At 40.9% G+C, this 71,477-nt stretch overlaps 8 protein-coding genes across 8 annotated transcripts; 4 read left to right on the forward strand and 4 right to left on the reverse strand.

The window, feature by feature from the left end:
* Window positions 1-4,668: 4,668 nt before the first annotated feature.
* On the reverse strand, window positions 4,669-5,046 carry LOC128739866 (histone H2B-like). The gene has a single exon (XM_053835370.1). The coding sequence runs from the start codon at window positions 5,041-5,043 to the stop codon at window positions 4,669-4,671; it is 375 nt and encodes a 124-aa protein (XP_053691345.1). The 5' UTR covers window positions 5,044-5,046.
* Window positions 5,047-5,306: 260 nt separating this feature from the next.
* On the forward strand, window positions 5,307-5,681 carry LOC128739856 (histone H2A-like). Its single transcript, XM_053835360.1, has one exon. The coding sequence runs from the start codon at window positions 5,307-5,309 to the stop codon at window positions 5,679-5,681; it is 375 nt and encodes a 124-aa protein (XP_053691335.1).
* Window positions 5,682-7,394: 1,713 nt separating this feature from the next.
* On the reverse strand, window positions 7,395-7,805 carry LOC128739845 (histone H3). Its single transcript, XM_053835349.1, has one exon. It carries the CDS (start codon window positions 7,803-7,805, stop codon window positions 7,395-7,397), a length of 411 nt encoding a protein of 136 aa, XP_053691324.1.
* A 360-nt stretch (window positions 7,806-8,165) lies between these two features.
* Window positions 8,166-8,480, forward strand: LOC128739886 (histone H4). Its single transcript, XM_053835390.1, has one exon. The coding sequence runs from the start codon at window positions 8,169-8,171 to the stop codon at window positions 8,478-8,480; it is 312 nt and encodes a 103-aa protein (XP_053691365.1). The 5' UTR covers window positions 8,166-8,168.
* An 18,448-nt stretch (window positions 8,481-26,928) lies between these two features.
* Window positions 26,929-30,675, reverse strand: LOC128732380 (uncharacterized). Its single transcript, XM_053825628.1, has 6 exons — window positions 30,624-30,675; window positions 30,292-30,562; window positions 29,552-30,229; window positions 28,950-29,257; window positions 28,278-28,890; window positions 26,929-27,046 (listed from the first exon to the last, which is right to left on the reverse strand). The coding sequence occupies exons 1-6, from the start codon at window positions 30,673-30,675 to the stop codon at window positions 26,929-26,931; spliced, it is 2,040 nt and encodes a 679-aa protein (XP_053681603.1).
* A 2,448-nt stretch (window positions 30,676-33,123) lies between these two features.
* On the forward strand, window positions 33,124-34,143 carry LOC128732524 (steroid receptor RNA activator 1-like). The gene is made up of 3 exons (XM_053825790.1): window positions 33,124-33,284; window positions 33,349-33,861; window positions 33,923-34,143. Exons 1-3 carry the CDS (start codon window positions 33,251-33,253, stop codon window positions 34,102-34,104), a joined length of 729 nt encoding a protein of 242 aa, XP_053681765.1. The 5' UTR covers window positions 33,124-33,250; the 3' UTR covers window positions 34,105-34,143.
* Window positions 34,144-34,993: 850 nt separating this feature from the next.
* LOC128732381 (G2/mitotic-specific cyclin-B3) lies at window positions 34,994-47,972 on the reverse strand. The gene is made up of 4 exons (XM_053825629.1): window positions 47,902-47,972; window positions 35,806-36,955; window positions 35,405-35,735; window positions 34,994-35,331 (listed from the first exon to the last, which is right to left on the reverse strand). Exons 1-4 carry the CDS (start codon window positions 47,970-47,972, stop codon window positions 34,994-34,996), a joined length of 1,890 nt encoding a protein of 629 aa, XP_053681604.1.
* A 16,767-nt stretch (window positions 47,973-64,739) lies between these two features.
* LOC128745407 (uncharacterized) lies at window positions 64,740-65,894 on the forward strand. Its single transcript, XM_053842481.1, has one exon. The coding sequence runs from the start codon at window positions 64,812-64,814 to the stop codon at window positions 65,502-65,504; it is 693 nt and encodes a 230-aa protein (XP_053698456.1). The 5' UTR covers window positions 64,740-64,811; the 3' UTR covers window positions 65,505-65,894.
* The last annotated feature ends 5,583 nt before the right edge of the window (window positions 65,895-71,477 follow it).

Consider the following 71,477-nt stretch of genomic DNA (forward strand, 5'->3'; position numbering starts at 1 on the left):
ATATTTTTTTTTTTTTTTTTTTTTTTTTGCAAGTACCTTGCAAGTCGTAAGGGCCGGCACAGTGTCGTCGTCCTGAAAGTAAATAGTAGTTAGATTAAAACTTCTCGCTCGGTGGTAATCTGCAATTGATGCAGGAAGCGGCACAATATGTGTCGATAACACAACCAACACGCGTAGCTATCCTTGAGAAGTGGATTTTGCGGTCTCCTTTTGTCCAGCGCCTCTATGGTTCAAAGGTACAAGTACCAGCGAACCACATGCCCTGGAGGGTGTTGTGGGTTCGAATCCGGTTATAATCTCAGATTACAGCTTGGTTCGACTCATGCACCTTCCAGCATTGGACAAAAGGTAGGAGTCAAAATGACTACTTGTCAAGCATAGCTACCAATACCCCCCCCCTTCCTTTCCGCTCCTCCCCCTCCTTCACCAAAAAAAAAAAAAAAAAATTTTCATTTCTTTCCCCTACCGTCCCTTCATCAATTGTAGAACCATCGTTTCAAAAAAATATTAATATATGTATGACCTCATTCCAAGGTCAAGACTAAAATCTTGAGATTAGTCTACCACCTTATTATTGTTTCTTAGTTTATCAAAACTGATATTGAAAACACATGACATTTTTTGTGTATTCCGGCGCATGTTTTGGGATTGTATCTCATTTTTTATTAAAACTTCTAGACACCATCATCCAACGTTTGGTTAGTATTAAACTTAAATTTGCTATAAGTCTTCCGCCAAGGCAGTACAGACACATCTCATCTTAATTTTAAAAGTTCATTCTTAAACCTAGTTTTACAAATGTTAAAATCAAACACGTGGTTTATTCATTGAACAGCCGACAACACCAATCCAATGGATTATTCTGGCCATACTGAGTTCGATGAGCCGGAGTCCAGAGGAGAACTCGATTTCGGAGAATACGACGAGGTACATTAAAGTTGATTTCTTCCAATAGATTGCTACAGTCGGTTATTCCCATCAACAGGTCAAAGATGATTAGTCTCTGAGAAGTTCGTCTTCTTTCAGCAAGCGTGCTTAGATTTGTCAGTCGACAACGATTTTCGTAGGCAGGAAGACGCAAAGGATCCTGCCATGGTAAATGACGCAAAGCAAATCGAATGAAAGAGCGTTGAATACTTTCCATTTTGTTGATATGTCCTATTTGGTACGGTGCCCACACTGGTGCTACGTATTCCAATATACTACGAACTAGTGAACAGTATAACGTTTTTGCCTTTCTACTATATAAATATATAGTATAAAGGTATAGAAATCACTTGGAAAACCGGAAATGGAAAGAAGGTCCTGCGGGCCGAATGTCATACACCATTCGACTCAGTTTCGAAAACTGAGCATTTTCTGTGTGTGTGTATGTATGTGTGTGTGTGTGTGTGTGTGTGTATGTGTGTGTGTGTGTATGTGACGCTTTTAATCTCACTCATTTTTCTCGGAGATGGCTGGACCGATTTTAATGTTCTTAGTGTCAAATGAAAGGTCTAGGTGTCCCATTGGTCGCTATTGAATTTCATACTGATCGGAATTTTAGTTCAAAAGTTATGTATAAAAATACGAAAAATATGGGACTTCATTATCTCATAGGTCCCTTAACCGATTTGAACAAAATTGATTGCATATGAAAGAGGAGCATTGCAAACCCTTAACTTCCAAATTTCATGACGATTGGACTTGTAGTTTGAAAGTTACATAAAGAAATGTGAAAAAATAGTATTTAAAACATATTTTTGTAACATATAAGCATTAATTCAATGAAAAACATCACACATTTTATTATTATTTGAAAATTACTGCTGAGATCTATCAAACGAAACCGAGTTATTTAAAATCGGACGGTTCATTCAAAAGTTATTTAAACTTTAACACTTAAGCACCGTATATTAAACCGTTAAAACGTGTGAAATCAAAACAAATGTTGATTGTATGCAATGTGTGTGATGTATGTATGTATGTATGTATGTATGTATGTAAGTATGTATGTATGTATGTATGTATGTATGTATGTATGTATGTATGTGTGTATGTGATGACAATTTGCAATTTTTAAATTTGCATTGAAATTCAAGAAAAGTGAGAAACATGTCAATTGCCTGAAGTTTTTGAAGCCTCTTAGTGGAATACGAAATTTGAAATTAAAGAAAAGAAAAAACTTTTACCAACTAAATTTCACTATTTAATATTTATTCGCGACAGATACGTATACGCTTTGAAATAAGACACTGATGAAGCCTGCACGTCGTAGGCGAACTACGTATCTGTCGCAAATAAATATTAAATAGTGGGATTCAACCGAAAAGCTTTTTCTTTTCTTTGATTTCAGATTTCAATTGTCATTTTGTTCACTTGCTGTTACTCACAATTGTACAAGAAAAGCAAAAAGCGAAGAAAATCAGTTAATTTAAGCATGTAGGTATAGTAGCGTATAGGATTAAAAATACTAGTGAGTCGATTTTTCCAAATAAATTTATACAAAATTCAAACAAATTCTGCGCATCAATAGATGCTCTTTTCAATCAATAGATACTAGAGCTTAGAAATATTATATGAAAAATTGGAAGTATACGTTGCATGGTAGTAATTTTGTAAGATTTATTTTTGTTAGTGACATTTTGAAGGACAGATGTCTTATGTCATGTATCATGTTTTAATAAATAAATCAAAAAAAGACAAGCACTGGGAATCATATCGATCATATTTCCCATTCTCAAGCATGTTTATGGCGCAGCTTTGGCACTATTTTTCGACCTCATTTTGTTTTCCTAACCCTCTAACATTGTAAAACCGATGCGATCAAGCTAATGACTATCTTTTCATGAAGGTACATTCAAAAGAAGCTTAAGTTTTGATTTTCATGCAAAAATAATTATCTGAAGGAGCGCCAGCTAAGAAAAAGTTCAATTTCTCTTTTTCATATCTAATGCTCTATTCAGTTATTTTTTCTAATTCAGATATATTGCAAAATTGAAGCCAAGTAAACTAATAGTAAAATTTTGAGATTAATCATTTTGTTGTCGATATCCTTTTTCTTCAAAAGCGAAGTATAATAATAATTTTTCTGAACTCTTGTTTTTCAAAGATGCTAACTTTTGAACGCATGGTATTAATATCAAAATATCAAATAATCTGCTATGAACACATGATTCACATTGTCAATTCAAAACAAGTTTCGTATATGGCTCTGAAGCCCGAAAGTTAAGGCCGTCTGTAGACCCGTTAGAGGGTTAATTTTTAATTTTCTATATATATTCATTCAAGTCTGTAAAAATTATCTTTTGTGTTTACATTATTTCTCGATAAATCACGTAAATATTATGAAACTAAATAAGGTGTTCATCAAGTAGCATAAATGACACTTACAAGTATTTACGCACCCAAGGAAAGAAAATATAATTATTCTACGCAATACGTTGTGAATTTTACTGGCAAATAAGGATTTTGAGGAATACGGAACGCATATTTAAAAATATAGTCAAGTTAATTATGGATGTTCCTGAGAAATTGAATAGTGATTATTGTGGCAGTAGAAAGGCTAGGTCACGCCGCTAGGTGGATTAATTCGGGTTTTAGAGCATAGACGTCTCTGAAATCTGAAGCATTCCGTCGTACGAAGCCAAGTACAGCATAAGCTTTTGATGTCACTATACTGATATGCTCGTCAAATTTCAACTTGATGTCAAGTGTAACACCCAGATCTTTGATAGAACTGCAACGTTTCATTTCAGTTCCGTTCATTTGATATGTGAAAAGTTGAGGGTTACGGAGGCGGGAAAAAGTGATTACGCTGCATTTAGTTATATTTACCTCCATGCCGTTTGTAACACACCAGCGCAGAAGTTTATTCACATCTCGCTGTAGAGCATCGTGATCGAGAGAACTTGTGATGGTACGAAAAATTTTGAGATCGTCGGCGTATAGTAATTTTTCGGAATCAAGGCTATCACAGATATCATTAACGAAAAGTACGAAAATTAATGGCCCTAGAATGCTGGCTTGAGGTACTCCAGAAGGTATATCGAAAGAGTACGATTCAGCTCCGTTGAGGTTCACAAAGGCAGTACGACCTGTTAAATACGATAGTAGCCAATTTGTTATGCATTCAGGTAGGCCAATGCGCTTCATCTTCTCGATTGCTAACAGATGCGGAACCTTGTCAAATGTCTTGGAAAAGTCTATATATATTGCATTGCATGTATTCTTGGGAAGTTAAATAATGCTTAAAGAAAAAATGCATAAGAGATCTCAATAGAGTCCTATGCTATGTTGCATGAAAGTAATGAAATTGACAGGAACCTTTTTGATTTGGATTTACCTCCGTTTTTATAGGAGGTAATATTAACTTTCCTCAGTTATTGGCAGCATTTCGACTTAAGTGAAAATGTGCGCATTTGTTCTTAGGAGTATTATGTTCAAAAATTCTAGCTCAAACACTATGGACAGATCCAAAATGATATCTATGGATGAGTTGAAAAAACTTGCAGCCTTTTAAAACTTATTCTTACATGGAGCAAGATATACCAGAAGTTTTAAACCATATTAGTTACACATTATTAATAATAATAGCAGCAGAAAGAAAAATCTTTTGACTCCTCGATTATAATTTGTTGGCCCTTAGAAGGGCCGTTTGTGCATAAATTATAGCATAGTTCGAACCATTTACTTAGAACTCGTGTACTTGGTGACAGCCTTAGTGCCCTCAGAGACGGCGTGCTTGGCCAATTCTCCTGGCAACAATAGACGAACGGAGGTCTGAACCTCGCGAGAGGTGATCGTAGAGCGCTTGTTGTAGTGAGCCAGACGCGATGCTTCAGCAGCGATACGCTCGAAGATGTCATTGACGAAGCTGTTCATGATGCTCATGGCCTTCGAGGAGATACCGGTATCGGGGTGGACCTGCTTCAGGACCTTGTAGATGTAGATGGCGTAGCTCTCCTTGCGGCGTGGCTTCTTCTTTTTCTTGTCTCCCTTCGTAATGTTCTTCTGGGCCTTGCCAGACTTTTTAGCGGCCTTTCCACTGGTTTTCGGTGCCATTTCGACAGATGTTTAGTTTAGCTTTCCTAACAAAAACTGATAGCGGTTGCTAGCGGTAGTACCCCTTATATACAGAAAAAGGACCGGTTCCGAAGTACGTCCCTTTTTTCAGCTTCTGCCATTCCGTTACCTACGAGGTCCGACCCCTTGGTCGGTAATCGCCATCTGCCAGAGTATATAATGAGGAGTGTTTCCAGCATCAGGCATCAGTTTAACGCTATTTCGTTTAAACGTAACAACGTAAACTACAACTCTCTTACAACATGTCTGGACGCGGCAAAGGAGGAAAAGTTAAGGGAAAGGCAAAGTCCCGTTCAACCCGTGCTGGTCTCCAATTCCCGGTAGGCCGTATTCACCGTCTGCTCAGGAAGGGAAACTATGCCGAGCGCGTTGGTGCCGGAGCACCCGTCTATCTGGCCGCCGTGATGGAATACTTGGCAGCTGAAGTGCTGGAATTGGCAGGAAATGCCGCTCGGGACAATAAGAAGACCAGAATCATCCCACGTCATCTGCAATTGGCCATCCGCAATGACGAAGAGTTGAACAAACTCTTGTCTGGTGTCACCATTGCTCAGGGTGGTGTCCTGCCAAATATTCAAGCCGTCCTTCTGCCCAAGAAGACCGAAAAGAAGGCTTAAATATTTGTCGCCCGACTTTTGCTACGAACATTGAAAAATCCGTCCTTTTAAGGACGAACAAATTCGTATACGATGAGTTGAAAATGAATTTTTTTCTATACGTAAGGTTCTTTCTTTCAGCTATTTTTTTAATAACAATCAACGGTAAAGGTAAAAGCGTGAAATGTTTTAATTTAACGAACAAATATTCTGAAAATCTTCAATACGACAATAATATTGTTGGTTTTTACTTGACTATTTAAAAGCAATTTCATTCGGATAAACAAATTGTGATAATTAGTTTCGTACCGGATTAATTCCTGTAACAACACTCAAATTTATTCGTGAAAGTAAACATATAATACAAATTTCCATAGCCCATTTATCTACATAAAGATACACAGATGCTTTGGATATTTCGTAACAACTGTAATTTAATCTCATCAAGCAGCTAAGCAACTTAAATTTTTCTATTTTTGCGGGAAGTGTTGAAAATAATCGTAAAATCATGTTTTATAACCCAAAATACTGAAAAGTTATAGTTTGGTTTTGATTCAACCTTTGGATGCTGGATTGGATTAAGGTTTTCATTCAAACTTTGAACATTTGTTCTATGTTGATGGAAATAAAAGTTTATCGTTTAACTTACTGAGCTTTGGTATAGTTTCGCCTGCGCCTAGCAGTGATTTGGCATTTCAAACTCAAAAACTTTCTAATTGAGCGTCTTAGTAGAATATTTGAAAACATAAAGACATTTCATATTAATCGATGCATACATAGTTATTTAGTAACATTTTCGAACTTCAGAAATCGCATTTAACGGGAAACTAGCAGTCATTAACTTTTCGTTGGAGAGCCCAATTTCGGAAGCAACTTTTGCGTTCTGTTTATAGAAATGTATTCACTGCATTCTTTTTGCCAATACAGTTATTATATTTTCATGAACAGAATTTTTGTTTCAAACAAAAAAACTTCTTTCGAAATGTATAAACTCAATGACGACTCATTTCACTTTAAAGTAAGTTCTATTTAGACAGCCTTACATTCAAGACAATTTATTTTCACAAGAGAAGATCCAGCAAAAGCTGATATCATTCGTGGCTGTTTAGCGCCTGCTGATTTCCTACAAGGATGTAAGATGGAAGACTGTTTGATGTTATACTTCACTGGATAAAATGCATTCTAACAAACACGATGATGTAATAGTTATATTTTTATCCTATTAGCAATGTTAAAGTACATTTTTATGCTGAGTATCTGAAGGCTGAATCAAAACGGTATGCGGAAAAGAAATTCATCCTGCTCTTGGCTTAACTAAAATCACGCCTTTCTCCTGTTGGAAGATGTTACAATCGAGTTTTTTTTAGAAGCATATTTACGGGGGAAAACATCGTTGAATATGCTCAAATTAATTCTGAATAATTTCCAAAATGTTATATTTTATGTAGATACATCACTAAAGCTATTCAAATAAATCTTTTCTCAAAATTTAACAAAGCCAAATCATGCTTTATGGCATACTAAAATGATTATGGCGTCCAGGTGATCAAAAATATAAATTGGTCTTTTACCAAGTCACTTTACATTACATTGAAAATAATTTCATTTTGCGATTGAAAGCGTCTTTTTACCCTTGATGAACTAAGAATGTTGGTCCTTATAAGGACCGTTTTTTATTATTTTTCATTTTCAGATGTGCAAAGACCAATTAAAATGGCATTTACTCGACGAAATTTAAGCACGTTCTCCTCGGATGCGACGAGCCAACTGGATGTCCTTTGGCATGATGGTCACACGCTTGGCGTGGATGGCGCACAGATTGGTGTCTTCGAACAAACCAACCAAGTAGGCTTCACTGGCCTCCTGCAGAGCCATAACGGCCGAGCTCTGGAATCGCAGATCGGTCTTGAAATCCTGAGCAATTTCACGAACCAAACGTTGGAACGGAAGCTTGCGGATCAGCAGTTCAGTGGACTTCTGATAGCGACGGATTTCACGCAGAGCGACCGTTCCTGGACGATAACGATGAGGCTTCTTAACGCCTCCGGTGGCCGGGGCACTCTTGCGAGCTGCCTTTGTGGCCAGTTGTTTGCGCGGTGCCTTTCCACCGGTGGATTTACGAGCGGTCTGCTTGGTACGAGCCATAGCGGTAGTGTAATACGATGTTTGATACTTTCCGAAAGAAGGTAAAATTTGAAAATGTTGATGCCAAGCCAAGCGAGCTGTCCTTTTTATAGTCGGAAAGAGGACCAACACTAACGGATTTTTCGCGCCATTTTTTCAAACACAAACATCCGCTGTACAGATACATTTGTGATGGAGGGGAATTCCAATGTTCTACCCTATAGCATTATATATACACCAATACACAGAAAGAGGAATGGAATAGATGCGAGCACAGGCAGCTAAAAATGGTTTACACGGAAAAATATAAAAGCCCAAGCAAATGCTGTATCGGCATCTCAGTTTGAAATAATCTGTTAAACGAAAGACTCATAATCTATCACAATGACTGGTCGCGGTAAAGGAGGAAAAGGACTCGGAAAAGGAGGCGCCAAACGGCATCGCAAGGTTCTGCGTGATAACATCCAGGGAATTACCAAACCCGCCATCCGCCGTTTGGCTCGTCGTGGAGGTGTCAAGCGTATCTCCGGTCTGATCTACGAGGAAACTCGAGGCGTGCTGAAGGTTTTCCTGGAAAACGTCATCCGCGACGCTGTGACCTATACCGAACACGCCAAGCGAAAGACCGTCACCGCTATGGATGTCGTCTATGCGCTGAAACGCCAAGGACGTACCCTGTACGGTTTCGGCGGTTAAATAACTTATCGAAACTCAAAATTACAAAAGGCCCTTATTAGGGCCACCGACTTTGTTCGTTGAGGAGTTAAAATATTTCTCTCAAACACCGATAATCGGTAACTATCGGTAGAATTTTCCGTATTAAAACAATGGTAATCAACAGAAAGCGCAGGATTTTAATAAGTTAGCGGTTAGTGCGTTAATTTTTCTAGAATAAATACAGCTGTCAAATTTCAAGCTGAGACACATTAAAATGTGTACACTCAAAATATTCTGCACATAACTAATAGTAAATTTCCATATGAAATTCTATATAATTATCATGTAACGCATATAAACACAATCCTCTCAGCAATACACATAAAAATTATACGCATATGAACAAATGTGCATATGAGTATCAACTGATAATTGTAGGCACTGTTCAGAGGTAGGCACACTGCTCTTTCCGTAAATTTCCAAGGTACTTTTTCTGGATTGTTAAAATTGTTTTTTTTTTCGTCTAAACTCGCCTGCTAACAGCTTTTTTCCATCCTTTGCCAGAGTTATCCACGAATTAAAGCTCTGAGGCGGTGAACCATTTGGTAATGATTTTTTTTATAACTTTCAGCTCAAATTTGATTGGTCGGTAGATACTTCCCCTCCGGTTGAAAGGTACCCTGCTGCTTTGGTATAATCATATTTGGCAGTTTGATGACCAAAAATATGGGAGATTTCTAAAGTATGCAGTTTGGCAGTCGCTCATTACTTGCATTTCAAAGAAATTTTGGCAATCTAAATATGTACATCGTTGTAAAGGTCTGAGAATAAAATAAGGAAAACTGCAGCAGGATGAGAAAATTTGATAATTTTTAAATGAATGTAAATAGCGCCTCAAATCTCACTCTAAACATCAAACCTCAACATTCGCTTAAAATTAAGTTGATTGAGAGGAAACTAGACGCATATTTTCTTTGTGTGCCGAGTGGATCATAAAAAATAGTTAAAAAAAATATTGAAAAGCATTTCGAGACAACATTTTTTTGTTTTCTTTCAACAACTGGATAAGGTTTGTTTATAGATTAGATAAATTTTATTGTGCTGTTCAACATCGAAGACTATTTACACACACTCAAGTCGTTTTTTACACGGGGGATACGTGGAGCGTAAAAAAGAAAACCGTTAAAAAATCGTCAAAAAAACCGCGTAACTGAAAAATTGTAAAAAAAATGTGAAAAAAGAGACTTGAGTGTATTTATATATTGTTAAGATATATTTTTGCCTTTCTACTATATAAATATATAGTATAAAGGTATAGAAATCACTTGGAAAACCGGAAATGGAAAGAAGGTCCTGCGGGCCGAATGCTATATACCATTCGACTCAGTTTCGAAAACTGAGCATTTTCTGTGTGTGTGTATGTATGTGTGTGTGTGTGTGTGTGTGTGTGTGTGTGTGTGTGTGTGTGTGTGTGTGTGTGTGTGTGTGTGTGTGTGTGTGTGTATGTAACGCTTTTAATCACACTCACTTTTCTCGGAGATGGCTGGACCGATTTTAATGTTCTTAGTATCAAATGAAAGGTCTAGGTGTCCTATTGGTCGCAATTGAATTTCATACTGATCGGACTTTTAGTTCAAAAGTTATGTATAAAAATACGAAAAATATGGGACTTCATTATCTCATAGGTCCCTTAACCGATTTTACTAAAATTGATTGCATATGAACGAGGAGCCTTGCAAACCCTTAATTTCCAAATTTCATGACGATTGGACTTGTAGTTTGAAAGTTACATGAAGAAATGTGAAAAAATAGTATTTAAAACATATTTTTGTAACATTTAAGAATTAATTCAATGAAAAACATCACACATTTTATTATTATTTGAAAATTACTGCTGAGATCTATCAAACGAAACCGAGTTATTTAAAATCGGACGGTTCATTCAAAAGTTATTCAAACTTTAACACTTAAGCACCGTATATTAAACCGTTAAAACGTGTGAAATCAAAACGTATCAATCAAATGTTGATTGTATTCAATGTGTGCGATGTATGTATGTATGTATGTATGTATGTATGTATGTATGTATGTATGTATGTATGTATGTATGTATGTATGACAATTTGCAATGAAATTCAAGAAAAGTGAGAAACATGTCAAAAGTCAGAAGTTTTTGAAGCCTCTTAGTGGAATACGAACTCTGAAATAAAAGAAAAGAAAAAAACTTTTACCGACTAAATTCCACTATTTAATATTTATTCGCGACAGATACGTATACGCTTTGAAATAAGACACTGATGAAGCCTGCACGTCGTAGGCGAACTACGTATCTGTCGCAAATAAATATTAAATAGCGGGATTCAATTGCAAAGTTTTTTCTTTTCTTTGATTTTAGATTTCAATTGTCATTTTCTTCACTTGCTGTTACTCACAATTGTACAAGAAAATTAAAAAGCGGAGAAAAGCAGTTAATTTAAGTATATAAGTACATATAGTGGTGTATAGGATCAAAATACTAGTGAGTTGATTTTTCCAAATAAATTTATACAAATTTCAAACAAATTTTGCGCATCAATATATGCTCTTTTCAATCCATAGATACTAGAGCTTAGAAATGTTATATGAAAAATAGGAAGTAAACGTTGCACGGTAGTAACTTTGTAAGATTTGTTTTCTTTAGTGACATTTTAAAGGACAGATGTCTTATGTCATGTATCATGTTTTAATAAATAAATCAAAAATGACAAGCACTGGAAATCATATCGATCATATTTCTCATTCTCAAGCATGTTTATGGTGCAGTTTTTGCACTATTTTTCGACCTCATCTTGTTTTCCTAATCCTCTAACATTGTAAAAACGATGCGATCAAGCTAATGACTATCTTTTCATGAAAGTACATTCAAAAGAAGCTCAAGTTTTGATTTTCATGCAAAAATAATTATCTGAAGGAGCGCCTGCTAAGAAAAAGTTCAATTTCTCTTTTTCATATCTAATGCTCTATTCTGTTATTTTTTTCTAATTCAGATATATTGCAAAATTGAAGCCAAGCAAACTAATAGTAAAATTTTGAGATTAATCATTTTGTTGTAGATATCCTTTTTCTTCAAAAGCGAAGTATAATAATAATTTTTCTGAACTCTTGTTTTTCAAAGATGCTAACTTTTGAACGCATGGTATTAATATCAAAATATCAAAAAAAATTTACCCTTTGGGCTAAAACACTCAAAAAAAAAAATATCAAAAAATATGCTATGAACACATATTTCATATTGTCAGTTCAAAACAAGTTTCGTATGTGGCTCTGAAACCCAAAAGTTAAGGCCGACCGATTATAAAACTAAATAAGGAGTTCATCAAATAACATAAATGACACTTACAAGTATTTACGCACCCAAGGAAAGAAAATATAATTATTCTACGCAATACGTTGTGAATTTTACTGGCAAATAAGGATTTTGAGGAATACGGAACGGATATTTAAAAATATAGTCAAGTTAATTATAGATGTTCCTGAGAAATTAAATAATGATTATTGTGGCAGTAGAAAGGCTAGGTCACGCCGCTAGGTGGATTAATTCGGGTTTTTTATGTTAATACGGATTTGGCTTATCCATTGCTATGATTGAATACTCTCACTATATAAGTAATTTAAAGTTGCTTACAACATCGCTCTTTCTTTACCTAACTGAGACCCGTAGTGGCTCTTGCAGTATCAAGAATTCCTCTCCATTGTACTCGGTCCTGGACTACTCGTCGCCAATTCGCTGCACGTCTCGGTACAAGCAAGTCGGCTTCAACCTAATTGAGCCATCTAGCACATTGGGCCCCTCTATTTCTGGTGCCGGTGGGATTTTTTAAGAGAACGGAGTTCACTGCCCAGTCGTTCGGCATTCTTGCTTCATAGCCGGCCCATCGTAGTATCCCAACTATCTGAAAGTGCACGTATGTTTTCCGTAAGCAAAGTTACTATCTCAAGTCCGTAGAGGACTACCCTGCCGCTACTCGCATAAAAGTCCCTTTAATATAGAAAACTCGATAGAAAATGAGACTGTTATGCGAGTACCGGCAGTACCGGTCTGATTAGCGTTTTGTACATCGTCAGCTTTGTGCGCCGCCGTATGCTCCTTGATCGATGTGTCTTGTGGAGGAAAAAGCAGACTCGATTTCCAGCTTGAATGCGTCGTTGAATCTCCTTACTTGTATTATTGTCAGCGGTGACTAGAGATGCCAAATAAACGAATCCATCAACCACTTCCGGTTCATCACCGTCAATATAGCCATCGATTTTAACAGTGGTATTTTCCAATATCGTTCGTGCTCTACGATCTGCTTCTGATTTCGGCAGGACCGTTACGGTAACCCCTACTCCTTCATGGGCAAAGTCCTTCAGTAGCGGGATATCCGATTTTGCTTGGTCCATATATATGGTCCAACCAAGAACTGATTTGACCGCGATTGGTTGATGTTGACCACCAACTCGCGGTTCAAATGGCGCCAATCGGTGGTCGTTAATCAAACTGATCATAATTTTTGGTTCCTCTCCCTTTTGTTCCGGTACGTACAATCCACGTAGATGATTTCTTATTGTACGAGCATTTGATAAGACGAAGCATTTTCCTGTTGGATGGCTAGCTATCTCGAGAGACAAACACTGAGAGGCACGTTCTCTGCGAACAATGTTGGCAGTCCATTTCAAGGTTAGTGATTGAGGAACGGCAGTGATATCCAATTCACGAGCTAAGCTATTCTCCGTAAGCGTGTCGGAGGAACATTCGTCCAAATATGCAAATGTGGAGATCATTCTTCTGCCATTAAACAAGGTAACAGGTGCGATCCGAAAAATCACGGATGTTTTAGGTACTACGTGTGCATAGTGCTGTACTGCGTCGATTTGACGTTTAGCCGTACCCACTGCACTTCGGTGCACCAAAGGATGATGCCGCTGACGGCAGTCGCCAATATTACAGGTAATTTTAAACTTACACCATCCCGTGTGTTCATTTAGACAACGTTCGCAGAGTTTCAGACGTTCCATTAATTTTGCCCGTTCCGATAAATCCAGATGACGAAACTTTTCGCAGTTGCGAATTCGATGACCTTCCTGCTGACATACTCGACAAGCTGAGCAAAGCAAAGCCTAGGTGCTACATTCCGTTATCGAAACTTGACCTTCTGTTTTTATACGATTTCGCAGCCAGCTGTTAAGAGTGCAGGACAATTGCAGGGCCAGTTGCTACGATCCTATCGACAAGCTGACTTCGTTGTGAGTTTGAAGGAATCCTTTCGCTTTTTATTTTGTTTTATCATCCATTTTTGCTGGTTGTGTTTTAGAATCTACCACCAAAATCACTTCACTGGCTTCTGCAACAATTTTTGGAGCAAAATTAGCAAAGGATGCACCAGGGTCACCGGGTTTTGACCACGCTTATACTGAACCCACTCTCTTTTCGTCCCAGCAGGGAGCTTGTCAATCAGCTCACGGATGAGAACAGGATTAATACGATGATGATCATTTAACTCGGCAGCTTCCAGGTGGTTGCATAATTCCTGGATTGCCATTCCGAATGGAATAAATGTTTCGAGTCGATCTGCCTGGGCACTGTTCTGGTCTCCCATAGTCCCATATAGCATGCGGAAGGTTTCTATCGCTTCTGGCATAGCTTGTGGGAGCAGTAATCTGCTACGCACAGAATCTAAAACTGGACCAGCAAGGCACTCGTGAAGCCTCACCAAGTTTTCAACTTGACTAAATCAACACGCCTCAGTGGAATTTATAAAGCTGCTGTAAAAGAGCGGCGACTCTTCGGGCTTGCCAGTGAACCGAGGTAGTTTTTTCGGGAGAATTTGTCGAGCTGCTCTCTGAGCTTTATTAGGCCCCTTTTCAGCATTGAACTTTGACTGTTTTGACGAAGTCTTTTCTTCTCCAGTGTCGCTTTCCGCGCTGGAGCATGAGCTCCTCCTGCTTCAGACTCGCTTTCGTTGTGAGACAATTCGACAGCATTCTTTTCGATTACCTTCATTTTGGATTTGGGAGCAGGAACATTTGGATTTCGCTTTGGAGTTTCATCACCAGCTGGGCGTTGCGTCGAAAGGGAATTTTGTCCAAGCTTTAGTTTTGGAATAGCACCTAGGTTACGGTCTGATACGATTGCTGGGTGCCATTTTTCCGGAATTTTTTGTTCCAGCATTCTGCCAATAGCATTATCCACTTCTGCATTGGCAAGTCGAACTTTTTCCCGCTGCTCTTCAAACGACTTGCACATATTCATTCTCATCTCCAAGAATTGCTGTTCGTCAGCGAGCTGCTTCGCCAACATTTCTTCTTCTTGTTCCATACGCTTCTTCCGCAAATCATGCTCGTGTTGCAGCCTATTCTGTTTCAAAATTCTGTCAATCTCTAACTTTCGTTCCTCGATTATTTTTTCCTCTTCCATTGACTTTTCTGCTGAGATTAACACCTCGTCCGTTCTACGTAATTCTGCTTCAACACGCGAGTCGGATACAATCGTAGAATTTGACGATGCTGTGATTTTTCCTGTTCCATCCGTAGTAGTTTTAGAGCCATGATTTTTCCCGGAGGTCGGTGGAATGAGATTCGGCGTAGGATTCGAAGAGGACGTTTTTGGCACGGTTGCAGTTCCCTGAGCCTTTCTCTTCATTTCCTTCACGACGCACTTTTCGCATCTGAATTCTCAGTTTTCCACTCCGGGTGACTCTCCAACACATTCATAATGGAACCAGGCACTGAATACGTCACAAGCCACCATACATTCATTGTCTAGATTTTCGCATTTACCGCAGCTGGATTCCATCTCAATTTGAGGTAATTTTCACCAGATTTTTTTGAGAAATTGTTCTAACGATTAGAAGAAACGCTTTCCGAAGTAGATTTTATGATTTAAGAATTTAATTTATGAAAGAAATGATTAATTATACGTACAAATTTGTTTCCAAATACTGCAAAATATTTTTCCAGACCACGCGTTCGTGTACCAAGTTATAACCTGGATAACGTACTACCAATCTATTTTAATCTATAATTTTTTTGTCTACTTTTAATCATCGACAGCCTTTTCGTCTAGACCAGTGTTGCGAAACGATCCGATTTGCGATTTGATTTTACCTATCGAGCTGATGCCCTGCAATTTGAACACTGTCCGTGGGAGGCAAACGTTGCTTTCTCTGAAGCCTCTTCCTACCATATATTTGGGTTTCGACGCTTTGATTTGTAACCCTATCTTCTTAGCCTTCGTTTTTAGTAATAATATCCAGGTCATCTGCGAAGACTAGGAGTTGGCTAGTCTTGCTGAAAATCGTTCCTCTCGTTTCGATGCTCGCTCGGCGGATCACACCTTCAATAGCAATATTGAATAACATACAGGACAGTCCATCCCCTTGCCGCAACCCTCCGTGCGATTCGAAGACTTGGAAGTCCCCGAGACGCGCGCGTTACGCATCACTCACTCCATAGTAGCTTTGATCAGCCGCGTCAGTTTGTCCGGAAAACCGTACTCGTGCATTATCTGCCATAGCTGTTCGCGTTCGACTGTATCGTATGCTGCTATGAAATCCACGAAAATATGATGCGTGGGCACGTTGTACTATCGACATTTCTGGAGAATTTATCGGAGTAAAAGTTTGAGTCATAGTAGCAAGGGCCCCCGTAAAACCCGCCTGATACTGTCCTATGAATTCTCTTGCTATTGGGAATAGACGACGGAACAAAATCTAGGAGAGGACCTTGTAGGCGGCGGTGACCAACGTGATGCCGAGGAAATTACCACGGCAGCCGGTCGCCCTTTTTGTGGATGGGACAGACCGACAGACTACACCTTCCATCTACTCCTCCGGTAGTTTCTCCTCCACCCAAATCCTAGAAATTATCCAATGAAGTGCCATTACTAGCGGTTCTTGGCCATTTTTCTAGAGCTCTGCCGTGACTCACGGCCCGTGAGTCGACCCTTTCCGGCGGCTCACCTATTCTGCAGCTGACTGGTTTCTCGTCGGATCTCTTTGGGATTGGAAGGTTAACTTCCGTTGCGTTTCCTTCTGTTATATCGCCGTTGAGATACTCCTCGAAGAACTGCTTCCACCTGTCGACCACCTCGCGCTCGTTTGTGATTAGATCCCTTACCTCGTCCCTGCACATGTTAGATTTAGGTATGTAACCCTTGGTTGGTACGATTTTGGTTCACCTTCTCGTAAAACTTGCGTGTATTATTAGCTATTCCGGGTTGTCCTAAATCCTCACGATCTCAATCCTCCTTCTGGGGATTTTTACTCCTCTGGATCATGGTCAACTCACTCCGCGCTCGTTGATACTTGGCCAAATTTTCTCTCGTGGATATGCTTAGATAGTTTTTCCAAGCTCTTTTTTTCATTTCTATCGCTTGTTGGCATTCCCCGTCTAACCAGTCATTCCATGCGCTCGAGGTTTCTTCATCTAGCAGCGCAGTTGCGGCCTCGTAGATGACCGAGCGTATCATGCTCCATCTGTCTTCGAGGGTCGAAGCATCTGGCTCCACAGAGAAAGGCAAAGCTTTATCCAGTACGCCCGCTTATAGTTTTCGGCAACTCGCGGATTGTCTAATTGCTGAATGTTTAACCGAGGACGGCTTTGTCGCCAGGTATAAACCGTCGATAGTTTTGAGCGCACGTGTACTGCTACTAGGTAATGGTCCGAGTCGATATCCGCAGAGAGGGTACACGTTGGTGATGTTCGAGAAAAACCAGTTCTCGATGAGAATATTGTCGATTTGGTTCGCTGGTTAGGTGATCTACCAACCCCTGAGTAAGTTGCAAAGTTGCGACATCGCTGGCCGTTATCGTTCGTGTCGATCTACGTGCTGCAGGGCCCGATCACCGGTCTACACATCGCTTCCCTGCCAACCTGGGCGTTCATATCCCCGATGACGATCTTGATTTCCCGTGGAGAGCAGTTATTGGATTTACTTTCGTATTGATAATGCAGGTTTATGATGGTGTAGTTTAAGAAACGGCCTTTTATCCTCATATACACATCTTTTTGTTGGTCGCCTTCCAGTCTACTACGCGATCCTATATTCTATCCATCACTACGAAAAACCCGTTCCCAGCTCGTTGGTTGCTCCACCGCTCTGGTAAAATTGGGCCCTGCCGCCACGAATCCTCCACACCTTCTAGCCTTTGCCACAGATCTCCTGCAGTGCCACGATGCCGAATTTTCGGAGTTCTAACCGATGGAACCCTGTAGCCTTCCACGAAAGTTGTCGATCAGCAATTCTAGCTACCAAGCATGTTCTTATTGCGCCGCCTCGTTATTATGTAATGTTAGATTTAGATAGCTTGCCTCACAAGGGCTACGTTATCAAGTCTCATGATTGCCATTTTATAGTACCGAGACAACACAGGGTCTCCTCCTTCTCTGTCGCTATACAACCTTAGTTTCCACTGGGATTGGCCCTAGGGGATAGGGATAGGAGTTGCTGGATAAGTGGCTTAGGACCATTATGGGGTCTATGTTGCGCCTTTTCCAGCCATTCACCAACCGTTTTTTATACACCGGTCATTTTGACTGGTTTTGGTACAGGCAGAAATAGGTTTAGGTATATTTAAACAGCTGGTAAATGTAGTGTTAATGCAAGCGTTGGAGTTGTACGATTCATTTCTAGAAGTGTTCAGTATGAAAAAATGAGGTTGAAGCGAGTTGAGCTTCGTTTCCAGTTACCCCGTTACTTGTCCCAGGGTACCTCACAAATATTTCTTAATCACTCAGTTAGCTTCAAGATACGACACGCTGGTCTAACAAGCCGGTCGTCGTTTCGTACGTTCGAATCTCGTGCTGTTAGTCAAATAACTGGAACGACAAAACAATTTTTTTTTGCTGAAATCGAATTAGATGAAATTACAGGTGCAGGTACAGGTGCATAAAACTATCGTATAGGCCTCTAGGGCAAGAGAAAAAAATGTGGGTTGGTTAAAATGTGAAAATTGAAAAACTTGATTGACAATGGGATTTCATGTAGGATGATAACAAAGTTATTGATGTTTAAAAAAGTTCATTCAAACGTTACACTTCCGTTTTCGTTTTCACAAAGTGCTACCCAGTATAGTAAACAAAGACGTAGTTCCACGACAAAAATGCGCTGTGTTTGTACATACCTTTTTTCCGATGATGGGCAGATTTTACACGAATGCTGGTAATCACTTCATATACACTAATAACCGTTAAAAGCTGAGAGAGAGAAGCCAGCTCAGTGACATAAATACTTCCCCTATTTTTATCAATCAAAGAAGCCCGGCTCACAGTGACAGTTCTTACCCGGTTACCACTGAGAGTTCGATGCACAAAAACAATCCCAGATGGCTCCTCTCTCTCATCTAATCTAATCTAATCTAATCTCACACTAACGCAGCCAATTCTGGAAGGCATCCTGGAAAATGACGATCACTTGAATCAATCATTTTTCTTGTCAACGGCCAGGCCAACTGCGCAGCATGTACCGCAGAGAGAATTCCAAGGAATCAAATGGAACTAGAAAAAATACCTAATTCCATCAAACTCCTTGAAATCAAGGGAAGGAAGAAAGCGTGGACCTCCCGTACCAAACGCTTTCCATATACATAGATAATGATTTATTTACAGTCGTTGGGAGTATCTTTGCTAATAAGGGTTAAGTGATACTCCGGACCCTCAGGGATGAACTAATGGCATTTAGACCAGAAGCCAGGCTGCAATTGGCCAAGGATATAGCGCCTTATTTCGCTCTCTGAAAATAGATTAGTTTACCAAAAAATTAGTATAAATCATATAATACTTGAAATTAAAGTCGTGTGGTTTAATGGTTGCCTAAAACTACATTTGTAAGGTTAGGAACTGAAAACCGCACGACCCCGCACCTCCTAGCTTGGCTACTCAATTATACAAATTGAAGTATTTCCAGGTATGGCCACGTGGAGGCGCTAGGTAGGGGCTTGGGATGGCTAGAGCTATGTTGGGCCAGATGGCTCCTCTCTCTCAGATTAAAAACACCTTCTCAACATCACTATCTTATCTTGGTCTACAGACCAAGTTTGACAGAGTTTGACAGTCCCTTATTAAGAAAGATGAACTCCGCGACACTAAACCCCAAACAACAGGGGCTCCCCATAGATTTTCGATTAAGTGATATCGCGCCCAGTGTTTTGAAAGCTTCCACCCCTTCAGTTTGCTCGGGTTTCAAGTAGTACATATTGACATATGATGACTAAAGTTAAATTATGTAGTGTAAGGACATGACAACGCTAACAAAATCATATTGGTGTGTCAGAAAAGCGATGATGGCAAAATATTAAATATAGAAAACTTACCATATGAAACAGGTCCAAGATGCCGCGCCAGATGCAGCAGTTGAACATGTTCTGACAGCGACATAGGCGGTTCCGAATCTGTTTTCTTCGTTCTTGAATTCATTCCTTGAAGGTTATCTACCCAAACACACACTTTTAAACAACTTGGTTGAATTTTATCTCAATGCTAGCTCACTGATATAGATCACTACGAGAAACTTAAAACTCACTATGCACCCAAACCTTATTATACAAAATCACCTAACACTCATCTTCTTCTAGCAGCTTAGAGCCATTGTTTGTACCATGATAAGAACTCGTCTTCACACCAGTCGATCCTATAGGCGGCTACTCGTCGCCGACAGCTTGAGCGTCTCGACACTCGTCAGTCAGCTTCGATCCGATTGAGCTTTGTGGTACATTGGGCCGCTTTAATCCTAATAGCGAAGGGATCCTCAAAACAAAAAAACACTCACGGCATCGCCGCGTCGTGACCGGCTTTTATCGTAATAATACCCCCCTCTTTTATGCACTTGCCCCCCACTTTCCACTTTCACTGTACACTTTACCAGGAATCGTCCGTATCATCTTTCGTTCGAATACGTCAAGCAAGTGCACTTACGTTTTCCGTAAACAAAATTAGACTGAATTCCGGTAGATTCTCCTGCCGCCATCCTCGGAACGTAGCGCAGCACAGCTCCTTCCAGAGTAGCTCAGATCGGCTGCATCGGCCTATCCGGAAATTCGTTTTCATGTTTTAACTGCGATAGCTGCACCGGATCTATAGTATCTATATTTGCGGGGAATTGGAAAAAATATGTGCGGGACGTTGTACAAGCTGAATTCGTTAATTGGGCCGAACAATCTGACAATTAGTAGAAATTTCTCAGCTCGAAAACTCAATAGACTTTTGACATTCAAGTTGGAGCATGGTCCAACTAACGAACCCTCAATTAGCGAATCGTTGCTGTACTCCCGACACTAATGTTCGATTTGAGAAACGAATTTTAGTTGGGATAGGCACTTCCTAACAGATTAGCCTCCAGAAGAATAAATCAACATTTGTGACCATTGCACTGAAGAGTATTTGGGTCAAAAGCCGGTCAAAATGAAGGAAATTAAGTCATTCAACATCGTTTAAGCCAAAGGTAAATAGTGGCCCAACCATCGATCTTTTTCTCTCGCAAATTGATCTCTCTCTTTATCCCTCCCCAGTAAGAATTTGTCGTGCGACGTCGGACAGACGCAAGCTAGAGTTAAGGTCCAGACACAATGCATACGGATTTTACTACGTTGCGGAAATTTGACAGAAAACCCATGTAAAAACTGTCAAATTGCCGCAACGTAGTAGAATCCGTATGCATTGTGTCTGGGCCTTTACGCTTGTGTCAGACGACGCACTATGGGCCAGAAATTAAAATTTCGGGACAAATATATTTGCGGTTAAACGGCGTGTCTCAGCTCAATGTGGTCTTCGACAACTTTTTGAATGAAAAAATGATGCATCTTTTGAAGGGGTCGTCCAATATTTACGTGTTACTTACACAACAATTTAAGTAATAACTTTTTGAGTAAATCTTTTTCCACCTTTTTGGTTTCAAAATATTAAATATAAACCAATTTTAAGTATTTTTTGTGAAGATATCAAACTTCTATCTCTTACCCATTTTCAGCAATAGACCTTTGTTTATAAACGACCCCTCAAATCACATTTCTTCTTGTAACATGTTTATTTCAACACATCGTTCAATGTGATGTTCTAGAAAACATTTTGCACATAAAAGAGGAATATTTTTGCTGAAGACTGTTTTGCTTTTTCTGCATTAATTAATAAGATACAACTGTTTTTAGGCTAAAAACCGTTTGATGAAAAATGTGTATTTTTTCAAGGGTGGCGTCTTCGGAGAAGTAAAATAATAAAATATAGCGCATCTTTCTGCAATATTAGGGTGACCATGAATTCATCTATTAGGGTGATACAAACTTGTGTTTTCTTAATTAATTTAAAAAAAAGTTTTTTTCTCCAAAAGTTGCAGAAAATACTAAAATAAGCAACTTTGCTGAATAAAGTAACTATCTATCTCTTACCGCTTCCGGAATATAATAATGTGTTAAAAAAGAGCGCTTAAAACTCAATTACACTCAATAACTTTGCACACGATTATTTTATTGCTTTCAAATGTTCTACAAAGTTATTTAGTATGTTAAAATAGATATTTTCTGTGAAGACTGTTTGACGCTAGGACGCATATTTATTAAGTTATAAAATGTATGAAAAAAAATCCGCACTATTCCCAGGTATTCCCAGCCATGTTACTCTCAGGTATTCTCTGAAATACACATTTGGGCAGACAGCTTTAATAATTCCCTACAAATTGGATTGTAAACTAATTGCAGATACTTGCAGATGGCTGATATTCGGATTTTTCATCAGACGGTTTTGAATGTAAAACCAGTTATATCTTATTAATTAATGCATATAAAGTAAAGCAGTCTTCAGCAAAACTATTCCTCTTTTATGTGCAAAATATTTTCTAGAACATCACATTGAGCTGTCTGTTGAAATAAACATGTTACAAGAAGAAATGTGATTTGAGGGGTTGTTTATAAACAAAGGTCTATTGCTGAAAATGGGTAAAAGGTAGAAGTTTCATATCTTCAGAAAAATTACTTGAAATTGGTTTATCTTTAATATTTTGAAACCAAAAAGGTGAAAAAAAGTTTACTCAAAAAGTTTTTACTTAAATTCTTGTTTAAGTAACGCTTAAATATTGGACGACCCCTTCAAAATATGCATCAATTTTTTATTCAAAAAATTGCCGAAGACCACATTGAGCTGAGACATGCTGTTTAAACGCAAATATTTTTGTCCCGAAATTTTAATTTCTGGCCCATAGTGCGACGTCCGTCCGATAATTCTTATCGGGTCGCATATCCATCTCTAATTTCTCTATTTTCACTCGCCTCTCTCTCTCTCTCTCACACACACACACAACTCATTCACCCTAGCATATCGATCTCCCGCAATTCACTATTCTCATCTCTCATTTTTCTCTATCTCTCTCTCTCTCTCTCTCTCTCTCTTTCGGTCATCTCACTTTCTCTCGGAACTAAATAGTCATAAACACTCAAAAAGTGACTTAAGCATCCATAGTGACTGACAAGTGACCAAATAAATGGAAAAAGCCCGGAGGTGGAACAGATTGGCAATATTAATGGCACTAATAGTGTACAAGCTAGAGAATTTAATACACTGAAGTTGCTTTTTAGGCAGTGTTTTTACACGGGTTTGGGTTGATTATTTTTATGCGATTTTCGGAATTTACATTTTTACGCTATTTTTGAAATTAAAACGTTTTTACGCGATTTTCGGAATATACACGGTGGTGCTCTGAATGTAATTTTACTCGCTTACTTAGGTGGTTTGCCGTCCTAAGACGACGCCTGTTGAACATAATTTCTCCATGTAACTCGGTTGAGGGCTACCGCTCTCCAATTCCTCGGACACCGAGTACTCTCCGCCAGATCTCGCTCCACCTGGTCTAATCCTGGTCGTCTTGTTCCTACCGGATTTGAGGCGAACACCACCTTTGCAGGGTAGTTGTACGGCATTCTTGCAACATGCCCTGCCCATCGTATCCGTCCAGCTTTAGCTACCTTCTGAATACTGGGTTCGCCATAGAGCTGTGCGAGTTCATGGTTCATCCTCCGCCTCCATACTCCGTTCTCCTGTACGCCGCCGAAGATCGTTCTTAACACTCGTCATTCGAAGACTCCGAGCACTCGCAGGTCCTCCTCGAGCATTGTCCATGTTTCATGCCCGTAGAGAACAACCGGTCTAATAAGCGTCTTGTACAGGGTGCACTTTGTACGGGGACTTAGTCTGCTCGACCGCAATTGCTTGTGGAGCCCATAGTAAGCACGACTTCCGCTGATAATACGCCTCCGAATCTCACGGCTGGTATCATTGTCCGCCGTTATCAGTGAGCCAAGGTAGACAAATTCATCGACTACCTCTAACTCATCGCCGTCGATCAATATACTACTGCCCAACAGCATGTACTTTGTTTTAGACGTATTTACCTTTAACCCAATCTTTTCTGCTTCGCGCTTTAGTCTGGTGTACTGTTCAGCCACCGCCGCAGATGTTTTGCCGATAATATCCATGTCATCGGCAAAGCAGACGAATTGGCTAGATTTGTTGAATATCGTGCCCCGCGTGTTGACATCCGCTCGGTTCAGAACACCTTGTAGCGCTATGTTGAACAGCAGACATGAAAGATCATCACCTTGACAAAGCCCTCTGCGTGATTCGAATGAACTTGACAATCCACCCGAAATCCAAACACAGCACTATGTACCATCCATCGTAGATTTAATCAGTTTGATGAGCTTCCTGGGGAAGCTGTTCTCGTCCATGATTTTCCATAGCTCTTTCCGGTCGATGGTATCATATGCGGCTTTGAAGTCAACGAATAAATGATGTGTGGGAACTTTGTATTCACGGCCCTTTTGGAGGATTTGCCGCAGTGTAACAGCACTTTATAGGTGGGACAGCACTTTATAGGTGACATTGAGAGAACGGTGATCGCTCGATAGTTCTCACAGTCCAACTTGTCGCCCTTTTTATAGATCGGGCAGATAACCCCATCTTTCCACTCCTCCGGTAGCTGTTCCGTATCCCAAATTCTAACAATTAGTCGGTGCAGACAAACGGCCAGTTTTTCTGGTCCCATTTTAATAAGCTCCGCTCCGATGCCATCTTTTCCAGCTGACTTGTTGTTCTTTAGCTGCATGATGGCCTCCTTAACTTCACCTATCGTTGGGGCTGGCACCTCTTCCCCGTTTGTTGCACCGTCGAAATCGTTTTCCCCGCCGCCATGGTTTTCCGCCTGGGCGCCATTCAGGTGTTCGTCGAAGTGCTGCTTCCACCTATCCGTCACCTCACGATCGTCTGTCAGAATACTGCCAGTCTTATCCCGACACATTCCGGCTCGCGGCACAAAGCCTTTGCGGGATCCGTTCAGTTTCTGGTAGAACTTCCGCGTTTCCTGAGAACGATGCAGCCGCTCCAACTCTGCATATTCCTGCTCTTCCAGGTTGCGCTTTTTCTCCCGAAAGATTTGGTTTCGCTGCATCTTCTTCTGTTTGTGTCTTTCCACGTTCTGACGTGTGGCACTGCGCATCTTGGCCGCCTGTGCACTGAACCTTCCAATCACCGGTTTGTATTCCTCCTCCTGGCCGACCTGAGCATTGAAATCCCCGATGACGATCTTGATATCATGGTTTGGGCAGTGGTCGTATTCACTCTCCAACTGAGCGTAGAATTCATCCTTGTCATCATCGGTACTTCTGAGGTGAGGGCTGTGCACGTTGATGATGCTTATATTGAAGAATCGGCTTTTGATTCTCAACCTGCACATTCGAAGATTGATTGGCTACCACCCAATCACCCGTTTCCGCATCTCGCCCATCACTATAAAAGCTGTACCCAGCTCGTGTGTGTTGCCGCAGCTCTGGTAGATGGTATGTCCATCTCTGAACGTACGTACCGTTGAGCTCTTCCAGCACACCTCCTGCAGCGCTACGACGTCGAACTTGCGGCTCTTCAATACGTCAGAGAGCACTCGAGTGCTCCCTTGGAAGTTGAGAGATCGGCAGTTCCACGTCCAAAGTTACCAATCCATAGTCCTTTTTCGTCGCGTGGGTCTATTCCGATTGTTCCAGTAAGAATTTATTTGTGTTTCGTTCCGTGATTTAGTATTTTTTGTGACGACGGCTTGCAAAGCCAACCCGCTGTTTCGCCGGAGGGCCAACGAAACTCGAAAGAATCTCAAATACGTGTTAAGAGTAAAGCTTCGTTTTTGAAAATGAGTCGTATTGTTTAAGCGTGTAAGCTGCCCCTTGCAATGGTCTATAAAACACTTACTATTCGACGCTACCAATTCGCTCATTTCTCGCTCACCCCTTTCTCTTCATTTCTCTCTCTCTCTCACGCACACGCTCACACTCATACTCGCACACATACTAACTCATTCTCACAGGCAATCATACTTGTTTTCACAAACATTCTCATTCACATACTCATATTCACTCAATCTCACAGACATACTCACTCATTCATACTTATGTTCAGTCACTCATTCTCACAGTCATTATCGCATATACTCAATCGCATACTCATACTCACTCAAACTAATCATGTCGGCGCTGAAGCGAAAATGGCGCGAGGATCAACAATTGAGTCCTTAGAATCTCGTGTAATCGATCTCGGGGAATGTTTCACCACCGGGGAACTTCTTGTCGGAGTCGGGTACCCCCACCGCCGGGGACTACTCGAGTCGATGATAGCAGAATGAAAGTTGATATAATAACGACACTCACAGAAAGAAATCCTGCGAGGGTGGCCGTGAAGGGATGGACGTTTAGTTGGTCGCCATCCCAGCATCGGTGCACGTCTCGACAGGTGTATGGAGCAGTGTACAGACTATGTTGCAACTGCAACGACAGTGGAGAAACGACCAGCGAACTACCCATCCCGATTAGCATTGTTTCGACAGACGCATCGGTGGAGTGACGAGTACGACGAAGCAAACCAAGCTTGGACAGAAACACTACGAGGGCGACCGTGAGTGGATACATGCTATGTTGGTCGCTATCCTTGGAACGGTTCACGTCTCGACAAGTGAAGTGGAAGTGCAGTTGGCCAACTCGGCGGAGCAGTGCTGAGCCCAATAAAAAAAACCCTACAATGGTGGCCGTGGGGAGATGGAAGTCATGACGGTCGCCATCTCTGGATCGGTACACGTCTCGACAGGTGCAAGGAAAGTGGACGTTGAAGGAGCATGTAGTAGCATCAAAGATGGCAGAACCCTGAGAGGGTGGCTGTGAAGGAGTGGATGTTATGATGGACAAACACAGCCTCCCTCCGAAGTAATACTTAACGATAGTTCCAGGGGGGTAAAGGTCAGACGGCCATGAAGTTTCTAGTGCAGCGTTTCCCAAATGGGGGTTCGCGAACCCCCAGGGGTTCGCCAAAACTTTAGTTCGCTGCAGAATAGTATAGGGAAATCCGCCAGGGGGTTCGCGAACCGGAAAAGGTTGGGAACCGCTGTTCTAGTGGGTTAGAATCCCACTTTGTGCCACATACATCATTAGTGTGCCTGGCATAGAGCGCACTACTCACTCATCCTCACATACAGCAGCGATCCGGCATCGGCGAGTTGGACACAGTGCAAGCAGCTGACGTCGATTCGCGTGTCGGAGTCGGGAGACATTCCATCGCCGGGACAATCTCTGTCGGAGTCAAATAAATCCATCGTCGGGGATTATTTGAGTAAATACAAACGCGCGTCATAGTAAAAAGTTCTGCGAGGGTAGCCGTGATAGGATGGTCATGTAGGTCGCCATCCTTAGAACGGTGCACGTCTCAATAGGTGAAGTGGAAGCGAAGTGGCGAACTCGATGGAGCAGTTCTGAGCCCGACGGAAACTCTGCGAAGAGATGGAAGTCATGACGGTCGCCAACTCTGGATCGGTATATGTCTCGACAGAGGCAGGAAAAGTAGAAGGTCTAGCAACATGGAGTATCATCAAGCATCCGGGAAAAATCCTGTGAGGGTTGCTGTGAAGGAATGGACGTTATGACAGCCGCCATACCCGGATCGGTACACGTCCCGGCAGGTGTACGGAGCCGTGTACAGTTACAGCCTTCCCCCGAAGTAATACTTAACTGTAGTTCCGGGGGGGGGGGGGGGATTTTTAGTGGGTTTTAGTGGAACTGTGCCACACTCGGTCACATAAAAAAACACTTAGTCACTAATTCTCATAGACATATTCACTCATTCATACTCATTCTCACTGATTCACACACCCATACTCACTCATTCATTCACTCATACTCACACACATACTTACTCATTCGCATACTCACACTCAAACTCTGCCTTTCTCTCTGCTCGCTCCTCCGTCTCTCACTCGATAATAAAAAAATCTTTTTGCCGCAGAACCATGAATATTTTTGAAACTAATAACGTTTTTGACCTGCTTTTCGTTTCAAATACTCTTTAGTGTTAGGTGAAAGTTTAGCAGTAAAAATAGCATTTTATGAAGTGATTAAATTTACTGTGATTTATTCCATGCGACCAGCATCAAACTAGCAATAATTGATGCAACCAATATAGGGCAAGATGGAGAATTCAGCTTTTCAAAATACTGGAAACTCTGTCAGCACGTAGAAACGACGGAAAACATAAAAATGAATGTTTGATATTATAAATGAACTTTCATCACGTACATATCGTTGAGGAAATTAGCGCTGTCATGTCCTTAAGGCGGGGCAACAAGTTAAATTATGTTCAAATTAAGCCAGACAAAGTTAAACCGTTATTTACCTTAGCAAGAGTAATATTAACATTCCTTGTTCTTATCTCGAACAGAAAAAAAAAATCACAAAAACCGTTGTTGCCCCGTCATACACTACACACAAATTGTTCTCTTATTAAAAGAAAAAGAAAGAACGCACTTACCCTGGGATCTCCAGTGGTTGGTCGCCGTCGTGGCGGTACCGATTGTCAACCGGTATGGGCTGCCGTTCCGGTTTGGCCATGCACATGCGCAACCCATCCGGGACTTCGGCAATCGCGTACGGGTTCAACCCGAAGTAGACGGCTCCAATGTTTAGCTCGCGTCCGTAGCACGCCTGAACGATGTTCGCTGGCAGCATTGCCATTGTCTTACACTTGATAGCACTGGTTCCGGTTCCCTTCAGGGCCGAAAGCGGCTCGGCAATGTACGTTTTGTTCTTGGAAAAATTGTAATTCGTCAGCGTAAGCTGATCGCACAGGACGAAAACGATCTCACGATTGTCCAGTTTTCGATTTAGCAACGGTCGGTTACGGTACGACTGGTGCAGACATCCAAAGATGCGATCTTTTAACTTGATGCACTCCATGTAAGGAAATGGGATTTCAAAATCAAACTCGTTGCTGTACAGTAGGTACAAATCATCGAAGGGGTACGGCACAAGTTTGCTGGTTGCTTCACATAGATCAACTATCTCGTTCCAAAAAAGCTCGACCGATTTATCTACATCCTTAGCCAAACTAAGAGACGGATATGTAAGTGACGAGACAGTTCCGACTGCAATGAAATCCCCAATAGAATTGATATTTTTAATAAAACATTCAAAAAAAAACTACCTATCATCAAAGAATCCTGTTTGAGCTTAATTACAAGGTGATGCTCCGAAAGCGTCCCATTTTCTACAATTTGCGCTATAATGGTTTCGCAAATACGGCTCTGGATATCGGCCAGTCCGGTGATATGAATCTCCACGAAGTAAACGTGCACCTTTTCCTTCTGACGCATGATGACTGCAGCGTACTGTAGGCAGCTAAGTTGAAAAACCCGTCCAAAAATTATAATCGGAGGATCCCATCCGTTGGCGATACACTTGGTTTTAAGCAGCGAGTTGAAGTCATAATTTTTCATATTATGGAACGAGTTCCTGCGGGTTGGTCTAGGAGTTATTTTGCGGGTCAGTTATGGTAAACAGACGATCGACATTTATTTTACTCAGGAATGGTTCGATCACTTTAATTAAATTTTGATTCATTTGACAGTACCATGAGACATTTGTAGAACTAGTTATTATCTACCATTTTGCTGTGTTTTGTGTTGTTTGCTGAAAATACAGCAAAACTTTTTTGCTCGGTAGAGACGCTAATGTCAAATGAACCAAAATTGTGTCAGTGATCAAGTCATCACTGATTTCACTATGATTATTTGCCACAATACTTACCTCAGGGGAGGCATCGCCCACTCGATATCCAGCTGAAATTTATTCAGTGTATAACCCTGAGCAGCAAACATTACCACTTCAGCCGATTCTCGCCGGGCAAACTCGACGAAAGCAAATTCACGAACACGAGAAATCTTGATGATTTCATTGCGAGGAACCAATCGAACAAATAGCGTATACAAATCCTTGGAGGTTACCTCGGAAGCAATATTCCGAACAAACAGCGTCTTCACCTCGTCTACTCCAGAATGATCGAGCGACTTTTGCGGGTTGGCCCAAACAATCTTAATGTCTCTATCCCAAATTCGCATGCAGCCTGGAGTAGTTTGTTTTTTGGCTCGCAAAGCCGCTGCATGGTCCGGAAAATCCATGAACGCAAAGCCTCGATTGTGAGCTCCGTCGGCAATCCGGTTGTGCATGACAAATCGCGTCATTTCCGGAAAGAGCGAGCGGAAGGCAATTTCGATGGTCTTACGATCCAATTCCTTTGGTAGATTGCCCACAAATAGACGACATTTTTCAAACGATTTCTGAACCTCCAACACCTGGTTGCCTCTGATGAAGCAGTGGTTCAACACCTCGATGGCTACCTTAGCGTCGTCTTCGGTGGTGTACCGAACGAAACAGTACCGCCGGTTCTGATTATTGTAATCCATCATCAGTCGCATTTCGTAAATACTGTACAAAACATAAATCTCTCGTTAGCTAACCTTCTACCAGTCATGCTGAAACCCACTTACCGTCCGAAGCGTTCGAATATCGGAACCAGTTCCGCTTCGGTGAATTCCGGCGGAATGCGTTTTACGTATACTTCACACCCGAAACCGGGTGTCGGCTCCTCCCAGGTTCTCGGAGGCCCATACTGCCGACAGCCGTTGACCTGGGTGACCGGATACTCGCTTCGGTAGATTTCCGGCACCGAAGCATCGAGGATGCGAGGAAAAGTGACGCTACGGTTTTCCTCAGCAACAGAACTTTCGTTTGTTGCACTTGTGGCATCCGTTTCGCTAGCTAATAGATATAAACGGTATTTTCTGCAAATGTTAAAGGTAGAAAACATAATTTTACTTACCAGAACTGTTGGACACCAAAAGAACGCCATTGCTTCCATTCGCGTCAGTCATTACGTAACCACTTTTATTCTTAACTATTTAATAAAAACTTTTTCTCTACTTACAGAACTACTTTATATTCTTGAAAGTTACTAAACTAGCATGAAGAAAAGACTGATTCGTTACATTTGCAACGCAATCGGGAAAAAAACGTGCTTCTTAAAAATTGCTTCTTTCTTCTTCAAAATTCAAAATTCGAATGCCGGCGTCTTTCTTTTCAGCTTTCACGTGGCCGTGAAAAATCGAATTTTCGCGGAGAAAAAACGGTAAGCGGGGGGCGCGTAGATGTATTTTCGTGCAGCGCGTTACCGGCAGTGAAGGGTTACCACATGCACAGATTACAGAAATCTGGCTTTATTCAAGGGTATGTAATCATGCTATCTCTTTCTCATGTAGGAGTGAAGAGAGCATCCTTCAACTAGTTCGCCGGCAATTAGAATTTCCATTGAATAAAGCGTTAGCCGTCACTCGAACCGGAATGTCAGAAAAAACGGTTACATTGCAATCATATGCATTTGACGTTCGTTTCAAACCCCTGGCTTTATTCGCTATGTGAGCGAAACGGTGCTGCCACCTTCCCAAGTTTGTTCTATTTGTGAAGTCTGTGCACAGGTTTGTTACAGAGTGAAAAGGATAGACAAAACTTTGCACCAATTCTTCACAAACTTTCCATATGGCAGTTCCATGAGAGTACAAGAGATCGATTTGTGCTTACATAGCGAATTGGCCTTGCCAGCGTTGAAAGAGATTTCGTAGGCTGCTCGCACTTACAGGGAATCTCGTCAACGCGTGAGTGTTAACAAAAGCAAAAATACTTCCCTTTCTTTTTTTCTCACGCAAAACCCTGAACAGTATCAGCAACGCTGGCAAGGCCAATAGTTTTCAGAAGGTCGCATAGTCAACCCTTTTGATTTTGTTTTTGATGCATGGCCAATCCCAAGTAACAACGGTAGCTGAATTGCAAGAGCAATGGCTGTTTACGGGTTGGTTTAAGTTAAAGCTGCATAAAGTAAGCACTTAAATCACAGAGAACAGATTAACAGGCTCGATGAAGTAATCGATTTTTTGTGTGTAAAATCTGCCGGTGGCGCCCTCCAGAAATAATTTGCCAAAGGCATAAAAAAGTGTGAATGCAGCGATGGCCGCGACATCAAGTTTTAGTTTGCCACTTACTGCTCGAGGGCTGCTTTATCGAAAGACTACTTGTTGATTACATAAAAACCTTTTACACACTTCTCGTCGATTATCTGGTAGTCTGGGGTGACATAGCGATTCTCGTTTCGAGTGATTTGGGTTCGTTTCGCCCATTCGTTTAACGTGGTCGAAACGAACCAAAATCACTCGAAACGAGAATCGCAATGTAACAGGGGTCACACATTCTGTGCTAAAGGTTAGCAACCATCGGTTTTGTTAATAGGTACACATTCAACAGTTTCCCGTTTTATTCTCGAACGTTAGCAATAGCATCTGTTCTCGGTGATTTAAATACGACTAATTTCAACTCACTTCATCACGTCCGCTATGGTTTAGATAGCAAAGGTGCAAGGAAACGAATGAGGTTGCATCACAGAGAACAGATTAACAGGCTCGAAGGAAGTAATCGATTTTTTGTGTGTAAAATCTGTCGGTAGCGCCCTCCAGAAATAGTTTGCCAAACGCATCAAAAAATATCCATGTACCTTTATCAATATTTATATCATAGTTCTGTATGCTTATACAATGTTGTCAAAGGACTAGTGTTTAGTGCTTACTGGTTACTTGGGAAATGTGAGGTTTGAACACAGAGAACAGATTAACAGGCTCGAAGGAAGTAATCGATTTTTTGTGTGTAAAATCTGTCGGTAGCGCCCTCCAGAATTAGTTTGCCAAACGCATCAAAAAATATCCATGTACCTTTATCAATATTTCTTTGTGCTGGAGTTATACAGCAGCGATGGCAGCGACATCAAGATTTAGTTTGCCACTTACTGCTCGAGGGGTGCTCTATTGAAGGATTACTCGTAGATTATATAAAAACTTTTTACACACTTTTTGTCAATTACCTGGTAGTCTGTTCTCTGTGATAGTTAGTCACCCATGTTCTCAAATTTTTTACGCATAATAAAGAAGGCTACAAGTGCAAATGACTTTAAAATATATTCCTTACATTTCATTGTAAATGTTCAAATATTTCTCTGGAATAATATAGCTGCATTCATTAATTACAATTAATTTAGTTTTAATTTTCATGCAAGTTCCACCATATTTCAGAACTATTTCTTCTTCTTTCTACACACACTAATGCAACCCTCGATGGTCACATACCTGGTATAAATCAATTTACTTTGATCTTGTCCATCATCAAGGAACTTCCGACAAAAAAAACCTTCTGAAAAAACTGGCATCACTGATTATTTGTTTTGCAACGATGACAGTTAACTGTTTATCGTTAGTGTGAAGTGGAAATTTGTGGGATGCCGAGATTTACGGATTTCTTTAATTCAGCATAAAAGTTTTGTTACTTTCTCTTTCTTTAAATACACTGCACTTTTCAACATTATTAAAAATTTATTTTCTGTAACAACACGCCATTATCTGAGCGGAAAAAATGAGTGAAGAAAATTACCGTAGTGCCACAAAATGTAAATAAACTTGCAATCACAGTAACCGGCTAATTTCACCATCTAGTTTTCCTCGTTTTTTAAGCTCATGACCCCGGCTGGAATGATCCCCCGAAACTAGGCTACTCCCCATCATCGGTGGCTAGCTCTGGCCAAACCTCGAAGCTCAATCTGAACAAACGCGTCGCTTTTCCCACTTCCGGTGGACCACCTGCAACTGCCTCTCCCGGTGCACCGGCAGCAACAAGCTCGGGTGCAAGCTCTCTGCCACAGTTTGTCCCATCTGCTTCCCTACCACCGTCGTCGCCTTCAGTGACCCCCAGTGCTCCTCCAGTGGGTCAGCTCACGGTTGGCACACCTCCCAAAGCAATCGCCATGCAGCTTTCGAAGTCAACGACCAACTCCGAGGATGGTGGTGAATATCCGGCGAAGCCGGAGATGTTGGTGTACGTTCGTGATACCTTGGAAAAATGCGTTCTAAAGTTAGAGACATCCAAGCAGGCGGATATCCGCAAACGACTATCTGTGATCGAACAGAGCTGGGCGAACGAAAAGCTCGGTGAACCTTTGCAACGAAAGCTGTACCGATTGGCTCAAGGTAAGAATTTTAAATTGTTCCTTTCATCTGGAGTGATTTTTTTAATGAATTAAATTTACAGCACTGACAGACGGCAAGCCGAACGAAGCTAACGAAATGCACCGCTCGATAGTGCTGGACCATGGGCGTGACTGCGTACAGTGGGCACCGGCTTTAAGGCAGCTGGTGATGGCATTGCCCAAGCAGGCGGAACTCCCGAATGGAGAAAGTGCGGAAGCGGGGGCTATCCTGAAACCTATCTAGTGATTTAGTTTACATGTTTTTGTTTCGCTAACAATAAAGTTCTACGTGTTTTGGATATAGTTTCGGATTTTGTTAGGAAAGAAAAATGCTTGCTTTTATTTTAATGACGCCTAAAAAAGCTCTTATTAAAGGGAGGGGAACTTGGTTGACAGACCGGAAGGCATGCCCTTCAATCGAACTGATCGTACAATATTTACAAGTCATCGAACATTTCTGCGTCTGGTCCTAATACTTAAACTAATTTCCTGATTTACTCGTCGAGTCTGAAATGAAGCCGGAATGGCTCTTCCCATTGTACGTTCGTAACAAATAAATAAAATTTAGTTCCCTGGGGATGAACTTTTTTTTCAAAAACACGTCGCTTGTTGAATAGTTTGCAGAAAACACGCCCTTCTTCTATAATTTAGTACCTAGTTGTGTATAATCGAATCGAAAAATTTAACAATTTGTTTTTTTACCCATTAATTGAATTTCGAGATCAGTGAATTATTTTGCGATGACAAGTTTGAGTCCGTCAACCTCTCTCATAGCCACGTCCATTCACGTTGTGTGCGTTCGAATGAAACACTTTGTGTGAATAAATCTTTAATATAAAAAACCAAAAATCGTTCAATTCCGGTATTAACACAAGACAGATAAAAGATCTTCGGTAAAAATAAAATAACCAACATAAAAATCGAATCGAAAAAGATTAAAACATTTCCGATGGGTGACACGGTTCTGTTGCTCGACTGCCTCCGCTCCGGGAGCAACACGGTCACCTAAAAAGATCGCACTCATAAAATATACTTAAAAAATGAATTTCGTTTCGACTAACTAAAAACTACAAAAAAAGGTGGCTCAAGCACTGGTTGGCAGGACGTACCCCTCCCGTAATACGCAAACAATCTCAAACTGTTGTAGTCGTAGTTGTTGTTCCCGCGGCTGGTGTGGCCGTAGTGGAAGAAACCGTTGGTGAGCCTGCGGTCGGTGACTTACTCTGGTGGGATTGGCTGCTGGTGTTGTTGTTTCCGGAAGTCGTTGTCGTCTTTTTCACTGAAACCGGCGCCTGATAGCCGGTTGTGTCGAATAGTTTGGTCAGATCGGTGATAAAAGGCTTCTTGGCCGACTCGAAAAACAGCTCGTGGGAGTACTTGTGCCGAACGGTGTTGAGCGATTCCTTCGGCTTGCTCGTCATGATGTTGTTCAGCAGGATGGCAATCTCAGCGAAGTCTTCGATTTTGTAGCCTAGCCAGGGGGGAAAGACAAAAGGAATTAGCAAAGGCTTACGCAACGGAACTAAGTTATAGCCGGCACTCACCTGAGTAGAACTCCAGCGTCTTGTTCCAACCGGGCATATTGTTCATTCGCATGGCAATGAATAGTGCTGCGCAGGCCAGCTTCGAGTCGCGCTGCTGTACGATGGCATAATCCATCAGGCTGAACTCCAGGATATAGCGTGCCAGCGTCAGCACCGGCATATCGATCCGGTTGACGCGAGCATAACGACGCAGGAAGCGGTAGGACAGCGGAATGCCCAAATCGTACCCGATTGTTTTGAACACAGTCATTTCCATCAGAATCATTTCGCGCCGCTGATACGCACCGTCACAGATGTAGTGAAAATCGTCCACCGTTGGCGGGATTCGTTCCTGAGGATAAAAACAAAAAAAAAAAAACTCAATTCCAATGGATAACTTTATCAGAGTGGGAAATATTTACATCGAATTTACTAGCTATAAAGAGAGCGGCAGCTCCCAGCAATTGCAGCGAGTCCTTCTGGACCTCGGCCCTCGACAGATAGATATCGACAATCTTCACGGCCAGGTAGAGGGTTTCGTGGTTCAGCTCAAACGATTCCTGAATTTCCACCATCCAATCGACGAGCAGCGCTCGCATCCACTTGCTAATGTGCGGCTGCTTGGCCATATAGTCCGGAATGAGAAAATGCTGCTCCCGTTCCTGCTGATAGGTGAAGATCTCGTGAGCGTAGTGCGAAACCTGAAAGATGTCGTTCCAGTTCGATTGATCATAGTCTTCCACTCCCAGTGGTATCCGCTTGTCCGGTGACGGTGTATCTGTTATAACGATTACTCCTTCACTCGGACTGCTTGACTGGGAGGAAACCTTTCCAAAGTTGTCCGATAGCCGAAGCGATCCACTGGATGTGATATCCTCCAGGGCGGACACGTACAGGCTCTCGTCAGTCTTCTCAAAGTCATTGGAGATTCTTCGCTTTGGCTTAACCAACTGACCAGCCGCCGCGGTTGTTGTGGTTGCGGTGGTTTGCAATTTCTCCTCTTTGTAACATTTGTCCACCTTAACGATGGTTTTGGCAACAGCGGAAAATTCCTCTTTCAAGGTTTCACACACCGATGTTTGGCCTGCTTTGGTGGTTCGAGTGCTAGTGGTAGTTTTCTTTATGCTCAGCTGCTGACGGCTTGCTGCGCGTGTCAGAATCTTTGTAGCCGCTCGTGTTTTCGGTCCATCTGGATCGGGTTTGGTAAAGACCTCTGTCTTTCCGGAGGTTGTTGTTGCCTTGCCGGTAGCAGTCTTTTTGTTAACGATGTTATTCGTCAGTTGATGCATAAGCTGTGAAGCTTGCTTGCTGAGGGTGGTAACAGCGCCACCGCCATTCGTGGCCGCCGACACCGCCGTTGCTTTCGATCCCTTGAAGCCGCCGCCACCTTTCAGGTCTCCTCCGTCGTGTTCCACCGTCTGGTGAACGGCGGCATTGGTTAGATTGCCGAGTGCCGATCGCTTCACCCCCCGGTCGTTCTTTAGTGGGCTGTGATCGGCTTTCCGCTTACCACGCGGCACCACCGGTTGTTGATCGTCGGGATTTTGGTTTTGATTGTTCGATGCTTTGGATCTGAAAAGTAGAAAAAACAGCATATGAATTACATGTAACAGAAACCTGAGAGTAGAAACTTTGGAAGCAGATCGTCGGCAAGCCGCAGTATGCTATGAAATTTTATATTTATGTCAAAATAAAACGAAAATGCATTTAGTTCTAATCTGATGCAGTGCCGACTTAGTTTTTTCCAATTCAAATTCAAAACAAATTATCAGATGATACTAAAAAATTGAATATCAACTCACTCCCAATGTATATATGTAGCTGATGTGTATTCACATGAAAATCAACTTCTGTTGAATAAGCAAATCAAAGCAGGGGCCATTTTTCCTATTTTTCATATTCGTTCACAGATTATGAGACGAGATCAACAAAAATTTGAAGACAGGTTTTTGCAAAATTGTTCCAAACTTGGAAGACTCTAAGAACAGCAAGTTTTAAAACCGAAAGATTCCGGCAATAGCAAGTAGACCGACCATAACCGTTAATTGCGAAAAGGCTATTGTAATTCAGTTTGCTGGGGAAGGCCTCGATACGTGAAAATTTTTAGTCAAGGCAAATAGGGTAGTTGATCCAATAGTTGTGGTAGTACCAATAGTTGCGCCACTATTCATTATTAATGCATATTTTCGTCACCGTAGCATTTTAGATAAAACCATTACATTCATTATATAAAACAGGCTTTTAGAAGTATTGGTAGTTAGACTACACCATTTAAAATTAAAGCATTATTTGCTAAAATGCCAATTTTCCAAAATCCAACGCGCAGTTGGAGCGCACAACTATAGGCGCTCATCTATAGTTTTGCTACGATGTTTTTTCACTTAGCAACCTAGCAATGTATATGGAATAACACAATTAAAGGAACATCAAACTTAATTAAGGAAACATTAGCGCAACTGTTGGTACAATATAATTGAATCGGAAAATTCATTTCTTCTTTATAAAGCTTCTCGTACAACGAAAGCAATTGTCTTGCCTTGTGACAAATACCTTGTATTTGATAAATTTATATCCCACAAGCATTAATTGAAGCATATAGCTCAATAAACAAGCAAAATGAAGTTATATTGTGCTTAGTGGCGCAACTAATGGATCATCTACCCTAGGCGGCTTCGGAATTTTGGATAAGATCCGCCGGCTGAAGACGCAAAAGAAACAGTGAAAACGGCGTTCAAAGACAAAAGTTTTTTCGACGGCCTTCATTGCAGATAGTCATTTGGAGTATGTTCGAAACAAGTAAACGGCAAAGTCAAACGTACATAAGTCTCTTTCGTTACTGACAATAAAGGAACATTTAGCTGACCATTTCTGGAAATTGGACGAGCTGATAAGGTAAGATGCGCTGAAAGATGCGGTAGCTACCGTGACAGAACTTGGTCAGGCGAGCCAACTTTTCATAACTTTGCTGGCTTCCTTCGATGTTACAACAATGGCGATGGAAAATCTCCCTGATAAGCAGTTCTGCTTGGAAACCCCCTCTCATGAGTAGGTGGTTTGTCGCGCACTTCGGCACACTCCTAAACTTAATTCCGCATGTAGAATGTAATATAGTTTAAGTTAGATATATGTGTAGTATGTAGTATAGTATTGCATAATTTAGCTTTATGTGTAGCATGTGTCTCGTAAAGCGGAATGGAGCGAAATCGAACGAATTTGATTTTAAATTCAATCCGTTTGGGCCGAAGCACCGGGAGGGCTTACTCAGTTCCCTAAATGAATTGCTGGTATGCACAGAAATTTCTCTAGAAAACTGAAACCAAATCCTACCCACCATTCATGAGATTTTGACTTACTCATGAACATTAAAATTTATCGCTAGTTAGAACGAACGAGTGTTCAAAAATGATGTGATGTCTTTATTTGCGTAATCGAGACATTTTCTATGAGATTGCCATAGAATTTGTGGCTGTTATGCGATTATAGACAGCACAGCACTGAAAAATATACACACACGTACATGTATACATGTGTATGCATGTATGAGTGTGCATGTATGAGTGTGCATGGGCGTATAGGTACGAATGAATATACAGTCGATATTTGTATAACGCGGGTAATTGGGACCGTGTTGTATGAAGCGCGTTATACAAGTACACGTAGCATATGGAAATTGAGTTAATTGGGGCTATACCCGAATTATACGAAATTTTGAATCAACACGACCATGGTTCCTTTGGGAAAGATGTCAAGTATATATTTTTCCGTCTTACAGGTGCTTGGTGAGACAGAAAAAATCTCCTCTTGGTCTTCCAGAGCTTCCGGAACATCCGCTAAGTTTTCATTTCTGTGAAGTCTTCTCATAGCTTCAAAATTCTTTTTAAAGTCCCTATGGCTTATCATTTGGCGTAATATAAGTAAAGTAAACAATCCGTGCTATAGAGAAGCCATCCGGATCCGGACCAAACCCGGAACATCCGTAAAAGTGCTCAACGAGCGAAAATCGAAAGATCCGACATTAAATGATTAAAATTGATGATCAAGGGCATCGAACCGCTTATCGCGTTGACGAAAGCAACGAAGTTTTGCTGAATTGCTCAGGAAAAGGGGAAATCAAAAACAATAATACTTTTCTCTCACTTTTTCTCAGGCAAAACCCATAAAAATATTAGATACCGTTAACGCGGATTACGGAATGGCCATGGCTAACTACGATGGTTCTATTTTTGTTAAAATTTTCCCAAAAGAGCGCAATACCTGGTGAAGAGCTTATACAAAAGTTAATATATTTGCTATTAGATTTGTAAGTACAGTAAATGTTAGTTCAGTTTACTATAAAACGTCTATCAAATTATACTAGCGAAATTGGTAATTTCAACAAACTTGCGAAATAACCTCGTTTATTTGTTAGCGAACATTAGCAGTATTTGCATCATTTCTGTTTCTGAATCCGAAATGTTTTATTTCAAAGCTTTTTTAAATTGTAGCGCGGACTTCAACATGAATTTTCGCTTATTGCACACTTTGACGGCAAATCCTAATTTTCCAGTGAATGTTTTGGTGGCCATGTCGAGTCGTGAGCGGCCTATTTAGTTGAGGATTGCTGATATTCCATTTCATTTTGAACTGTTACAAATTGAAAACATTTGCATTTCCAGTGACCAATTTCAGGTAAGCTTTGAATTTTCTCCCGGTGAACCATCCAAATCCAATGGCCAAATTGAGTCACAAATAGTCGAAATATATTTCTAGTAGGCTAGTAGACTAGACTATAGTTGTTGGCCAGACTGGCCTTTCCGCACCTTCCATCAACCCATTGGTCGCAGATTGTTGACGGTATCTGTCAACCGGGTGAGTCAGCATCATTCCATCAAGAACGTTGTTTACATGTGATCTGAAAGTGCTTATAGACTAAATCGCTATTATATAGATTATTTTCTAAAATTATTCTTGAATCTACAAACTTAATCTATAAATGTTCGCTTATATACTAAGGGAGTTTAGTTCTAATCCAAACTTTCAATTAAATTGGTAACCTACATTTATAATAAATCCTGTGCTTGAAGCATTATTAGGAATACCGTTACGACTGGATAAATCTTTAATAGCCAACTTGATGGCCTACTTAGAAGGACTGTATATTATAAAGAAGTCATAAAACAAACTAAACGTGAGTAACCTATTAGTAGAATAAGCTATTCAAGATCATGCAGATTTGATATTACATAGTTGTTACATTACATTATTGTTATAAGCCTTATAAAATACTATCTACCTGTATATTATTTATAGGAAAATTATATTCTCCCATACCTCGGATCGTGCGTTTTAATTCGTTTCTGACGGAGAATTATAATTTCGGAAATTGCCGTTGAACAGAATTCAACAATAGTCAAATTACACTCAAAATATTCACGATATATTCTGAATTTTCCGGAGGACCACCTTACGGCTCCCTAAGGACACTTATTTATTACTTTTTTTACCAATTACCCGACCTTAGTTACTTCAAAAATATTTTACCAATTTTAACCAACTTTACCAATACGAAAATTTCAACGGATATTCCGGAACCTCCAGCAGGCCAACCCGTAACTTTGTGGTTTTCGTAAATCACTTAGAGAGTCAATTGTTATATGCTCTACAACTTCTTAAAAGACACCACGGTCGTATCTGTTCAAAATCGCTCAAAATTCGAGTTTAGCCCCAATTAACTCAATATCCATACTGCCGTGAATCGCATATCAGTCCCATATGGAAATTCATCAATCGGAGAAAACAGTGATGAAAGCTGTGATCATGTTTATCAAGATAAGAAAAATATCGCATGACATATCGTTATTAACTTGACTCAAGAATATGTATTAAAATGTTTTTAATACTTTGGTAGTACTATACAATAAAAATATAATATTTTTGTATAAAAAAACAACAATGGGACTGATATGCCATTATTTTGCATGACATACTGCAAAATAATTGCATATCAGTCCCGCTATGACCGGTTTCTATTTACGGTGTAACTGTCAAAGTTGATTGTTTCGCTTAAAGTGTTGTTTATTTAAAAGTTTTAATAACTCCTGAAAAATGTCCTCGTTAAGTTTGCGGTACGAAACGCCAAAAACAACGTTGAAATTATGGATATGCTTCCCGACAGTTTTTTTTATAAATGTTTTTAGCGTATCTCAATATGTTTTAAATAAGTTGAAGCCTCGACCCTATATCGACAACATCAGATACGTAGTTGTAAAAAAAAGATCATACGAATTCCATTACAGCAACTCTGTGAATGGGCTAAACCAAAACCATTGCAAGATTTTTACAACGAAGCAAGAAAAACAAGTCATGTCTAATGAATTTGATATTGAAAATCATTTAAAAAGACAATCAACCAAAATTTTGATGGATGATTGATGATGGAAGGAAAAAATCATTGATTAAAGCCATCGTTCCATTAGTAGACGAAACTAAAAAACAATTTTGGATTGAATTACCAGGACAAAACCAGTGAACGCATATTTGACGAACGATCTGTAATGTTTGCTAACATTTTATCTATAATAAGAGTAAATATGAGTAAATAAAGTACGTAAGAGTTGATAAAATTGTGTTATCATTCATTTGAGCTTTAAAGTATGGGATATATTATATCTTCTTCCTGCGCCCACCGCTGTGGGACTGATATGCGATTACTTTTAAGATGGGACAAACTGACCTGATATTTTTTTTATATTTTTTGAAATGAAACTAGCTATTTTTTTGTTACAACCTAAAGAACAATGATAACTAATACTGTTTAGCGATTAAACTCAAAATCACAAAAAATACATATGGGACTGATATGCGATTCACGGCAGCATATGCCACGTGTATTTGTTATACGCGGAAAATCGCGTTATAGAAATATCGTGGTACCCGCGCTATAGAAATCCGCGTTCTACAAATCCGCGTTATACAAATCTCTACTGTATGTTTGAGTGTTCTACGATGAGTCGGAATTTTTGCTTATACCTATGCTGCCAAACTACAATTATTAATGGGCAGGAAGTTATAGTCAGTAGCTGTGTATCCTGTGTCAGTTTCCTATGTTATGTAATAATAGTAAATTACTAATAGTGCTATCGTTGTTGTTACTGTCACCTCTATTGTATTATTTTTGTTTTGGATGTAATTAATTATAATTATTATTGTTATTTTCTTATTTCCTTCCTTTATTAGAGTGATTTGCATGTCTTGTGACTAACCGCGTTAACGGTATTTAACTAACAACATAAAATTATCACGAATGACGCTATTTGTCTCCCAAAGACCCTCCTAATGCTGATGAGCTACTGTCGGAGAGTCCATCAAGTCGGACGGTGGCAACTCACCGGCGGCCTGCTCCTCTCCATTCCTGCTGCTGTCGTCGCGGTCGGACTTAGTGGATCTCTCGAAAAGCTTTATAGTCTCGATATATATTTTGTTCTGTCCATTGCCCAATCCTGGCAGACTTCAACTGGAATTCCATTTCTAACTAAATCTTTTTAGAGTATAGCTCTTCAAGTTAAAACAGGTATTCGATTCTCTGGCTGATTCAAGCGATAGTGAAGGGCTGTCCTCAATATACCATCATTCCCACTTCCTAAAATATGGTCATAGTACATAATATATGGCCATGGTATGAGGATTTTTTCGATTCAATACCATCCTCACAGAATTATCAACTTCGTTAACATCTTATTAAGTCTTGCTTTAGTGACAGCTTGCACTTAAGACTTAACACGGCATATATACATATCTCCAAGTGAAGTGCTACATGATCCACCTCATCCTTTCTTAGTTACAGAATTGCTTCAATTTGACCACGGTCTGAAGAGCATACCGACAAATCGACAATCGAGCATACCGCTACAAATAGGCAATTATTGCCACCGGGAATAATACGAGCGAATACCAGTCCCCATTATATCGCATCTGCTCTATTTTGCGGAAGTTCAAGTAGTTTTTCGATAGTTCTGAGCGATAATATTGCTCTTGAATAATATTCCGCACAAAATATTCGAAAATTTACGCCAACAGCTACAATACTGCAAAGATAGTAGATAAAGAAGCGGCTGTGGCTTTTAATGAGCATAGGTGGTTGAACAGCGCTGGGTCAATCGTGATGACATGGGTAGTTGGAGATATGAGTAGCGTCCATTCTAGCGAGTAGTTAGTCGGTAGTAGCATAGGTGATGGACAGACATAGAAGTCTCGTGATATTACTAACCCGAAAATTGCAATCAACATGTTGATTAAAAAGTTCTTCTCTTCTTTTCTTTTCTTTCTCTGCCTGATCTCTATCGCTTCTTCTCACGGCTACAATGTTGTCGTGAGGGGAGGCAAGAGATCAGCCACAGATGACTGCACTGGTGACAACGATGGAGAGGACGGCGTGGAGCCAACTTGGGGCTTAAGTAAGATCGAAGACGAACAAGATGAGGAAACAAACAAAGGAAGGAGAAAACAAGATAAGTACAAGCCAATTTATTCAATATTCACCAAGTACACAATTATAACGAGCCAAGTTCTGTCACTCTTTTTCCTCCTCATTAATCCATAATCACCAACGCATTATGGCGCTAGTGTTATCCGCAAGGATTCTTTTATCATTATCACAACCACCTTATCTCAGCCCTGGACAGACTTGGCTCTAACTGCCCCACCTCGTGCTGCAAACAGAAACAGAAACAGATAAGCAGTTGTGCTTGGAAACCGTGAAAGCAAGCCTGTTGGCATAGGAATGGAAAACAATGGAACAGCAACAGCACTACCAAGGAATCTGAATGTGCAATGTTGGCAACTAAGCATGGAAGGAAGAAAATTCTAAGAATAAAAACTGTAGCTGGAAACTTTTCGGGCACAAATTTTAGTTTTGTCCTGAGCGTATGAAACGTGAACCGGCAACAATTCCAAGCCCCTACCTTACCCCCCCTCCCCCCGTGGCTATACCTAAATATACTGCGATTTGAATAATTGAGTAGCCAAGCTAGGAGATGCAGGGTTGTGTGGTTTTTAGTTCCTAACCTTTCAACTGTAGTTTTAGGCAACCATTAAACCATACGACTTTATTTTCAAGTGTTATATTGTTTAAACTAATATGTTTGGTAGACTAATCTATTTCCAAAGCGCGAAATAAGGCGCTATATCCTTGGCCAATTGCATTCTGGCTTCTGGTCTAAATTCCACTGATTCATCCCGAGGATCCGGAGTATTAAAAACCTTTATTAGCAAAATACTGGATATGGGAAATATGGGAAGCGTCTGGTACGGGAGGTCCACGCTTTCTGCTTTCCCCTTCATGGTTGCGAAGCCGCTCTTGAGAGGTACGAAACAATCGACTTCGTACCTCGTACCAATCGAATGTTTGCAGGTAATTCCATTGACCAAAACGGATGCAGATTTGTCCGCATGTTCATCTCGTTGAAAATCCGGATGAATACAAAATTACGAGACTCCGCACTGAATACCTCTGGCCCTGTCCACAATATTTGTTAGCGACCGGACCTGACGGTATTGTATCGTGCATACTGTTCTCGCAAGACCTTTTTTTACTATTTTTTAATACTTCAATCCAGCAGTGCAGGTTCCCTACTCTGTGGTATCCTGCTTCCTAAGCTGGGAAGCTTGGCGTTTCCGCACCGTTCTGCAAGTGGCTACACTCGGACCTAACACACCGTGGCTGATTGTGAAGATCGGATCCGAGTTTTTCGATTCGTTTAGTAACATCTTTTTTTTTTGTACAACAGGGGATCAATCTTCGACCCTTGCTCTTTCCTCTTTTTATAAATAAACTATCAGCTCTCCTGCCACCAGGCTGTCGGTCATTTTATGCCGACGAGGTAAAAATCTATAAGGTAATTAAAGTGGACTCCGACTACATTGAACTGCAACGCCTTGTGGACAAATTCGACGATTTGGGGCTCGAATAACATGCTTACCGTCAGCATCTCAAAGTGGTTCGCTATCTCCTTTAAAAGTAAAAATAGGTCTATAGCTTTTAGCTACAACATGATTTATATTTGTTACAACGCGTCTATCACATTTGTGATCTTGGTGTCGGCTGGATAGCGCACTTTCCGTATACACTATACAACGACATCTCCAGAGTCAATAAGCAACATGGAGTTATTTTTAAAATCGCTAAGGAATTTCGTGACCCGTACTGTTTTCGTTCTTTGTACTATGCACTTATAAGGTCGTTTTGGAATTCGGATCAATAATCTGGTGATTTGGATCGCTAGAATCGAAGCAGTTCAGAAAACCTTCCGCCGTACGAGGAACGCTGCACTGCAAGTACACCTGGACGTCACCAAACCAAACAGAATCACAAATCGATCACGTTTTGATCGACTCAAACATCATTGACGTCAGATCCTATCGAAGCGCTATCTAGTGATGTTTAAGATGCGCCCAAAACTTTCCGTTCCGTTAAATCTCGCGCGACTGAAAGCAACCAGCCACTCGAAGCTGTACTACCGGAAGGGGACCATCGGACACGTGGCACGAAATCATCAGAACGACTGGATTGACGATGAAAGAGGAGGGTGATTGTTGAGAAAAACGTTGCGTGGACGGCCAAAATGCGCAGTGCCAGATAGATGTCGGATCCTGGAAAGACACAGACACACATTTTCCGGGAGAAAAGGCGCTGCCTGGAAGAGCAGAAGTATGTGGAGTTGTAGCGGCTGCATCATTTTCAGGAAACACGAATTTTCTATTAGAAACAGAATGGATTTCGCAAAAGCATTGCGCTGGAAGCCGAAATGTGACGGGATAAGAATAGCAGTAATATGAGGGACGATCGTGGTGGCCGAAAGGTGGAAGCAGCACTTCGATGAACACCTGAATGGGGCCCAGGTGGAGAACCATGGCAGCAAGGAAAGCAATTTCGACGATGCGACAAACGGAGCAGAGATTCCAACCCCAATGATAAGCAAAGTTAAGGAGACTGAAGTTTTTGGAGCGTCTTAGTAGAATTCGAAACCTAAAAATAAAAAATAAGAAAACTTATCCAATTTAATTCTACTATGTGTATTTTATTCACGACAGATACGTATTTCGCCTACGACTTGCAGGCTTCCTCAGTGTCTGTTTTCGAACTCAGACTCAGTTCGAAAACAGACACTGAAGAAGCCTGCAAGTCGTAGGAGAAATACGTATCTGTCGTGAATAAAATACACATAGTAGAATTAAATTGGATAAGTTTTCTTATTTTTTTTTTAAGGTTAAGGAGGCCATTATGCAGAATTTATTAAAATAGCACCAGAAAAGCTGGCCGCTTGTCTGTGACGGCTAATTATTAGAATTTGCGATAAAGAACAGCTACCGGACGAGTAGTGGAAAGATGGGATTAGGTACCCGATCCACAAGAAGGCCGACAAGTTGAACTGTGAGAAGTACAAAGCACTGCCCCAAATCATATTCCGCCGACTATCATCAATCGCAAACAAATTTGTGGGAATTTATCAAGCCGGCTTCGTTAAAGAACGTGCAGCGGATCAAATATTTAGACTGCAGATCTTCAAAAAAGACCGTGAATAAAGAATTCCCACACACCTTTGGTTCGTTGACTTTAAAGCTGCATATGATACCATCGATCGAAAAGAGCTATGAAAAATCAAGGCCGAGAACGGGTTCCCTAGGAAGCTGAGCAAACTGTTTCCATCTACGATGGATTGTACACAGTGCTGCGTTCGGATTTCGGGTGGATTGTTGAATTGATTCGAATCACACAGAGGACTTCGTCAGGGTATGATCTGTCATGCCTGCTGTTCTACACAGCGCTATAAAAGGTGTTATTATCGGCTGAACAGTACACTAGATGGCCGATGGAACAGAGGACGACTAACCCCGCTTGGGCATTAGTGAACGATCGACGGCGATGAGTTCGATTAGGTTGACGAATTGGTCTATCGTGGCTTTAATTTTAAAGGTAACGGTGGACATTGACACCAGCCAGCCGTGAGATTCGGAGGCGTATTTTCAGCGAGAGTTGTGCTCCCAGCAAAGTTGTACTCGAACAGGTTAAGCCCCTGTACAAGCCGCTCATTTGACCGGTTGCTTTCTACGGCCATGAAACGTGGTCAATGCTTGAGAAAGACCTGAAAGACCCAAGAACTATTTTCGGCGGCTTACAGGAAAACGAAGTATGGAGGTGAAGGATGAACCATAAACTTGCACAACTCTCTGTGTAAATCCAGTATTCAAAAGGTGGCTAAAGTGGCCGCAAACAATGGACATGGCATGTTACTAGAATGCCCGACAACTACACTGCAAAACTGGTGCCTGCTTCAAATTCACTAGCAACAAGACGACCAAGGGCGAGAAAGTACACGGTGTCGAAGGAATTGGAGACCGGTGGATTATAACCAGGAGAATTGGAAAAACTTCATTCATCAGTCTTAGGACTTAGGAAAGTCTTGGTGTTTATTGTTGCCTACATCTATGTTGTATGAAATATGAAACGATAGCAATAAATAATATAGCAAAACATAACTCACCTAGTGGATACCACCTTTCTGAGCAGAGGCAGCATAGCTGTGCTTCCTCCATTCTGCTTGGCTGGAGCCATATTCGGTCTAGATTGTATTAGGCTAATGCCAACAACACTCTACCGACCGTTAATTTTCGATTACGCTCTGTTCAAAATGCACGAATCAAATTTCTTTTCCTATAAATTTTTTAGATGGTTTTGCTTCTTCTAAATTAAACACAAACGCTTTTCTAATTAATAACTGTTTACAATTTTTTTCGATTTTACAATATGACGTCAGGCGGTACAAAAAAAAAAGCACGCACACACTCACATCAATTAAAAAATTGTACGCGCTAGCTCACAACGGTTTTTCTATCTTCTTTTTCACTTCCCAGCTGCACGCTGAACAATTCAATATGACAAGTCCCGAGTGCTACCGTAACCGTACACCACCATGTCACCGACGTCCAATAAACGGATTCATCTCTAACAACAGGACACTTTTTTCGTTGACTAGCCAAAAATATTGCAGAAATGCAGCGTTCTGTTGCTTCTTGGAAATCCTTATTAGTAAGTGATTACTTCTGAGATTAGCACCGTATCAATTGTGGCCTGAAACAATAAAAAAAAGACGATATTTAGTGGCACTGTTTAATACTAATATAGCAGGAGTAACACACCACATTTTTTTAAAATAAAATATAACAAGAAAACAATAGGATTTAACAACAAAATAAGACTACAACTTGAAACAATAATCAACAACCGGGTATCCCGAAAAATAGAGAGCCGAAACAATCGTCAAGCCGGGAGTGCAATTGGCAACTATTTCGATCGCCACCATAAGGGGCTGACGTGTCTAGAGCTAGGCGCGCGCATTTTACACTCCGTTTAATCCATACCAATCGCACAGGACGAAGCGGGAAAGAAGGACTGCTCGGTGTCACTTTCGCACCAGGCCAGACCAGCACAGTTGTAGAGTAAATAACCGAAAAATATTCCTACGATGAATGGTGGTTCTATGTACTCTCTTCCATCCACAGCTGAAGCAATCGTATAAGCTGCTGAAGGATCAAGACAATCTTCTTATTTCCTTCCGTGGGGTTTCTTGTGCGATCCTTCGTATCCTTTTCTGTTCTTTCTACATGCATTCACGTACGAATACATAATAGTACAAATAAACACTAACACACTCGTTCGAAGAAACCGGGAGAGCCCGCTGCATGCACGGACTTGTTACGCGCCAACAAATCCGGGTCCGGGAAGGGTGTGTGCGCCTTTGATGCATTCAAAACCTCTCCGTCGTTCTTGATTGATAGCTGAAGAAGCAACTCCAGTTGAGTCACTCAAAGTGAGTCAAAATCAGAGGCGCGGGTAGTACGTACCCGCCAGAAAAAGTTGTTCTCTTAGTCATCGCCTCGGTGAATTCATTGTGACTGCAGATACTTAAATTTTATTTTAGAAACCGAACTTGAAAACAGGCGAAAACAATTTGTCATACTTTGGAACACAGTTTACCAGTTCAGAAGTCAGCTCTCGGAATCATTGTATCGCAAGAAAAAGCTATTTTATGCACTTAGTGAAAACTAGTTCCCCACCTACTCTTGATTTTGCTGCCACTTATACATATATTTTCTTTCCGAAAATCCTCATAACGCAAGAAATGAAGTCCCTACACCTTGTCAGCCCTCCTCTCTTTTGTTTCCCAGACACACGTACATATGCTATCAATCTGGAAATTTACATAATGCAATAGAAACAAAGCCCTTTTCCTCTTATGGAGCTCCTGTATTCCTCGTTAGGGACGTCCAGCTACTTTTGTTCTGCATTACATTGATTCCCTTATGTCAAGGAACATATATGCCAAGTCTGATGAAAATCTGTCCAACCGTTACGGAGTTATGGCGGAGCGCATACAGACACAATTCGAATAGGATCACTCTATTGAGAATCTCCATCGCCATCTGTGCCGTTGTTTTCTTAACATTCCATTTAATAATTGCACAATATTTTTCGAATAGATAGGATCGGGAGCAATTGAATGCATTGCTGGCCAAAACGTCACAAAATTTTGAGTATCCTAATAATTATCCAGATAAAATTTAAGTTGGCCAAATTCCACCCTTGCGTTTGTTTCTTTGTCGGTAAGCAAGCATCCTTGGTACTTTGTCAAACACTGGACCTACCTACACCGAGCGCACGTTCTTTTCACTGGATTTTACTGTACTAATCCTATCTTTCACCCCAATATTTTCTGGATCTAGATTGTGCGTACTGTGCAGTCTAGCTGCCGACTATGACGCTTACTTTCACGGAGAAGTTTGTGCATATCGCCTTTCTATCTTTTAGCACTGAAAAACGAGTACTTTCAAAGCAAAAAGCTGCCACATCATTTCAGATTCCAAATTCAGTCCGGTGTTCCTCAAGGCAGTGTGTTGGAACTTTTGCTGTTCATTCACTTAATCAACGATCTGTGTAGAGGTAAATTAAAATCTTCGGAGCTTAGAGCCCGGGTGGCTCGTATTGTATCAAGAACTTGTCTCCATTGATACTTGGTCCTGGACAACTCGTCGTCAATTCTTTGAGCATCTCGACACTCACAAGTTGACGTTAACCCGGTCGAACCATCTAGCACGTTGGGCCACTTTATTCATGATGATTTCATCGCACAGTTATCCGGCAGCGACTTATGACAGAATTGCCATTGGAATCACTCCAAGCAGTGCCTGCAACTCGTGGTTCCGTTTGTGTCCGCAAAACCGCCCCTTCCATTAGGACACGATCGATCTGGGAGCAGAATTCTACATTCGCATGCCTCTAGGTGTGCTTCCGAATATTCAAACGCGGAGATTTAAAGATCTTTGCTGAAATTATACGTTTTCACATCCGGTCACCAGTAATCGATGGGCTTGTATTCTTCAGTTTTAATCCTGTGTTTCATTTTATAACTGCTGCAGTAGATGACATACACCGGCAAGTAGAATCACAACCATCTGTTACGTTTCCCGTTTATAAGAGTGGCGATCGTCGGAATGTCAGGAACTACAGAGGAATTTGTTTATTTGTTTAATTAAAATTCAACTAACAAAAATGCCTTATTGAATATTCTAAGTCATGTTCATAAAAATCTTATACTATTTAATTTTTGTACAAACTTATAGGACGGTTCGTTGAACTCAAAAAGGCTTTCAACGGCGGAGAAAGTTCGAATGCAGGCCGTTATTGGTTCGTAAGATCCATCCATCGCACGAAAGTTTAAGGCAGACAGGATTGTCGGTGAATCGATCTCGCCATTTAATATCTTCGCCACACACACTGCTTGCTGAACTTTCCTGCGATGCTCGAGTGTCTGGAGACCTAGGAGACGACATCTATCGGGGTACGGCGATAGATTTGCTGGATCACGCCAAGGTAAATCTCTCAACGCAAACCTCACAAAACGTTTTTGAACTCGTTCGATGCGTAGATTCCATGCCAGCTGGTAAGGGCACCATACCAAGCAAGCATTTTCAATGAGTGGACGTACTAATGAACAATATAGTGCCTTCAGACAGTGAGGATCATTGAAATCACGAGCGACTTTAGCGATGAAACCTAGTTGTCGAGAAGCTTTTGCTATTGCAGTGGTGCGATGCAAGTTGAAGGTGAGTTTGGCGTCAAGTAGTACCCCCAGGTCGGTAACTGCATCAACTCTAGTGAGTACATGCTCATTTATTTGATAGTTGTAGACGATTGGACTGGCAATGCGGTGAAAAGTCATTACTTGACATTTCGGGATGCTGATCACAAGCCAGTTTTTCTTGCACCAATCTACAAACAAATCTAAAAGCCCCAGCAGCCGGACACAGTCATTTTTAGAACGAATCACCGAATATAATTTCAGATCATCTGCATACATCAGTTTACATCCCACTCCAAGCTGCGTCGCAATATCGTTGAAAACAACACAAACAGGAAAGGTCCCATGTTGCTGCCTTGAGGGACACCAGAGCAGTTGGTGAACTGGGAAGAGAAACAGGAGTCGAGCTGCACACGTAGAATTCTGCCGCACAAATAGGAACTGAGCCATTTCGTAAAATTCCGAGATGCGCCAAACCGTGAAATTATCTGCAGCAGTATTTTATGGTCAATACGATCGAACGCAGCTTTCAAATCAGTATAAATCACGTCAATCTGTGATTTCTGTTCCATGTAGGTTATACGGGTGGACGTGAAATCCATTAGGTTCGTGCTTACGGATCGACCAGGCATAAATCCGTGTTGGTCGGTAGAGATATAGTATTTTGTTCTGGCGAGGATGAAATTACTCACTACTATTTCAAACAGCTTGGATGCAGTAGACAGGCTAGTAATACCACGATAGTTCCGTACATTCCGACGATCGCCACTTTTGAACACAGGAAACATAAATGGCTCCTTCCAGATATCCGGAAATTTTCCATGCTCGAAGGATTTATTGAAGATAAGGCACAAAGGCTCCACTAGCGCCACTGCACAACGGGCGAAAACTACAGCTGGAATACTATCAGGTCCAGGACAGCACGAACGTTTGAGTTTTTTAGCAGCTGACAAAATCATAACTGGAGTTTAGTTATCTCGAACTAAATCAACAGGAACACCGGCAGAAGCGATGACAGCCTCGGAATCAGATGCGGATTTGTCAGCAAAAACGGACGCGAAAATGGCTACTGGCTTGTCTGTAGCTTTCAAGCTATTTGAAATTATTATGGGCACTGACATTCTTAATCGTAAAAAAATTATATCAGCCTTTTTTAGCACGGTAGGTTCCACCAACCTACCCGTTTTTCCTCCTTTTCATCAAGCAGCTTGAAGAAAAAGTACAAGTTGACGTAGTTTACACTGACGTAAAGGCTGCATTTCTTATTGCATCCTTCTACGGAAACTACATCATTTGGGAGTCTCAAAGCAACTGATGACTTGGTTTGAATCACATTTACGAGATAGAGTCTTGCAAGTCAAGCTAGAGAGTCTACTGTTTCATCCACGTTTACAAATAAGCCAAGTGTTCCTCAAGGAAGCAATATGGGACTTTTGTTAGAAGCCGGATGCGCACTTATCTACGCTGACGATCTTAAATTGTTTCTCACCGTGCGCTCCATCTACGATTGTCGCCGGCTCCAAGGATTATTAGATGTCTTTGAAAATTGGTGCCAATTCCACTACTCGATAGTGAGCACAGCAAAATGTGAGGTATTAACGTTCCATTGCACCCAAAACCCTGTCATCTTTGACTACAGTTTAAATGGAAAGTGAGTGACTTTGGCTTATTATTCGACTCTAAACTTATGTTATTATTATTTCCAAAGCATCCCGACAGCTAGGATTTATCGCCAAAATCGGAAGAGATTTTAAGGACCCGTACTGCTTGAAATCTTTATACTGGGGGATTAGTCCGCCCTTGACTTGAAAACGCCTGTGTGATTTGGTAACCATAACAGCTCATCTGGATCTAAGAATTAGACGCATCCAAAGACGATTTATCCGTGTTGTCCTCAGATAGATGTTCACCTTGGAGAGACCCAGAGAATCTTCCTCCTTATCGTGAACGTAATCCTCTGCTCGGTTTGGACACACACTGCAACGGTGCAGGAAAGTTCAGCAAGCAGCGCTTGCAGCATAAATTTTAAACAGCAACATTGAATCGTCGACGATGCTTTTAAAAGTGCATTTTTGCACACGGAATTCCACGTTTGGGTACCACGAATCAGTGATATCGTGCATCCGGATATTCACTCGGGTTGAAGAACTGTACAAATTAGAACAGCCTGCTCGAATTTTTGTTCAGAACTGATGATTTATAAGAGTCCTTCATTAAGACACTGTCAGATGAATATATTAAATAAAATAAATAGATAATATCATTAGAAATGTCTTTTTTTCTGAACCCTTTACGATTTAATGTATTTCTAATGAGCAATATAAGGATGCGTTCAGGAAAACTTCCATAAAAAGATTTTGAAAAAAAAAAGACTGATGACCTACTACGATGAAACTTCCTAGTTGAGCTGCATTCAGGAAAATCATCCATCATAATGATCACAATGATTCGATCTCATGTTAGAACTGCCGAGATGCGCGGTATTTATTACATAAACCTGAAAACCATTCTGTCCCCTGCCTATGTACTCTGACTCTGACTACATCATCCCAAGAGAAAGTGTATTCTGCCTGCAATGTAGCGATGCACAATCTACCCGTGGACAGAGGATTGATGCAACATCTTACATAGCACAAAACAAAACTAACATCAAGAGAAGAAGTCTGACTTTTTGTTTGTCAGCGAAACAGATCTCTCGATTTTCGCAAACTTTGCGCCACTAACTGGGAAGCGCGGAGCGACGACGATGGACGACGACGACGACGGCTTCCAGCGCAGTTTCCCATAATCAACGACACTAACGAAGAAAGGGAATAAATTTAAATTTTACCGACAGGCAAACTAATTATGCGCTGTTCGGTTCAGTTAAATGACTATTGTATGAACAACGGGTTCCGTACGGCGGATAGTTGACGAGGGAACCAGGAAGCATCCATTCGTCGTGACGACGGTGGTGGTGGTTGCTCGCGGATTTGTCAGACGGATAGACAGCAGGCAGGCTGGCAGGCCAGGACCGGTTCCGTTGGACTGCGCGAATTTTCTGTATCAATTAAAGAGCAGCTAACAAGCTGTTCCGAAAAATACAGCAAAATTGGACGCAACAAAGGTAGGTCCCTCGAAACTCGAACTCAAAACTGGATCGAAGTATTTCCCATGATTTTGGAGGGACCGCCGAGATGGACGAGGGTCCCATCCGTTGACGGAGGTAAGAGTGTCATCTAAAAGAAAAAAAAACGGGATTTCTCCTAGATATTTCGTCGGGTGAACTGTCTTCCAGCTGTAAGTCATGTACCTATAATGTGATTTGTGATCAAAAACTTTGCTAGTATATAACTATATCGATAATTATCATTTGTTTTTGAGGTGTACATAAAATCCGCCGAAGAATGAGGGGTGATTTTTGAATTTCTTAGCGCCCATTCCTTCTGCATAGAAGGAAGGATAGAATAATAAAACAGTTCAGGTAAGTAACCAGGTCGAACCGCAGAATCATCGTTGTACATACATAGAGTCGGTCGATCCGCAAATGGAGAGAGAAGAATCTACCTGTAGATTTCAGCTACAGCACTACGACTACGGTAGCATGGTGAGAAGATGAACACCTTGAGTTTAAATACTAGAGGAGAGGAAACGATTCGTTCGATACGTCAGTCTATAAATTTGTAGCAAACGAACAGCTACTAGGTAATCTATTTTTTGTTGGCAAGAGTGACTTTGATTGCTACAATTGCAGTCTAAATTTATGTTATTTATCGCTGTGGAATCAATTTTATTAAAACTGCAGGACGTTGTTGGAACTAACAACTAGGCAACGATGATCGTTGCATTTGCTATTATGCAAGTGGTGCCAGGGAAGTAAGGAAGGCAGCGACCAACTGTTGCATGGATTTATTATTAAGTTTAGTTTGAAAACCAAGCTGCTTTCATATACACCTACGTTTACCTTTGAAGACTGTATAAACTTGTTATCAAATATATATATTTTAGAAAACGCGCTGGATCCCAGACACGGAAAGTAATGCCATTTAGAGAGTAACGTACAAAATCCGTACAAAATGCCTTGGTTATGGAACCTGAACTCAGAATTCGTGTTGGAATTTCCAGGATACCTGTAACTCGGTACAGATGGTTGTCTTTATTACATTTACCCGACAGCTGTCATATTATCTATACCTATAAAAATGGATTTCTGCCTGTCTGTCTGTCGGTATGTTCCTTATAGAATCGAAAACTAGTAAACCGATGGAACTAAATTTGGCATGTGGGGATTTTGGGAGGCAAGAATTTTTCTGATGAATTAGGGCCCCTTCCCCCTTTATGAGGGGGGGGGGGGACCCTTATAAATGAACGATAAATTTCCTCATATCTCTAAAACTAATCAAGCAAATGGAACCAAATTTGGCATGTCGGGGTTTTAGTAGGCAAGAATTTTTTTTTATGAATTAGGACCCCTCCCCTGTTCAGGAGGGGGGGGGGGGGGGCTTCCATACAAATGAAATAAAAATTTCCTCATAACTTGAGAGCTAATCAAATGTATGGAAAAATATTTATCATTTGGGGGATTTTCGCTCTATTTTATCTGGCTAAGCAAAGGGGGGGGGGGGGGGGGTGGTTGTTTTCTACTTTACTGTGAGAAAACATTCCAACTTTGTATCTTAAACTACTCTTGCTTTCATAATTACGAAACTGCCAAAATGAATCATCATAGCTTGAGCTCCTCAGAAACTTGCAAAACTCGAGATTGTGACAAAGGTCATCCGAGATTCACGATTTATCTACAACACAGTTTAATTTGTGGCAATACGAAGTTTGTCTGGTCAGCTAGTCAGATATAAAAAATGAAAAACAACACAGTTTCCGAGGTATTTATCTTGGACGTCTACTAAAATAACAAAAGCTTGATAATTGATTGTTCATTTAATAAATGAATAATCATTACAAATTAGTGACGGTTTCCGTAATAAAACATTTTCGAAAACACACAATCAGAGCAATAGAAGTAAATAGATATCAGGTACTGATAAAATCACTTATAACTATTCAAAAACCACCATAACCACCTATCGGTTAGAGGTTGGCCATTTTATTTCCAACCATCAACGGTGGTCTGTCAGTCAATCGGTATTATCAACAACAGTAACGGACTTTCAAAGGCCATACAATTGAACAGCGCATCTGGTAGCGAACGAATTCTATTTATTCTAGCTCATTTCGTTAACACTCACCTGCCATTTCAAAAACACCACAATCCGGAAAGCAGAGTCAAACCTTCCTTGAGACACTTATCTCCAAATTGAAAATCACTAAATTGTCCACTATTCAAAAACAAAACGAATAATGTCAGAAAATCGCAGCCTCGTGCTTTTCCTTCGTGACGACAGTTATTTTTCCCGGTGTACAACTGCTGCTTTTGGCTGGCGACTGTGTGTACTGCGCTCACACGCACTCCACTACTGCTGCAACGACCGTCTCCGTCAGTGACCCGCACACACGTAGACGTAAATAGTGTTCCGCGGAGGTTCCGGGCAAGTAGAAAGAAAACAAGACTAAACGTCACTGGAGAGAACGAGAAAACAGAACGCGCGAATGTGGTGGCAAAAGAGAAATTAGTAAAGCGACCGTTGCGATTGTGCTTTTGGTGTAAAGTTCAATATTCACTTTCGGCGACTTTTTAATCTTCGTAAACACGGTAAACACACTTCGTTTGCTAAATCTTCTTCCAATTCAAAACAAAATCCAATAAATTCAACGTTAATCAAGAGTCCGTGTTTTCACCAACCAAACAATCCGAAATAATGATCACAATACTTTTAGCTCAACACACAAGTAGTGGCACAGACAGAGCTTTTATCACTACTGAACCTGCTTTTTCGCCCTTTCTAATTTTTGTTTGCCCTTTCTTTCACTTTGCCTACGAATTACAAACACAACTAAAACTAAACGGCTGTCCTGTCGGTGCCAGCCAGCGGCAAACCAAAACAAACGATGTGAACGCACGACTACCAGGGTATTTAAATGGACGAGTGCGGCGAAAACTGCGTTCGGGCGAACAGCGGGAAAGTTCATGCATATTATCATAGTGGACAAAATTCTAAATTGATTTCGAATGGATTCATAAAAATGGATATTTCGGTTTGTAATTGTACGAGTATACTTTTGGTCGTGTTTGATTTTCATGTAAAAGCGGGGTATGCAGTTAAAAATAAATAGGTTAAATGATAGGTAAAGAAATCAAAGAAGTCCAAGAAATTAATTTTACGATATGTTAAATAATATACGCAGTACACAAATAATGTTATTTTACAGTCAGTTTGAGCTTCTATTTGAATAATTGATTTTTTCACTAATGGATGGATACTTCATACTTATAACGATTTTGTTATTCAATTATCAATCCATGTTGAAACAGGACACAAGACAAATTTTCTACCTACATTCTGAGTTTATAAGCTTTTATATTCGGAATAGTTTCAATCATTTAGGTAAAAATATTTATTTGTGTAGAGTTTTCTGGTAGCTTTAGGTACGCACATGATCAAACACGATATCTATTCTGCATGCATGGTTTAATAGTTGACGTAACGTCCAACACCAGCATTGTTGAGAAAACACATTTTTGTAAGGAAAAATGTTTAAGGACATAATCTTAACTGTGTACTTTTTCAATCAAATAAACTGTCAATTTAGTGATTATTTGAAAAAACCCGAATTGATCCACCTAGCGGCGTGACCTAGCCTTTCTACTGCCACAATTATTTTTTAATTTCTCAGGAACATTCATAATTAACTTGACAAAAAGCAAAGAAAAACCATGGGTATAAACGTTCTGTTGAGAACTTGACCCTTCTTTATCGACAGACTTCGCAGTCGGTTGCTAGAGTACTAGACAATTACAATTAGCCCCGTAATTGGCTAGTGCAACGATCGTACTGACTATCTAGCAGCACCGCCTAGCCGAGTTTCGAACATGCGACGACTGGCTTGTTAGGCCAGCATCGTACCCCGAAGCTAATTGAGCGGGCTTTTTTGACTTTATTTTTAAGTACCCGTTCCTTATTCCACAAAACCCTTATTTACCAGTTAAATTCAGAACGTATTGCGTTCTTTCTTTACTTGTTGAACACCTTATTTAGTTTTATACTATTTACGTGATTTATAGAAACATAAATGTAAACACAAAAGATAATTTTTGCAGACTTGAATGAATATATTATATAGTAAATTAGAAATTAACCCTGTAATGGGTCTACAGACGACCTTAACTTTTGGACTGTAGAGCCACATACGAAGCTCTTTTTTGTTAGTCATTCGTGTTTGTTGGGTCATTCGTGATTTCTGCGGGGCTGGGATTTTGAACCCGGCTCCTCGGCGTGAGAGGCGTGAATGCTAACTACTACACCGCGACTGACCCCGCATACGAAGCTTGCTTTGGATTGAATATATGAAAAATATGTTCATAACAGATTTATTGATATTTTGATATTAATACCTTGCGCTCAAGAGCTAGCATCTTTCAAAAGCAAGAATTCAGAAAAATTATTGCGCGAATATTTCCTTTTTCACTTTTGAAAAAAGGATATCTACAACATAATGATTGATCTCAATATTTTACTATTAGTTTGCTTGGCTTCAATTTTGCAATATATGTGAATTTGAAAAATTGAACTGAGTAGAGCATTAGATATGGATAACGAAACAGAGACATTGAACTTTTTCTTAGTTGGCCTGCCTCAAACTTTTTCCGATTAAATTCCACTATTTATTATTTATTTGCGACAGATACGTATTTCGCCTGCGACTTGCAGGCTTTATCAGTGTCTGTTTTCGAAGCGTACACGTATCTGTCGCGAATAAATATTAAATAGTGGAATTTGAATTTATTCGGAAAAAGTTTTTTTCTTTCCTTTAATTTCAGAGTTCGTATTCCACTACGAGACTTCAAAAACTTCAGACACATTTCACATTTCTTTATATAACTTTCAAACCAAAAGCCCAACTATCATAAAATTTGGAAGTATGGGTTTGAAAAGCTTCCCTCTCATATGCAATCAATTTTGTTCAATTCGGTTACGGGTCCTATGAGAAAATTAAGTCTCATATTTTTCGTATTTTTATACATAACTTTTGAACTACAAGTCCGATCAAAATAAAATTCAATAGCGGGTTATGGGACGACTAGACGTTTCATTTGACACTAAGAACATCAAAATCGGTCCAGCCGTCTGGAAAAATTAGTGAGATTGGAAAGCGTTACACACACACACACACACACACACACACACACACACACACACACACACACACACACACACACACACACACACACACACACACACACACACACACACACACACACACACACACACACACACACACACACACACACACACACACACACACACACACACACACACACACACACACACACACACACACACACACACACACACACACACACACACACACACACACACACACACACACACACACACACACACACACACACACACACACACACACACGCACATACATACACACACAGAAAATGCTGTTTTCAAAACTGAGTCGAATAGTATGACATTCGGCCCGCAGGACCTTTCGAGGAGCTTTTCAGAAAAAAACAATAAACTGACGTTCAAAGTTTTTTTTAATGATTGCAGATTTTTGTGGGAGCCTCTTAAAATTCCTTAAAACATTTAATATATTCGTTTTTTATTTCTTCATTATACTTTCAATGGCAAGCTAGTTGTTTACATACGATATCAAAAACAGACCTGTGACATTTTCAGTTTTTAAGATACTCTTTTTTAAGAAATAAAGATGCGTCCATTGAATGGACTCGCATGGCGTTTTATGTTTTATGGCCCCTTTTCTTACAACTAAAAACAAAAACCATGCGTCTCAATTGTATTCTCGACACTTTAGAATACTTAGAGTTTCTTTGGTCTACACACCATGGACACAAAAAAAGTGAGTGTTTTCAATGTTTATGCAATAAAAAAAAAAATAAAAAAAAGTTTGGGCTTCGGTTCAATTTTTTTTCCTGAAAAGCTCATTAAAATACTGTCCATTTGGTATTAACATCATTTAAATCGGTTAAATGGATCAAAAGTTCTGGATTTTTGAAGAAAGAAAGGAGGAAAAAATGGTAACCACACTGACTCAGGAAAGAGAACCCTAAGTACCAAATAAAAATACTGATCTAAAATATACTGCAAAGGAATTAGTACACAAAATTTAAATAAAATCGGAACAATTTTGAATTTCGATGTCTTTTTTCATAATATTGCTGAGTTGACATTCATTATGTTAACGGTTGATATGAATAAGCCCTATGAGCCCTAAGCGTAAAATTACGCTGAAATAATACATAATTTAAAAAAATTATTAAAAATAACAATATTTTCTGTTCATTTATATTATTTTGGAGCAATTTATTTTTCCCCAAATTCGTCTACTTTTCAAATATCTCTACCAAAAATTTTCGGATGGGTAGATAAAATCGGTAAACCACTGTAGTAGAAAGGCAAAAAGGGGTTGATGGGGTTTTGTTTCATTTCTCGTTTATTGTATTCAAGAAATTCATACGCCAGCTTATACGAATAGACTGCTTGTTGAACGTTTATTCTCATAGCTTGGCGTAAAGCCTGTGAAAATCAGGTTGCTATGCTAGGTGATTATGGATGGAGTTACGTCAACTATGAAATCATTAGCAGAGTAGCTCTATTTTTTCTAATTTCTCGAATATTTTCGAACAAAATTGTTGCTGTAGTGGGAACTGATGAGCGAATAATCGTTGCCAGATTCAGAACACGGGTTAGGAACCTTACAGCAATCCAGCGCTATGCGCCAGCCGGAGAGTTTTTGCAGCCAGCTGCTGAACAGCGTGGTTGAGAAAATCCCGAAGGGAGGCCTTCAAATCCACTTGGGTGACTTCAACGCGAAGATTGACTCAAACAACGCGGACCTTAAACGCGTCATGGGACGACATGTCCTAGGAGAGATGCTGACATACGTTTGCGCGTCGCACGTGTCCAACGACAGGAGAAAGTTGGGTGCCGCTACGACGTCCGGCGATTGGAAAATCCTGAGGTGAAAATTGCCTTTGTCGAACAACTTGAATCCCAAGCATCGGAGTTGCCACCTGGTGGAACCGTCGAAGAGCAATGCACCGGTATCAAGAACGCCTTTGACACGAACAGTGATGAAACCCTCGACAAAGCGCGAAGCGAGTGGAGGGAGTGAACTTCGGATGAAACTTGGAGGAAGATCGACGAACGGAGAGGCGAAAAGCCGGCATTGAGCGAGCGTGAACTAGATCGGCTAAGACAGCTACCCGTCAACGACACACCGAACTGCAGAGGGCTGTTAAACGTGCTTATAGGCGGGACAATAGAGCCTGGACTAACTCCCTAGCCGAACAAGGAGAAACCGCCGCCGCCAATGGTGATATCCGTTTGTTGTACGATATTTCTCACCGAGTGGTGCCAGGATGAATACACAGATGCCGCTAAAGGACAAAGCTGGTCAGCTACTGACTGACTGTACAGAACAGCTTCAGCGAGGGACTGAACATTTTGAACAGCTCTTCCGAGTTTCAAATGTCAGAGATTAACAAAACCAGCAGCGTGAGACGTCTAGAGTTCGTATTCAGTAACCGGTGCCTGCGATATATCATTCCTGCCTGGGGCCTGACAACTGGATATCTAATGAGGAACTCCATCGTCGGTGTCATCAACGGCCGATAGCCACAGAAATTCGTAAACGTAGGTGGAAGTGGATCGGACACACCTTGAGGAAAGGACCGGACAAGGCCTGCAGAGAAGCACTCGACTGGAATCCACAAAGACAGCGTAGAAGAGCCAGGCCCAGAAGCTTCTGGCGACGCAGTTTTGCCAACTGTTTGCATGGTAATTTTGGCCAGAACAACGCTTGAACAAAAGATAAATCTTTTTAACCAAAATTTAATGGTTTCTTATTTTTACGAACGAACACTACCGGCACCAGGAATAAAGGGGCCCAACGTTCATTTTTCCCTATTAGCATACAGCAGACTGCACCTCGGTATGACGATGTGCTAGCAAGCCTAAGGCCCCGTACAGAGTAAACGCGACACGACTTCGCTCTCATGTTGCCAAATGCACAGTCCTGCTTCGGGCGAAAAAGGGCTGCGCGTATAACTACAGCAAGAAATGTCGCGTCGCATCAGTAGAATCAATATATATAGAATGCCAGTTTCGCTGTTTTACTACGGGATTCATTGTGGTAAACATGATGCTAACAATCTGTATCAAGTCTGTGAATCGGGAACTTCATTGTCAAAGTTGCTCATTGTTATTTATCTGTTCTTTATCTGTGCGCTCGTTGGTGCTGTCATCAGTGCGCTCATCGCTGTGTTTTCATGCCAGTAAAATGTTTTTAAACGTTCTTTTTCTTTTCGTCCGGATGAATTGAATCCCACAACTGCGCTCTTTTGCACCGATTTTTTCAGAAATTTGCAGCAAGCGAAGTTTCCAATCACATTACTTGGCAGCCATATTTGAAATTTTAAGCTGGTTGTCAAAGTTTGACAATGAGACTCCTTTTTGATGAATCTCAGGCACACACACATATGCATATATACTGTAAATACATTATCTGAACAAGTGTGATGTTTACCACGCGCACTGCAGCGACACTGGCATTCTATATATATATATTGATTATACTGTCGCATCGCATGTCGCTTGCACTCTGGCGGTACCCTAACAAGTTCGAATCTCGGCTGGGATCGTAGTACTATCCCCGCAGTTGTGCTGTACTCAACAGCAGGCTGCTATTAGCAGCTCTCAGCGAAGTCTGTCAAATAACAATCAAGAAGGCCAAGATCCGAAAGCGGAATATAGTAGCTTTATTTAATACAATAGAAACGTTCAACCGTCTAATAATCTTATTTTGACCAACTTTATCAGTTTGGCTCGGTGTGCAATATAAATCACTGTTCATTAAAGACCACAAATTAAATTTAAACCATTTTAACCTTCCAACCAAACCCAATAATAATAATAATAGTTCTTAGGGATGGGATTCATTGTGGTATAATTTTATAGGTTTAGAAGATAATTTTACTTACAGATCCTAGGCGAAGAGCAAAACAGCAGAACTGCCGGGAAAAGTTTTAAAGTCTGATCTCAGCGGTCTGAGGCACTTACATAGACAGCATTCGTTGCATTATTTTGTATCACAAACTTTAGCACATATGTCTAATAGATAAATAGAAATAAAAACCGTAAAATAGTATCATAAAACGCGTAAACCTTTTACAAAACCGTAACAAACCGTTGCGTTTTACTAAGGAAAACTTTTTTTCGGCGTTTTCTTGTTTCCTTCCGATAACTTTCAGCGCAATCGCCGCGGTGGTTCTATTTTCGGCTAATTTTCGTCTGCCTTCCTTTTGATATTTGAATGAAAAGGCAAACGAACAAGTTTAAAACAACAAGTTTAAAACAAACGAATCAAAAAGCTTCTCATTGCGTGTGAGCGAGAGCTTAGGATGGCAAATGAACTGTCAAAAGGAAAGCTTTTAAGCTGCAGTTTTTTCATTGCGTTTGCGTTGTTGTTGTTTTGATTGCTGGGAGAAAATGCGCAACAGTTTTGTTTCGGCTCCTGAATTTAGTAAAGTTTGGTTTTATACTTTTAAAAAATGAAAAGATAGGAGTTTTACGGTGTTTTATCTTGATTTCCATATCCAGTTTCATAAAAACCCCAATCAGTTCGTGAATCGGTGCGATGTGCGATTAAAAAAAATAGACCGTCAGGATTTTTGTTTCATTGTGATACACTGCATTCCATTGAGTTCTAATACCTATAGGTTTTATTTTAAGTGAAAAGGATCACATAATCCTGCAGTCAGTGAGTATTGTGTTATTAACACTTATGAATTATTTAAAAATGCTTGAAATAAACTAAATTTATGTTCAAAATGCATCCCATTTATTAATAGCGAAAACAGGTGGTCATGAATTGTAAAAGTAAACTAATTATTTTACATAATACTATTAATCAGTATGCGTTTTAAATATAAATAAAAACATCTGTTTTCGTATATTTTTACCAGAAATGTTGTATGCCCACGTAATAAGTTAACAGTTTCTAATTTTAATGTTATTTTTTTTAGTTTCATTTGTTTAAAGATAATTCTTGTTAGTTCTAAGCTTCTTCTCCATACTTTCACCACCAGCCTATCAATTTATCTAACTCCTAAAATCGATGTGAATGCTTCCTCAACTACTTCTCCCCATATCACAATAAAAGCCAACAAACCTAAAAGCACAGCAATGACGTTTACCCAGCCCTCTCTAACTACCTGTTTGGCGCATTTAATTCTGGCAGGCGTTACAGGATGGTCCCTGAAGCATCTTCCCAGCGGCTCTGCTCCAACGCTGAACAGCACCACAGCCACCACCATCACAACACTACCAACGGACAGTACAGTTCCGTTTGTGTTGATGTTGTTAATTTTTCTTTTAAGCCACAGCCTGCTTGGACTCTTTCGCTATAGCCACCCGGACCCGCAGAAAGGTCTGCGCAAAGTTTACGAACTGTCCGCGCTGTTGGCAACCGTATGCCCTCTGCCATTGCTAAACATACAACTATACCTCAAGTATCAGCCGAATGAGTCAGAGCTGCTGCTTTACGGATACCTGCTAATAAGCGTACTGGTGCCAGTCCTGGCTGGGTTAATGTATTCGGAACTAAGTCAACGACACAAGAGTGAGTACGTAACCACGGCTGCGGTTCTCGTCAACCTGGCTGCCCTGGTGTGGGTTTCGTTCGTTAACGAAAATTACTGGGGTATCGGACTGGCGGTGTCCTGCGGGATGAAACACTTTACGCTGGCTCGGCTGGCCGATCGTTACAGTGTTCCGTTCGTAGATCTCTACACGTACGGATTAGGATTTTTCGAAATCTTCGCCGTCAATGTGGTGGTCGATGCCGATCTGTATCGTACCGAGCTGGTTATTCAGTGAAGCGCGCACGCCCGCGGCCGCGCCCGACGATTGTACACTAAGCTCAAGTGATTGAAACTGCTTATTCCACGACGTTGTTTATATATAGCTCTATAATAGAAGATAGTTGTTATACAATTCCAGTAGGAATAGATTACGTACTTTTTAGATTCTCTCTTTTACTAAAAAACAAGCTCTGTACCAATTTTTCTACAAGCTGCCTACCTACTAAAAGTTGAACTTTTGTATACTTTTATACAAAATCAGCGCCAAGATATACGAGAAATTCATATACAATTTTCCAATTGTAGAAACAATAACAAGAAATTTATCAATTGTAGCTTTGTTAGAAAAAAAATAGAATAAAAGGTAAAAAACTTTAGCGCAAAAAGTGAAGTAAAAGCTGGTGAAAAACATCTCTAGATTGATTAGAATCAGATTATATTATTCATGTTTCATTAAACTCATGTTTGTTCCGAAAAGTCATTATTATTTTTAACCAAATCTTTTACCAAGTATAGGTTTATATCCCGATCAGCACGAGTTATAAACGAACTGAGCACAGTAGAACACAGTTTCAAACCGTCTAGTAATACGGCTCATGTTTTGGATCTTTCTTTAAAAATTTTTTAGAAAATTTATTAGAAGATCGTTAACTGGCATGAACTCGTATTAGGGAACAAATCACAGGTAACATATCAAAAGGTCAATAAAGATTGCTGGCGTCATAAACTAGCTAATTGTTAAGAAAATTGCGTTGAAATTGAAATGTATTAATGTCATTATGATAAGCGTAAGAGAAGGAGACACGAAGAAAATTTCATTTGAACATTGGACCTCTTGACATGTTGCTCGAGATATATAATACTATTATTACTATTGGTTTTGTAATAAAATTGCTTCCAAATTAGTAAAAGAACGATGTTCACAGCTTTCAACTAGGTACGCTTTTTGAATCTTCCACCGTAAGCGCTACTATATAGAAAATAGTTTGGTATGGTGCGAGTCTTTGCTAAAAGCTTTACTTCTGATCATTGCATCGCATGCTGAGCGGCGATGAAACAGAAAAGCATTTCTTGTTGACGGTTTAAACGAATTACACCGTAAAGGAAGCAAAACTTTTTCTGCACCGTAGTGCGCTTAGCGACGTCTATCTTACGAAAATGAAAACTCTATTTTTCATGATGGTAAAATGCAGGGGAGAACCGGGAGAACAAGTATGGTTCAGCTAGGTTTCTATTGATCGTAATTTTCAAACGGATTAAATTTTAAAATCTGTTAACAACCTGCATAAAGGTTCGCAATTCTCGTGTATCAATGATGTTAAGCTGAGCAATCGAAAGCTTTTTCTCCAGGGCCAATTATTTTGCTTACATTACACCCACAGGGTGTTCCATGTAGCGATGTACGAAATTTTCAATTAGTCGATTACCGATTAATCGGTGAGCGTTGTCTGCACTAATCGATTAATTCAACTATTCGTGCCAGTGGTATTCGATTAAAACTATTCGAATATTTCTTTGATTATTTCGATTAATCGAACGATTATGAATGATTAACGAGCATTATTCGGGGATTATTCGTACTCATTGAACTATTCGATTAATTCAACTGCTCGTGCTGGCAGTATTCGATTAAAAATTATTCGAATATTTCTTTTGTTATTCGATTAGTTGAATTAATCGAACGATTAACGGACATCACTAGTTCCATGCACCCCTACTTGGTGATGCAACGTTTACTTCCTTTTTTGTGTACAGGGATGTGCAAATTTTCAACATGACAGGAAAATCCCACTAGAAATGGACATTTGAAATAAACGAAGCAACGGTGTCAGCAAGCAGTCTGTGTGTCTCTTCAGGAATACGGAAGGTACTCCATCGGGTCCAGGATTGAAGATAGGGTTGCCAAGTGACCGGTTTTTGGCCGGCCCGACCGGTTTTTCACATGCAAAGCCGGTGGCCGGTCAATCCGGCAAAAGGGCCGGTTTTCCGACATATGTAGCCGGATTTGTACTTTTTGCCTGATTTGTTAAATTTTCTGATAAATTTATTGGCAATCCTGATTAGTGGAATCAGTGGAAGAGCCAGTTTTGCAGTGAAAATACCTTGCCTCGGCGGTAATATACATTAAATTGTTCACTAGCGCTAGAAGCAAGTAGTTTTTACTCTAAAACTAGCTATCTTTAATAATCCATTCAATGTTCGTTGTGATTGCAACTGTGGTATCCTGCCCTTCGCTATGTCTACAACTGACTGCTCATCCTAATCAAATCCAGGTAAATCCTCTAATGTGCTGCCACAATTCCATCCCCCCCCCCTCCCCCCGTTTTTAGGCCAGAACCGACCGGCCGGTTTTTGTAATTTTCAGACTTGGCATCCCTAATTGAAGAACAACTTGAGCATGGTCACAGCCAAGGTCACAGCCTTCGAAATCATCTCGACATTGATGTCAATGGCCCCCAGCGTTTGACCACAGACTAACAGACGTAACACTTCGAACAAATTTTCTAACAAAACATCGTTTTATTGACATCCCTAAAATTTGGGGAAAACACTAGAATCACCTGGTGTAGTCTTCGCGCTGTGCAGAGCAGGTAAATTTAGCAATGCTATAAATTCACTTGTATATTATCTGGCAGCAGCGCCAGCGCGGGGGAGTGGCGTTCTCGCGCAGCGACTATTGTTTGAGTCTTGGCTTAAGTAAAGATTTGAAATGATCGTTTTTATTGGCGATGGAATGGGGCTTCAGTGTTCCGTCAGTTAGTCTGTGGTTTGTCCATATATTGGAATGTTGTTGGCTGCTAGGACAACACGGTCCGCGCTCAATACCTCATTGGTGAAAACACTTGCAAACTTCTTGGAAAAGAAACGGCATGTATCCTGAGGAGTGGTAGCAACTTCCCCGTTGTATTCCATTGATGATGGGAGCCCGGACTCTTTGCGTTGCTCGTTTACGTAATTCCAGAAAAACTTCAGGTGTTGCTTCAATCTTCGTTGAATACTGCGTTGATACCGCGAAAAGCATTGGCAGCCGACTTGCCTGTATAAATTGTTTATCCTCGTATAGTGGAGTTTTAGTGAAAGCGTACGAAATTTCGTCAATCGTCTTAATGCTGCTCTTTTGTATGACTTCAGCCTGCGTAGCTCATTCGTGTGCCAAGAGGGATGAGATGTACTGCGGAGACTACTTTTCGGTACATGTCGTTCAATAGCATATATCAGGACATAAGTGAAGATCTGCGCAGCGGCTTCGATGTCGTCGGGATCTAGTGTGTTTGCCCAGTCAATACTAGACAACAAATCATTGATGCTTTGTTTATCAGCTTTACGGAAATTATATGAGATCAGAGGAGGATGGTGTGGAACTCTCTTGATTAACAGACATGGAGCCGCTGAGACGAATGGGGCCTTGTCTTGTGAACTCACGAAGCAGAGGTCTAAGGAACGGTTGTTCTCGATGACGACATGATTAACTTGATGAAGCATTGCAGCACTATAGTTGTCAAGCAGATTAATTGCACCGGTATGAAACGTAGAGTTTTCAGAATCAGGATAGAGGAAACCGCTATGGGCAGGTTTCCACGAGATATCTGGCAAATTGAAGTCGCTCAAAATAACTATCTCATCGAGCTGCGTAACGTCCCTCATAACTGAGTAAACTGACTGGCAGTGAGCGTCAACTATATCGTTGTCCAGGACACGATCAGGTGGGATGTATAAGGCACACAAAAAGAGGAAGCGATCACTCAGCTTGATAGCCGTCCAAACCTGTTCTACGCAGTGCCATGAATCCTTCTCAATTACTCTTGCTTTCAATCCACGTCGAACAGCTATCAGAACACCACCGCCACTGGATTTGCGGCAGTTGTTAGGGTTCCGACCACAACGGAAAACTTCGTAATCGGATCCAAAGACTTGCCTGGACATCGTCTGGGAGTTAAACCACGTTTCGCAAATGAAAATGATATCATAGCAGCAATCCGATACGACTGGTTGGGCTAAAGGTAAATACGTCTAAAACAAAGTACATGCTAGCCAGCGGAACCGACGCTGACCGACATCGCTTGGGCAGTAGTATAACGATCGGCGGCGATGAGTTTCAGCTAGTTGACGAATTTGTCTACCTTGACGCACGGGTAACGACGGATAATGACACCAGCCGTGAGATTCTGAGCTGTATTATCAGCGAAAGTCCTGCTTATTATGGGCTCCACCACGAGCAATTGCGGTCGAGCACAATAAGACCCTGTGCAGTGTATCCTGAATAAGACGATTATTAGGCCGGTTGTTCTCTACGGGCATGAACCATGGATAATGCTCGAGGAGGACCTGCGAGTACTTGGAGTTTTCGAAAGACGAGTGCTAAGAACTATCTTCGGCGGCACACAGGAGAACAGGGCATGGAGGCGGAGGATAAACCATGAACTCGCACAGGTCTAGGGCGACCCCAGTATGCAGTAGGTGGCTAATGCTGGACGGATACGATGAGCAGGGCATGTTTCAAGAATGCCGGACATCTACCTTGCAAAGATGGTGTTTGCCTCAAATTCGGTAGAAACTTGATGACCAGGGGTGCAGCGAGCAAGATGGTTCGATCAGGTGGAGTGAGATCTGGTGGAGAGTACATGGTTTCCCAGGAACAGGAAAGCGGTAGCCCAGAACCGAGCGAGTGTATTGGAGAAACTTTGTTCATCAGGCTTTGTCTTTGGATGGCAAGCCAACTAAGTAAGTAACCATGTAGGGCCGACCAGCTCATTTTGCTACTGGTTGCCTGTATGTTCGGAACCAAACGATTTCGATCAAGAAGCATTCGCTGCCAACGTATACGGCACTTGTCATATAAGGTTTTGTACGCTGACGTCACGAATGAACGCGATTCACCCAGTTGACATCCATCCGTGGTTTGTTAACTATCTGTTGGTCGAGCTTTGCAAACGCGACTTATATAAATTCGACTTATATAAACGCGACTTATATAAAGTAAACGACTGAAAAGCGCATTTTCCAACAGTGTTTCCCTTTGAACTACGCGGAATGGCAGTTTTTGAACTTTTCCGGCCTGCCGTTAACAATATTCACTTTCATCATTTTAACTCATATTCTAATTCCCACCGATAGATATCAAAAAAGTAAGGTTATGCTCGCCCGTAGCTTAGCTTAATCAGCTCCAGGTCGTGGTTTCCTCTGCTGTACGAAGAAAAGTCGTCTCCATTCCAATCGGTCCATGGCCGCAATTCACCAGCCACGTAGTCTGCGTAGAGTCCGCAGGTCGCCTTCCACTTGATCGATCCATCTTGCTCGCTGCGCGCCCCGCCGTCTCGTTCCAGTCGGATCGTTATTGAGAACTTTTTTAAACGGGCAGTCGTCCGACATCCTCACGACATACCCAGTCCACCGCAGGCGACCGATTTTTGCGGTGTGAGCGATGGATGGTTCCCTAAGCAGATGATGCAATTCATGGTTCGTTCGCCTCCTCCACGTTCCGTCTTCCATCTGCACTCCACCGTAGATGGTACGCGACACCTTCCGTTCGAAAACACACGTCGTGGTCCTCTACGAGCATAGTCCATGTCTCATGGCCGTAAAGGACAACCGGTCTAATTAGCGTCTTGGAGATTGTTAACTTCGTGCGGTGGTGAATTTTGTTCGATCGCAGCATCTTACGGAGTCCAAAGTAGGCACGATTTCCTGCCATAATGCGTCTTTGTATTTCTCTGCTGGTGTCGTTGTTTGCGGTAACCAGTGAGCCCAGATACACGAACTCTTCTACCACCTCGATTTCATCACCGTCTAAATGAATCCGGGGAGGGAGGCCAGCATTTTGTTTTCGATACATTAATGACAAGTCCAATCCGTTTGGCTTCAGCTTTTAGTCTGATGTACGTTTCCGCCATCCTCTCAAAGGTACCTGTAATAATGTCAACGTCGTCAGCGAAGCCAAGAAGCTGGACGGACTTCATGAATATCGTGCCACTAGTGTCTATCCACGCTC

The sequence above is a fragment of the Sabethes cyaneus genome, chromosome 1 (genome assembly GCF_943734655.1).
Source record: "Sabethes cyaneus chromosome 1, idSabCyanKW18_F2, whole genome shotgun sequence".
Lineage (NCBI taxonomy): Eukaryota > Metazoa > Arthropoda > Insecta > Diptera > Culicidae > Sabethes > Sabethes cyaneus.

Coding starts and splice junctions, on each gene's coding strand:
- LOC128739845 (XM_053835349.1), bottom strand. CDS start 7,805: ATGGCTCGTACCAAGCAGACCGCTCGTAAATCCACCGGTGGAAAGGCA.
- LOC128739856 (XM_053835360.1), top strand. CDS start 5,307: ATGTCTGGACGCGGCAAAGGAGGAAAAGTTAAGGGAAAGGCAAAGTCC.
- LOC128732524 (XM_053825790.1), top strand. CDS start 33,251: ATGAGTGAAGAAAATTACCGTAGTGCCACAAAAT. Junction 33,285..33,348: donor TTACCGTAGTGCCACAAAAT/GTAAATAAACTT, acceptor TCGTTTTTTAAG/CTCATGACCCCGGCTGGAAT. Junction 33,862..33,922: donor GCTGTACCGATTGGCTCAAG/GTAAGAATTTTA, acceptor TTAAATTTACAG/CACTGACAGACGGCAAGCCG.
- LOC128745407 (XM_053842481.1), top strand. CDS start 64,812: ATGACGTTTACCCAGCCCTCTCTAACTACCTGTTTGGCGCATTTAATT.
- LOC128732380 (XM_053825628.1), bottom strand. CDS start 30,675: ATGACTGACGCGAATGGAAGCAATGGCGTTCTTTTGGTGTCCAACAGT. Junction 28,891..28,949: donor ACAGGATTCTTTGATGATAG/GTAGTTTTTTTT, acceptor ATTTCATTGCAG/TCGGAACTGTCTCGTCACTT. Junction 27,047..28,277: donor CAACCACTGGAGATCCCAGG/GTAAGTGCGTTC, acceptor TGACTCCGACAG/AGATTGTCCCGGCGATGGAA.
- LOC128739866 (XM_053835370.1), bottom strand. CDS start 5,043: ATGGCACCGAAAACCAGTGGAAAGGCCGCTAAAAAGTCTGGCAAGGCC.
- LOC128732381 (XM_053825629.1), bottom strand. CDS start 47,972: ATGGCTCCAGCCAAGCAGAATGGAGGAAGCACAGCTATGCTGCCTCTG. Junction 36,956..47,901: donor AGAAAGGTGGTATCCACTAG/GTGAGTTATGTT, acceptor TCTACTTTTCAG/ATCCAAAGCATCGAACAATC. Junction 35,736..35,805: donor TTATAGCTAGTAAATTCGAT/GTAAATATTTCC, acceptor TTTTATCCTCAG/GAACGAATCCCGCCAACGGT.
- LOC128739886 (XM_053835390.1), top strand. CDS start 8,169: ATGACTGGTCGCGGTAAAGGAGGAAAAGGACTCGGAAAAGGAGGCGCC.